At 42.8% G+C, this 72089-nt stretch overlaps 1 protein-coding gene across 2 annotated transcripts; it reads right to left on the bottom strand.

Moving 5' to 3' along the window:
- Positions 1–31114: 31114 nt before the first annotated feature.
- Positions 31115–62488, bottom strand: LOC147905566 (GRF-interacting factor 1-like). Of its 2 annotated transcripts, none has more exons than XM_087373390.1 (4): positions 62117–62488; positions 56189–56269; positions 32058–32136; positions 31115–31933 (listed from the first exon to the last, which is right to left on the bottom strand). In XM_087373390.1, exons 2-4 carry the CDS (start codon positions 56203–56205, stop codon positions 31403–31405), a joined length of 627 nt encoding a protein of 208 aa, XP_087229516.1. In that variant the 5' UTR covers positions 56206–56269; positions 62117–62488; the 3' UTR covers positions 31115–31402. The 2 variants fall into 2 exon arrangements, with proteins under 2 accessions (XP_087229516.1, XP_087229508.1); XM_087373382.1 differs by having other exon boundaries at positions 56193–56269.
- Positions 62489–72089: the final 9601 nt, after the last annotated feature.

The raw sequence follows: 72089 nt of genomic DNA, 5'->3' as shown, positions 1-72089 counted from the left end.
AAGTACTAAGAAACACAATAATTTCAACCACCGAGCTGGTCAATAACTAATGTATGTTTAACCATTCTAGTTCAGGACAATCACATAACTGGTGATTGAGCTAAAGTAGCCATGGTTACATGATGTTCCAACCATCGGGATGGTTTAGTAAAATAACAATATATTGCAAAATATATTGCTATTAATTTCTTCTCAACCATGCCATCAAGCTGGACAACAACTAATGTCTATTCAACCTCGCTGGTTTAGGACAATCACATAACTGGTGATTGAGATGAACCAGCCTATGGTTGCACGATGTTTCAACCATCGAGTTGGTTTAGGACAATCACATTTAGTCCAAGCCTGGTTTAAGAAATGAAACAAGCGAACTATCCCAAAGATCAATTTAGGACAATCACATAACTAGCGATTGAGATGAACTAGCCTATGGTTGCATGATGTTCCAACCATCGGGTTGGTTTAGGACAATCACATTTAGTCCAATCCTAGTTTAAGAAATAAAACAAGTAGACTATCCCAAAGATCAATCACAAACAACCATTGAGATGATATAGGCACCACTGACCTGCGTTGAATCTAGCAAGTGTATGATGTGCTCCTCAAACATCTTGCGTCTTGTCTACTTCTTACATATGTCCTTTCCATTCGGAGAAACTCTCGTATTTTCATGCCAAAACCTCGTCAATGTAGCAATGACTTCTGCACTTAGGCTGTCTCTCATTTTCTTGCATTCTGTTGAAGCCCACAGACTTCTCAGATCAGGATGATCGTGCATTGCTTGTGCTCTATGTTCAATCATTGGAGTCACGTTGGTCCTCCTAATTGACAACATCTTCAACATTGTGCACCCAAGCCATTTGTAGCTAGTTGGTCTAAGCTGTGCACCCTTTTCATTTTCTGTATGCCATTTCTCATGTTAGAGAGCATCGCCTTGGGTGTGCATCTCCCGAGGTGTTGGTAGGGTTGTTACTGTGAAGAGAGTGGGAGAGAAGTAAGGAGTCTCACTTGTAGCTTTCTCACATACACAATGGGGGAATACACACAAAGGTGGAGGCTAAAAATAGTTTTCCTCTTCTTAGTTGTGGAAACCAAAAGAACTCTCTCTCTTAGTACAAAAGGAATAGATGAACCCTATATGTGGATCTCAAACCAAACTCAGCTAACCTAGGTGGCATACTAACTGAGCCACTAACTAGAGTACATAAAGATAACTGTCATCTAGCTATTATTCATGGGCGGTGTACCAATCGCATCTGCAGCTAACAAGTCGATGACATAAATGCACAATGGTCACCTTGGCATATCACAAGTGAAGCTTGATATCTCAACACTCCCCCTCGAGCTCAATCCCAATTCTTGCACACCAAGTAGGTCTCTAAACTTGCATAGCTTCTATGTGCCCAATGCCTTTGTGAATATGTCAGCTACCTGATGCTCTGTGCTGACATAAACTAGATCAATAAAACCTACTAGAACCTTTTCCCGCACATAGTGATAATGCACCTCAATGTGCTTTGTTCTAGCATGATAGACTGGGTTATTTGCTAAGTGTATACTATTCATGTTGTCACAATAAATGACAACTGGCCCATCTGTAGACTGATGCATATCATAAAGTAGCTTATGCAACCAAGCTACCTCACATGCAGTCATTGCTGCACCCCTGTACTCAACCTCTCTGCTCAACAAGGCAACTGTAGGCTGTTTCTTGCTGCTCCAAGTTATTGTAGCACTCCCAAAAGAGAACACATATCCATTGGTAGATTGTCTATCAATAATACTACCAACCCAATCGGTATCAGTGTATCCATGCAATTGTATCTGAACCCCACTCTCATAAAATAGTCCATATTGCAATGTGGACTTCACATACCTCAGTATGTGTCTAGCCACATCCAAATGCTGTTTCCTTGGAGCCTGCATAAACTGACTTACCAACCCAACAGCATAGCTCAAATCTGGCTTGGTAATAGTCATATAAATCAAACTTCCTACTATGCGACTGTACATAGTAGGGTCTTCCAAAAGCTCACCTACATCTGCACTCAACTTCACATTTTGCTCCAAAGGAGTTGAAATAGGCTTACAGCCTATCATCCCATATTTGGACAGCATGTCCAATCCATATTGCCTCTCTAAGAGCCACTAGTATTTACAGGGTTATTATTATAGGCTTGACAACAAACAAGTAGTCCAGATGCCTGGCATGTGGTGATGTTTTGATCATAAATACTCACAAGAATTAAGGTAGTATACCCGAGATCTGCTAGGAAGTTCTTAGCAATGAAACCATCCATATCACCGAATGGGTAAATGATTTTTGATGGACAAATTTATCCAAGGACCATCCTTAGTCTCAATGACTTGTACAAGCTACTAGGCAAAGTGGATTTGCTTTTGTGCAAGCATATTGGATAGTTGCCAAATGGGATGAAACCATATAAATCTTTCTCCTATGGAAAAGAGTATCGAAAAGACCTATAACTTCTTTTATCCCCTATTTTCCCATCCATGAGAGTGCAGCACAGCCAGAAGTGCAAGAGTGCACTGTCTCAGATTGAGATGCCCTTCGCAGTGTGGCGAGAGCGTAGTATATGCTACGGGTGAAGGCAAAGCCCCCGGTGACTTTATTTTTCTGATTTGAGGCCATTTCGGGGCCCGTTTTGAAGGCAGAAGTTCTTCGCAGGCACTCAGAAAAAGGCCCTGTTTTTGTTGTGCGACCACTGCTCTGCTGGTCGGTGAGAAGTTACCGCATAAATTGCATCGTATGCCTGTGCACAGAGATATTGGGAGTTGCAGAATCATCCTTATTGCCTGTTGATGCAAAATCGTCACTAGGAAGTGACTGTGTGGTCAAAAACCACTTTCGTCAGTTTTGCAGATTTGCCCTTGTGAGGCAGAACCTGTGTTTTTTGCAGTGATAGAATATTTTGCAGTGTTCTGTGATGGCGTCTGATTCTCTTTCACAGATTGTCACTGAAAAGCTTGACAAGAACAACTTCCAAGCATGGAAGTTTAGAATGACGAATTTCCTTATGGGAAAAGGCTACTGGGAGTTCATCACAGGAAATGAAGAAGAACCAGTTCTTCCTAATGTTCCCAATCAACAGGAAATGCAGGCATTTAAAGGATGGCATGAGAGATCCAGAAAAGTTATGTACTGGCTGTCTATCAGTATTTCAAATTCAATGATTGTCCATATTCAGGATGCAAGTATGCCAAAGGTGGCATGGGATACTTTGGCTAAAATGTACAGCACAAATACGCAGGCCAGGAAAATGCAGCTCAAGCAGGAGTTGCACAATGTGTGCAGAGAGAAAATATGAGCATCAATGACTACCACATGAAGATGAAGAAAATTGCGGATGCACTTGCTTCCATTGGGTCGCCAGTGGATGATGACGATTTAGTTTCTGTGACCTTGAATGGTCTAGGAAAGGATTATGCACAGTTCCGGACATCCATTGCCGTCCGTGAAAAATTTCCTAATTTTGAGGAGTTGATTGCTCTTCTAATCTCTGAAGAGCAGAGAAATGGTGGTGCATCTTCTTCAGGAGGAACCTCAAAAGAAACTGTCTTCTACTCAAATGCTGGAAGGAGTAGAGGCAGAGGTAGAGGAGGCCGATCTGGAGGCCGTGGTAGAAATCAGAATATGCAGCAAACTCAAGAAAACCAGTTCTATGCAGGAGGACGTGGTAACTCTAGAGGCAGGGGGAGCCAAAGAGGTCGTGGTGGATGGCAGAGAGGTCAAAATGCAAACAACAATGTTGAATGCTACTACTGTGGTAAAATGGGGCATATGGCTAAAGACTGCTACAAAAAGCAGAATGGCATTATGAATGGAAAATTGCAACAAGGCAATTATGCATCCTCTAGTAGACAGGGTGATGACAGAAATGAGCATTTGTTTATGGTACAGCATATGACAAATTCTGTGACAAGTGCAGAAGAAAGCAATGGTGTGGTATGTTAACTCAGGTGCATCAAACCACATGACAGGTCATGCTGAATGGATGCAGGATGCAAGGAAAATGGAAAAACGAGGATTTGTGGAGACTGGTGATGATACTGCACATCCTATTGTGCAGATTGGCAAAATTCCTTTGTCTATGCAAGATGGGAAAAAGAAATACTTGTCTGATGTATTTCATGTCCCGAACATCACCAAGAACCTGGTTTCTGTTGGTCAAATGGTTGAGCAGGGCTTGCAGGTCAGATTCAATCCTCATGGATGTTTTGTTGAGGATATGAAAAATAATGGTCGCTTGATAGTAAAAGGAAAGAAGAAAGGCAGGATGTTTACGCTGGATGCGGACATGCCTGAATTGAGTGCAGCAATGTTTGCACACGGGACCGGTGTAGTTGCAAATATTGATATCTGGCATAAACGCATTGGTCATGTTAATGTACAGTGACTTAAATCAATGTAGGCCCAAAATATTGTTGCAGGATTGCCTAAATTCAAGGTTGCAGAAATGCATAAGGTGTGTGAAGCCTGTCAATTTGGAAAACAGGCAAGGAAACCATTTTGTAAGCATGTTCAAGAGAGTAAAAAGCCATTGGAATTAATCCACTCTGATGTGTGGACTACTAAAGCTGCATCTATTGGAGGCTATCACTATTTTGTCACATTTATTAATGACTTCAGCAGAAAACTTTGGGTGTATTTTATGAAAAAGAAAAGTGAAGTGTTTGGGCACTTCAAAGCTTTTAAGGCTATGGTTGAAAAAGAAACAGGCCTGCAAATAAAATGCCTAAGGTCAGATGGAGGGGGAGAGTATCTCTCAAATGAGTTTGCAAGGTTCTTGCAGGAGCATGGTATAAAGCAGCAATATTCATGCAGTCATACCCCACAACAAAATGGAATTGCAGAAAGGAAAAACAGGCATATTGGAGAGGTATCTCGGGCTATGCTAAATGAAAAAGATCTACCAGATTATTATTGGGCTGAAGCAGTTGCTACAATAGTTTATATAATGAACAGGACTCCCACTACAACAATACATGGCATGACGCCAGAGGAGATGTATACTGGTAGGAAACTAGATATTTCTCATTTGAAAATTTTTGGTTGCATTGCCTATGTCCATGTGCCAGATGAGTTGAGGTCCAAGTTGGATCCAAAAGCTGAGAAGTGCATCTTTATTGGTTATTCTCTGCAGCAGAAAGGGTATAGATGCTATAACCCTCCTACACGAAAGTTCACAGTGAGCAGAGATGTTGTTTTTGATGAGATGAGCAACTGGTATAAACCAGTAAATGTAATGATTGATGTAGATGCACAAAATGGTAATGCTACATAGAATTCACAGCAGCAATCACAAAATATTAGTGGACATGGAGTGTCCTCTAGCAGTGGTTCACATACTTCGCCATGGACAGGCAGATTGAGATCAGGAGAATCTCCTCAAAGCAATGCAGAGAGTGGTATGCAGGTATCACGAAAAGGAAAAGAGAAGGTAGATTAGCCCATGTTTGATGTGAATGTTGGTCGCTCTTATGTCGATGGTGAATCCAGTGGCTCAGAACAAAGCATTGATGATGAGTTGGGTATTCCTTCTGTTGTTATACCTGGAGTAAGGAAGACCAGGGATGTTTTGAGAGCACCTGGAAGTGAGCCTATTTTGCGCAGGTCTACCAGGGTTAGGTATCCTGTGGATAGGCTGAAATATGATGGATTTACAGCCATTCACTATGCCTATATGGTCAAAGTGATACAGGAACCAGAACCCACTTCTTTTGAGCAAGCCATGGGAAATGAAAAATGGGAGAAAGCCATGGATGAAGAAATGGATGCCTTGGATGCAAATGCTACATGGGAATTGGTGCCTTTGCCTAAAGAAAAGAATGCAATTGGCTGTAAGTTGGTTTATAAGATCAAGCACAATGCAGATGGTTCTGTGAATAGATACAAGGCAAGATTAGTTGTCAAGGGGTATGCACAGACATATGGCATTGATTATGAAGAAACTTTCAGTCCGGTTGCAAGGATGGCAACCGTAAGAGCAGCCATTGCTATGGCTGCATCAAAGGGATGGTCTTTACATCAGATGGATGTAAAGAATGCCTTCTTGCATGGTGATTTGCAAGAAGAGGTCTTTATGGAGCAGCCAGCAGGTTATGTTCATGCTATTCATCCTGAGTTTGTTTGCAGAGGTTGAAGAAAGCCTTGTATGGCTTGAAGCACGCACCTAGAGCATGGTCTGACAAGATAGGACAATATGTTGTCACTATTGGCTTTCAGATTTCCAAGGCAGATTTCTCACTCTATGTGAGAAAAACAGAGAAAGGGATTATGCTGCTGGTCATTTATGTTGATGATTTGATCATCACAGGTGATAGTGATGAAGATATCCTTCATGTGAAAATGCTATTGAGGAAAAAGTTTGAGATGAAGGATTTGGGAGAGCTGCGTTATTTCTTGGGCATTGAGGTGATTAGATCACCAAGTGGGATACAGCTCTTGCAGAGGCAGTATGGATCGGACATGCTGTCCAAATATGGGATGACAGGCTATAAGCCTGTTTCAGTTCCTTTGGAGCAGAATGTGAAGTTGAGCACAGATGCAGGTGAGCTTTTGAAAGACCCTACTATGTACAGACGCATAGTAGGAAGTTTGATTTATATGACCATTACCAGGCCAGATCTAAGCTATGCTGTTGGATTGGTAAGTCAGTTTATGCAGGCTCCAAGGAAACCGCATTTGGATGCGGCTAGACGCATACTCAGGTATGTGAAGTCCACATTGCAGTATGGACTATTTTATGAGGCTGGGGTTCAGATACAGTTGCATGGATATACTGATGCTGATTGGGCTGGTAGTATTTGTGATAGACGATCTACCAGTGGATATGTGTTCTCTTTTGGGAGTGCTGCAGTCACTTGGAGCAGCAAGAAACAGCCTACAGTTGCCTTGTCGAGCACAGAGGCTGAGTATAGGGGTGCAGCAATGGCTGCATGTGAGGTAGCTTGGTTGCATAAGCTACTTTATGATATGCATCAGTCTACAGATGGGCCAGTTGTCATTTATTGTGACAACATGAGCAGTATACACTTGGTAAAGGACCCAGTCTTTCATGCTAGAACAAAGCACATTGAGGTGCATTATCACTATGTAAGGGAGAAAGTGTTACTAGGTCTTATTGATCTAGTTTATGTCAGCACAGAGGATCAGGTAGCTGACATATTCACGAAGGCATTGGGCATAGAGAAGCTGCGCAAGTTCAGAGACCTGCTTGGTGTGCAGGAATTGGGATTGAGCTCGAGGGGGAGTGTTGAGATATCGAGCTCCACTCGCGATATGCCACAGTGACCGTTGTGCATTTATGTCACCGACTTGTTAGAGCTACAAATGCGGTTGGTACACCGCCCACAAATAATAGCTGGATGACAACTATCCTTATCTACTCTAGTTTGTGGCTCAGTTAGTATGCCACCTTAGTTAGTTGAGTTTGGTTTGAGACCCACATATAGGGTTCTTCTATTTTCTTTGTATTTTCTTTGTACTAGAGTTCTTTTGGCTTTCACAACTAAGAAGAGGAAAACTGTTTTCAGCCTCCACCTTTGTGTGTATTCCCCCATTGTGCATGTGAGAAAGCCGCAAGTGAGACTCCTTCCCTCTCTCCCACTATCTTCACATGTGGAGCTTCATCTTAGATTGCAATGGCATTGGCATTTACATTTTCCATCATTCAGTGCATTCTGCCCACTTTTGAATTTGGAGCTTCATCAAAAATTGCACTTGCATTGTGCATTGTATCTTTGACACTCATTAAAAGCACATAGAGCATGTTCAAGCAAACATATGCATAAAATGCCCCTTTACTTGAATCTTTACATTTTTTGTAATTACTAATTATCCCCTTCCAAGTGTATACATGTTTGGATGTTAAATTTAAATTTTCCTTCCATGTACAATTGCATCTAATCAAGAAAAGAAACCAATCTATTTTTTGAAAAAACCTCACACATAACTCCATATTCATAATTGCATTCATTGGCTCACAACCATTATAAACATTTACTCCAATATTCACCATATTGGAGTGGTCAATCGCTTCTAGAAGCATAATGAACATTCACTATCTCACCAAAAATAGGTAAGAACATCCAAACAATATCCATATTAATGGCCATAATATTGCTAGTAATAACCCTACTATTACCAATAAAATTGCTACTACTAATGATATTATGTGATTGGTGGGAAAGAAGTACTAGCACTGGCCTTTTTACTACTAGTAGTAGAACAATTCCTCATAGTTCTATGGCCACTACTATTGTTACGTGTATTTATTTTTCATCCTACTTTCTAAGATTGTTGGTAGTCAATGAGTGACTACGTGTAAGCAAAGTATTAGGTAGAAGTGCACTAAACATGGCGAGGGTTCTATCTATGCTTTGTGTGTTTATAGTTGGGGATGCCTAACTAGACATGAACATTTTTGCCATTTAGTATCATGGGTCATTCCATTTGTAAATACTAAAATTAATGGTGTATGCTTATTTGACCATACAATAGTGTGATGCCATATTTATGTGTTTAATGATGTTTGATTATAAACTATAACATTAGAATTGATTAATGTGAGATGCATTTAATTGTGACATCTAACGTTATCGGTTACCTAAGTATAGGTGAAGACATGGATGAATGGGAATGAAGAAGCTCATGGAAATATCTATCTAGCTTTATATACAAGGCTATATGCCTTAATTTTATAATAAGGCTCAAAGGATTTTGTAGATGATAGAGGGCTTAAATGTCTACCATGCCTTTTGAGCTCATATCCACTTTACTTTTGGAAAAGTATGTAAAAGGGTGAATAAGATGAAAAGTATGGAAAAGGATGGGAGAAAGGTAAAGTGTGGAAAAGGATGGATGAGAGGGAAAAGTATGAAAAAGGAGAGATCAAGAAGAAACTACTTATCTTTTGTGTTCATGGCTCTAAGCTTAATGAAATATCTATAAATACTCTAGGTGTGGAAGCAAGAGCCACACACCTAAGGGGGGGGGGATTGTATCCAATGCTTGTCCCTTGTCTTCTTCTTGCTCATAGATTTCCGCACCCCTTGTATTTGATGCTATTATTTGGTAATGTTAAATTTCCCTTCCGTAAAGACTATTTCTAGGATTAGTTGATATATTAGACTTTTTTACCTTGTTATTTATACTACTACAACATGTTAAGATATTTGCTAGCAAAGATGATGTAAATACATGAATCTAAATTGAAAAATGTAAATTAAATCCACATATCTTGCCCAATCTACATTTGCATATCTTCAAATGTTTGGTTGAATATCTTCATATTTAATTCCATACTTCGACATACCTTTGAGATATCTAAAAATTATTTTCATTTCCTTCCAATGAATCTTTTTGGTTTTGAATGAAACCTGCTAAGTTCATTATGGCCTTGTGCTTGAAAGGTAGATTAATCTGGCAATTTGTGAGTCTATAAAGAGTAGATTATTTGAAGAAGAATTATCATGTTATTAAGTTTGTTGTCCTAGAACCAAGGAATTTTATTGCATTGCAATTGTCCATCTTGAAATATTTTAAGGTGTTTGTTGCATACTTTTCTTGAGACATAAAGATTTTGATTCATTTTGTAGTGCTTGGATTCCAAGATAGTAACAAAGAAGACACGACCAATCATTTGAAGCTACTGTTTCAATTGATATTTTACCATATCTAGGAAATGATCACCATTCGCAATCAAGATCAAATCATCGACACATATAACCATGCTAGATTTTGAAGAAGATGATGTGTTGCAACTAATTCACCCCTCTTGAAACCATGTGAAAAAAAAGCTCGTTGTTGATTTCTACACAACAAACTATGGGTGTGTGCTTTAAACCCTAAAAGTCCTTCAATTTACAAACAAAATTCTCTTTCTCTTGAACAAGGAGACCTTCAAATTGTTCAAAAAAATCTTTTTATTTAGTCCTACCATGTAAGAAAGCTAGTTCAACATCCATTTGAAGGTTATATGGGCTACGAAAGATAAAACTATTTGAGTTGAATTCATCTTTGTATGTGGAGCAAAAGTTTCAAAGCAATCAAAACCCAGTTTTTGTCCATATACTTTTGTACTGAGTTAGCCTTTATGTATCAATTGAACCATTTTCATCATATGTGACTCAACAAATCCGCTTACATTTTGTGGCAATTGAGTTTCTTGTGATTGAATCATATTCTTATGCATGTCTTCTAGCCATAATTTCTATAAAGATTCTTTATCATAACCCATAGGTTCCTTGTTGATAAGATAATATACAACACAAAGAAATTCCTGAGAGTGCTCTCAACGGAAGCAAGAACGGAAGAAGGAGAGAGAGAGACAGAGAGCCAGACAAGTTTGGTGGGTGCAGAACCACCCTAATCTTCTTTTTCATTTATTTATATATGTGTTTGAGTATTGTACATAACTGGGGTTAAGGCACAGTGACCTTTAACCCCACAACCTCCCACTTAAAGGACAATGTGCCTTTAAGGGAGAACAACCAGTGAGCATACTATCCAATGCCCATCAATACACGACAATACTCAAACCGCTGACTAGGTAGACTCTCGTCAGCATATCTGCAGGGTTATCATCTGTATGAACCTTGACAAGCTCTATGCGCTTGTCCTCAAGTACCTCCCTGATGAAATGGTACCTAACCTCAATGTGTTTGGTCTTTGCATGAAAGACCGGATTCCGTGCTAGCTGAATAGCACTCATGGAATCACTATGCAATGTCGGTACACCTGTATGAATCCCCAAATCTCCCACTAGCCGATCAAGCCATATAGCCTCCTTGCAACCCTCTGTGGCTGCAAACATACTCAGCCTCTGTGGTAGACAAAGCAACGCACTTCTGTGCGCGAGACATCCACGACACTGCACCACCTGCAAAGGTGAACACATAACCAGAAGCGGATCTCCTACTATCCACATGCCCTGCATAGTCTGAATCTGTGTACCCAAGTACATGCATGTCTCCTTTACCAAAGCAAATGTACATCTCCTTGGTACCCTTTATGTACCTCTCATGATGCACTTAACTGCCTTGACAAAATATGAAGAGGGGAGAGGAGAAGAGTGGAGATGAGGAGAGAGGGCACAGCTAGAGAGCACACCACAAATGACTAACTGTACACTAGAATTAGTTGAAAAAATAGAATATATACAAACCCTTTTAGGGTTAGGGTTAGGGGATCTAACCCTTTCCTTTATAGCACTCTATAAGGTTAGTGCTATGCACATATGATCACGTGATGGTGCTATGCACACATGATCACATGATGTTGAGTGTGAACTCTCAACACCTTCCCTCAAGATCAACATCATGAAGTAGGCCTTCCCTCAAGATGATGATTCTGGGGAATCGAAGAAGGACTGAGCATTACATTCCATCACACCCCTTTAATGGGAATGTCCTTCCTCTGCATCAAACCAAGAGCTAGTCGGTGTTTCTCGAATAGCTCTTTACCGAGTGGTTTGGTAAAGATGTCTGCAACATTTTCTTTGCTATCACAATGCTGCAGTGTGATGTCACCAAGTAACACTCTTTCTCTGATGAAGTGCTCTCTGACATCAATGTGCTTTGTTCTGGAGTGATATACTGGATTTTTGGCTAATGCTTGAGCCGATTGATTATCACAGTATATTGTTGTTGGCTTTGACTCATCAAAGTAATCTGTTTCTGACAATAGTCTTCTGAGCCATATAGCCTCACATGCACCTGTAGTGAGTGCTCTATATTCTGCTTCAGTCGAAGACAAAGAAACAGTTGGCTGTTTGTTTGACAACCATGATATAGCACCTTGACCAAGGAAAAATGCATATCCCTGTGTCGATCTCCTGGTCTCATGATCTCCAGCATAGTCATTGTCACAGTATCCATGCAACCGTGGATGACTTCCCCTGTATTCTATCCCAAATTGTCTTGTACCTCTGATGTATCTCAAGACTCTTTTGGCTGCATTCCAGTGAGACTGTTTTGGATTTGCCATAAATTGTGCTAGTGAGCTTACTGCATAACAAATATCTGGCCGTGTGATTGTCAGATATATAAGAGATCCAATGAGTTGCCTGTAGTATCTGTCATTGACTGTAGGCTTTTCTGAATCTTTAGTAAGTTTCAAACTCTGTTCCATGGGAGTGGCTGCAATCTTGCAATCTGCCATATGAAACTTCTTCAGGAGACTATCAACATACTTGAGCTGACTCATGAATGTGCTATCTGAATCTCTCCAGAACTCAATTCCAAGACAATAGTGCATAAGTCCAAGATCTTTCATGTCGAACTCTGCAGATAAGTCTTGTTTGAGCTTTCTGATGAAGCGATCCTTGCTTCCTGTCACAATCAGATCATCTACGTACAAAAGTGCAATAGTGATATCTTCCCCTTGAACTTTGTAGTAGAGAGTATGATCTGCATTGGACTTCATGTATCCCAGACCAGCAAAATACTTGTCAATTCTGCTGTACCAACTTCTGGGTGCTTGCTTTAAGCCATAGAGACTTTTCTTGAGATGGCAAACCTTGTTCTCCTGTCCTGGTTCAACATAACCGGCTGGTTGTTGCATGTAGACTTCCTCGTCTAGATAACCATTGAGAAATGCATTCTTGACATCGAGCTGATACACATTCCACTTACTGAGTGTCGCTAGTGATATCAAGAACCGTATGGAATCCATCTTTGCTACTGGAGCATAAGTCTCATCATAATCTTGACCATATTGTTGTGCAAATCCTTTTGCAACTAATCTGGCTTTGTATCTTTGAATACTGCCATCTGGATTGTACTTCACTTTGTATACCCATTTGTTGGCTATGGCCTTCTTTCCTGGTGGAAGGTCGCATAATACCCAAGTGTTATTTTTATACAAAGCATCCATTTCTTCATTCATTGCAGTTTGCCATTCTGGCTTATCTACTGCGTCTTCGAAGTACACTGGCTCTTCTGTAGCCATGATGGTAGTCATAAGAGCATAGTTGGTGGTTTCCACCTGAATTGCTTTGCCTTTCTGAGCATATGTCAATCTGGCTGGTGGTCTGCTTTCCCTAGTAGACCGTCTGAGCTGCTGTGACGCTGATTGGGGTGTTGCTGGCAATTCTTGCTCTTCTTCATCAACCTGTTCTGAAGAGGACTGTGAAGTCGATGCTTCTATCTCCTGTGTAGGTGAGGTTTTCCATTCTGATTCCTCATCGAAGATTACATCTCTGGAGATAATGACTTTGCGGTTGATGGGATCATACAATTTGTATGCTTTACTCTCGTCACTGTAGCCAACCATGATGCATTTGCGTGACTTCGCATCCAATTTCCTGCGATGATCATCATGTATGTGGGCATATGCTATGCAACCAAATATGCGGAGATGCCCAATGCGTGGCTTGTGTCCAGTGAATGCTTCATAAGGAGTCATTCCTTGTATCGGTTCGGTAGGAAGCCGATTAAGCAAGTAGTTAGCTGTAGCTATTGCTTCTGCCCAATACTGATTCGGAAGATGCTTTTCACTAAGCATTGCTCTAGCACTGTCTGCTAAAGTCCCATTCTTCCTTTTAGCTATTGCATTTTGCTGAGGAGTATCTGCACATGTGAATTGTCTTCGAATGCCGTGAGTTTTGCAAAAGTTCATGAAGGCTGAAGACATGTATTCACCTCCTCTGTCTGATCTCATGACCTTGATCTTTCTGCCTGTTTGGTTCTCTACCATGGCTTTAAATTCTTGAAATCTGGCAAACACTTCAGATTTCTCTTTCAGAAAGTAGACCCAACAATATCTGCTGTAGTCGTCGATGAAGGTCAAGTAATAAAGTGAACCATTGATGCTGCGGGTCTGGGCATAACCCCATACATCTGTATGAATCAAATCAAGAATACCTCGTGCACGAGAGGTACTTCTGACAAAGTTGGTTCGCTTTTGTTTGCCGAAGCAGCATGCTTCACAAACTTTTCCAAGAAACTGTAGCTTCGGAATCCCAATTGCCATATTTTGATTCCTTAGATCTAACAAGTACTTGAAGTTGACATGACCATATCTCTTGTGCCATTTTGCAGATAGTGGCATCTGTTGCATTTGAGCTGACATGGCATGCTTATCTGGTACTGTAGCTAGCATCCTGTACAAGCGTCCTTCCTTGACACCTTTTGCTACTAGCTGACCTCTTTTGGATTTGTCTCTGATAGTGCATTCATCACCGTCGAAGATGACTTTGTAGTTGTGTTCCGTCATTTGACCTACTGACAAAAGGTTCTTGCTGAGCTTCGGAACATAGAGCACATCTTTGACTAATCCTTTTGTACCAGTGAAATTATTCATAGGGATAACACCTGTCCCTTGAACCGGATTCGGTGTATTGTCTGCTGTATAGATGACATTCTTTTGACCTTCTAATGGCTTCATTTCTGTGAACCATTCCTGATGATTTGTCATATGAGATGATGCACCGCTGTCGATGTACCAAGGATCCTGTTCCACTTGGTCGACTTGATAGCTGAAATCCTCTTTGGTATTGAAATCAGTGTCTTGGTGCATTGTATCAGTCTGATGCAATTCCTCACTTGCAAGAAACATATTCCCATGTTCATTTGCAAAATGACTGTGACTAGAATGTCCACCACGATGATTTCCTCTTCCTCGAGAATTCCCTCGATTACTGCTGGATTGACCGCCTTGGTCATACTGCTTCTTGCGGCAATCTCTTTCATAGTGTCCAAACTTGTGACAATAGTTGCATTGAATGTTTGACACATTGGTGGTTGCATTCCCTCGTCCTTGGAATCTTCCTCGGTTGGAATGATTTCCTCTTTGCTGATTTTGATGTTGCTGAGGATGCTGCTGATGCTGATGCTGATTCTGACTTTGATTTTGACCACTTTTCTGATATGATCTACCTCTGTTTCTGCCTTTGCCTCTGCTTCTGTCTGAAGCTGTGAATGCCTGATCATTAGAATGACCTTTACGTGCTTGAATGGCCTGAGTCCTGAGTTCTTCACCAAGTAGAACTGACTGAAGTTCTTCAAGTGTTGGAATTTGCCGTTGGATGGCAATACTCTGGACCAGATTCTCATATCCTTCTCCTAGTCCATTCAGGATTACTTGAACCATTTCTGCGGGATTCATAGTCTCTCCTGCTGCTGCAAGTTGATTGTTGTAGTCTTTGATGCGGAGTACATAAGCATGACCAGTTTCATTGCTATTGCGGAAACTCTGGTTGATCTGGTTTCTCAAGGTGAGAATCCTGGATGTGTTCTTGGACTCGTAGAGAGCTGCGAACATATCCCATGCTTCTTTTGATGTCTTGACTGTGTTGAGCTGTGCTAGCATGACATCTTGCACATTCTGCTTGATCAGGTGATAGGCATACTTGTCTTTCTTATCCCATTCTGCTTGAGCTCGGGCAATGGCAGGATCTGCTACTGGTGCGGAAACTGTTTGTGTAGATGTAGATCCCGATGTAGATCCCGTTGCTGGTGCTGTGACAACAGATGGAGTAGAGCTACTGGTGGCTGGATCGGCCAATGGTCTAGGTATGGATCCATCGACATACTCCCATTTGTCCTGAAGCACAAGAATGGTCTCCATTCGGTATTTCCATGTACCGTAATTGGAGTTGTCTAACTTAGCAGATGCCTCCAGATTGAGGTTGCTAGTCGACATGGTGCAAACAATGTACTCAAAAAGGTGTCCTGGAAAACTCTGTATGAATCAACTGCAAATACACTGAAGATGCCAAGTGAAATCTCTGTACCGTCGGTGAAGATAGAACTGCAGTATACAAAATCTGATCTGTGTTACAAGGCTTGTGGCAATGATGCCGGGAATAGCCAAGAGGCTTTACAATGGTGGCATGTGTGTGTGAAATCAAGTGCTATCTGCCCACTGAATCAATCTGCAATGCCTCTGAACTCTGAAGTCTGCTCACTGAACTGATGAACGTATGGTTTCAGGTAATGTAATGATGTGAAATCGGATGTGAGCGTATGGACTGACTCCGAGTAGGTACTAGTCGGGAATTTCGGGCATGGCTTAGATTGGCAACTTGGGGAATTCAAAGCGTCCCCTCTATGGCGATCTAGTCTACTCTGATCTAGATCTAAACCAACCGTCGATCGATGAAAGAGCAGCAAATAATTCCTTTTCCTTTGTTCTTTTTAAGTGCTGGGTCAGATGCGTCGATGTAGAGGCAAATGTGCGTGAAGGAAGTGGTGTTGTCGGCGAGGCTCAAATGTGAGTGTAACTTGCGCCGAAATGTGCGCGTGATGTAACGAGCGCGTAGAGCACGAAAAATCGAGCGACTTTCCTTTTTGGAGCACCCTCAAATTCTTCCTGGATCAAGAGATATGACTTGATCTAGGTGGAGGGGCAAAAGGAGTGCAAATGGTGCTCAATGATGATGTGTCACTGTGAGTCACATGCAGTGCTGATGTGGCACTGTGCTTAGCAAGAGGTGTGCCAGTGAAGCTCTGTGCTGAGGTGGCAGAAGTGTGCACATGCTGTGTGTGCACAGTGTGCCTGGCAAGGGACTGTGCCTGCAGGGTTCAGTGCTGACTGGACTGCTGAGGTGGCACTGATGATGTCAGCAATGATGACGTGGCAATGATGACGTGGCACAGATGACGTGGCACAAGTGACGTGGCAGATGACGTGGCAGATGACGTGGCCAAATGACGTGGCAGATGACGTGGCCTGATGACGTGGCCAGATGACGTGGCAGATGACGTGGCCTGCTGACGTGGCCAGATGACGAAATATGAAGAGGGGAGAGGAGAAGAGTGGAGATGAGGAGAGAGGGCACAGCTAGAGAGCACACCACAAATGACTAACTGTACACTAGAATTAGTTGAAAAAATAGAATATATACAAACCCTTTTAGGGTTAGGGTTAGGGGATCTAACCCTTTCCTTTATAGCACTCTATAAGGTTAGTGCTATGCACATATGATCACGTGATGGTGCTATGCACACATGATCACATGATGTTGAGCGTGAACTCTCAACATGCCTCCCAATGCCTCTTTCCTGGATTAGCCATATACCGGCTAACAACTCCCACTGCAAATGCAATGTCTGGTCTAGTAGCTATCATAGCATACATAAGACTCCCAACTGCTGATGCATAAGGAACCTTAGCCATCATGGCGCTTTCCTCATCTGATTTTGGACTATCTGTATGACTCAGTTTCACATATGGAGGCAATGGAGTACTCACTGCCTTCCCCCCCTCCATATTGAAACGTTGTAATACTTTTGCAACATACTCTTTTTGTGAAAGCCAAAGGAGTTTCCTACTCCGATCACGTGTGATGCGCATACCAAGAATATGACCTGCAAGTCCCAAATCCTTCATATCAAAGGCCTCATGCAACTTGGCCTTTAAAGCATCTAGCTCATAAGTATTCTTGCTAGCCAATAGCATATCATCCACATATAGTGCCAAGATTATCAGGCTATTATCCTTAGCCCTTTTAGTGTAGAGGCAGTGATCAATTTCACTCCTTCTGAAACCCTGGGACCGAATGAAAGCATCAAACTTCTGATACCATTTTCTAGGCGCTTGCTTAAGACCATAGAGACTCTTCTTCAGCTTGCAAACTAAATGCTCTTTGCCCTTTTCTTCAAAGCCTTCCGGCTGCACCAAGTAAATTTCCTCATGCAAATCCCCATGCAAGAAAGCTGTCTTGACATCCATTTGCATAAGCTCCATATCCTCTATTACCACTAGTCCAAGGATGCATCTAAGTGTGGTCATCTTCACAACCGGAGAGAATATCTCATCAAAGTCCACACCCTTCTCTTGCTTGAACCCTTTAGCAACCAAACGGGCCTTGTACCTAGGCACATCATCACCTGTGACCTTCATTTTGTAGACCCATTTACATGGCAATGCTTTCTTTCCATGTGGCAAAGAAACCAAGTCCCAAGTCTTATTCTTCATAAGTGAACTCATCTCTGATTGCATAGCATACTCCCACTTGCATTGATCCTCACGCATCATAGCCTCTCTGTAGCAAGAAGGCTCCCCGCAATCAGTAAGCATCACATAGTCTACCCCTGGAACAAACCTATCAGGCGGTCTAGACACTCTAGATGATCTTCTCAAGGGCATTTCAGCTTGCTGTCCCACTTGCATATCAGCCACATTTGGCTCATCATTTCCACCAATAGATGATCCATCATCTACCCTTGATTGTATACCTGTGGGAGTACCTGGTGGTACCATTTCTTGCACATTTGGTGCATGGACAGCTTGCTGTCTATCAACATATGCAGGTGGATTCACATCCTGGAAAGTGATTCTCCTCATTTCCACATCCCTCATGGGTGCCTTATGCATCTTCTTCTCATTGAAGACCACATCATGGTTGCGTATGATCTTCTTTGCTTCTGGATCCCAGAGACGATACCCCATCTCTCCACTTTCACCATAACCTAGAAAGATGCATTTCCTAGACTTAGGATCTAGCTTCTTTCGAAGCTCTTTTGGCACATGTGCATATGCCTCACACCCAAATATACGCAAATGAGAGTAAGAGGGCTTCTTTCCACTCCATGCCTCTTTAGGAATACCACCATCCAAACTCTTACTAGGTGATCTATTGATCACATGCACTGCAGTCTTCATTGCCTCAGCCCAAAAACCACCAGAAAGACTTACATTGGAAAGCATGCATTGCAACCTTTCTTGAATGGTACGGTTCATCTTTTCTGTAACTGGATTTTGCTCTGGAGTATGAGGGGATGTAAGCTCCCTCTTAATCCCACGAGTATCACAGAAATGCTGAAAGTCATGAGAGAGATACTCTCCACCATTGTCAGTCCATAGGCATTTAAGCGTTCTACCTGACTGATTCTCAACCAAGGCCAGCCATTTCTGAAATACCTGGAACACATCACTCTTCCGAGCTATAGCATAAGCCCACACTTTCCTAGTTGCATCATCAATGAATGTCACATAGTATTCAGCCCTGCCTAATGACCGTGTAGGCATGGGACCACATACGTCTAAATGCACCAAATCAAGCATTTCAAACTCTTTCTTTCCCCTTCTTTTATGGACTGATTTAGTCTGCTTCCCATAGAGACAGTGTTCACAAAATTCAAAATCAGAGAAACTCAAATGCGGTACATAACCCAAACGGCACAAGAGTTTCATTCCATTCTGGCTCATGTGCCCCAACCTGCAATGCCACAAAGAAGTGCTTGGCTGCTCGGTTATTGCAACAACATGATCAAATACCCCTGATACATGTAAGGGATACAAAGTCCCACACTTGGCACCCCTGGCCAAAAGCATAGAGCCCTTTTGAATTTTCCAACTCTGAAAGCTAAAAGTGGTGTGAAAACCAGCATCATCTAGCTGACCCACTGAAATAAGACTCTTGGTCAACTTAGGCACATGTCTCACATGTTTCAAAACAAATGCAGACCCATTTGCAAAAGAAAACTTTATGTCACCTACTCCCACTATGTCACATGCATAGTCATTTCCAAGATGCACACAACCTGTCTTTCCACTGTCATAAGTGGAGAACCATTCCCTATGGGGAGTAACATGGAATGAAGCACCAGAATCCAAAGTCCAATCCTAGGAATATACATCATCTGAAGTGGTAAGCAACTCTGCAGATAAACTAGACATGAAGAGAACATCATTGTCACTATCACGTGTGACTGCATTGATCTCCTCGATCTTCACTTTTCCTTTGTCCTCCCTTGGACTCTCTTCCTTTTGATTTGCACCCCAATTTGCATTCTTTTTCTTATCAATTTGCTCTCTTTTCAGCTTGTAGCAATCCTTTTTCATATGGCCCTTCTTGCCACAATGGTAACACTCAATGTTCCGTGCCTTGGATTTACTACGAGACTTCCCTCTTTCTTGGGACTTCCCCCTGAACTGTGATCTGCCCCTTTGCACATTTAAGGCTGCATCCTACTTGTTGCCATCCATAGACTTCCGTCTAATCTCCTCGGCCAACAAGCTACCCACAACATCATCAAATTTCAGTACTCCACCAGGTGCAGAGTTACTGACAGCTGTATGGAAGGTATCCCATGAGGATGGCAATGAACATAAGAGAAATATTGCCTTAGTCTCCGCATCAAATTTCATTTTTTGAGCCTGAAGTTGGCTGAAAATAATATTGAATTCATTCAAGTGAGAAGCAATGGAGACCCCTTCCTTCATCTGCAACTCAAACAACCTCTTCATGAGGTAAACTTTATTAGAGGCAGTTTCCTTCTCATAAGTGGCACACAGTTTCTTCCACAAATCTTCCGTAGTCTGCTCATTTACTACTGTGAAATAAACTGACTCTGCAAAATGAAGTCTAATAGTAGACTTTGCTAATGCATCCAACTCATTCCAATCATCCTCAGACATATCCGCAGGCTTAGCTTCAATACCTGCCAAGGGTTTAATCTGCTTCTTTTGAATAAGCACATCCCTTATTTGTTCTTTCCACAAAGAAAAGTTTGTCCCATCAAACTTTTTAATGTTGAAAAACTCCTTTTCAGACATGGAAGAGGATGCCATGATGCAAATAAAGCAAAATCTCAAATGCTAGTGCCTCAAGAGAGAATCACACCAAATACCAGGTGCACCCAAATGTGTATGCCACAATAGTGTGAAATATCACCAAAACTCAAAGCTCAAAGCATCAAAAGATGCATCTGACTCATGTGCATATACTATGCATCCATATGAGCAAATCTGGCCCAAAAGAAAATGCCAATAAGTGCCAAATGACTCAAGCATAAACACTGTCCACTGGCATATGCATCAATAATGTCTCATCCAAGAGAGCATAGCACTATCAGTGCATCACCTGCAATGTTTCAAAGCTGTCCCTCAACATAAAATAGCATCCATGTGCAAAGCGTCCATAAAAAATAGCATCCCACAAGGCAATTTGGGCCTATCAGCACATCCAATAAGGACCGCAATGCATCCAAATGGCCTATAAATCATCCATTGCAACCCAATGCATATCACAAATGAGCGCACACACTGCTCAAACTGCAACCAGAGTGATCTGCATAAGATATGCTCAAGAAATCATAGTCCCACGGTAATGAGCGCTACTGAAAATAGAACCTGAGATGCTTCAAAACATGGGCGCCATTGCATAATCGGACTCAGCAAGAAAATCTGCAAATATCTCTCTTCTGCCAGAACTCCAAAATCCCAACCGATGAGTGAGAAATGGGAGTCAACACTTATCCACTGCCATGTGGCATAAATCTAAGGTTTCAAAACCTTAGTATGAAAAATGCATAACAGAGAGACGAAATCGAATACACAGAGATTTATAACTCTGAAAATCTTCCACCGAATCAAGCAAGAACTGATAGATAGGGGTTTTTGGGCGTCCGAAACGCAATGGGACAGACGGTTTTGGAAACCGTGGTCTCAATCACTGGGTCCAACACACGGACTGAAAAACGTTTTTTGAAACAGAGCTGTTTGTAAACTCCATCGGAGTGCGAATGATGAGCAACATAGAAGTTTTAGGACCTCTTGAGTCCACCGGAACTGACAGATCTGCAAATGGTTGCTCCAAACTTGAGTTCCAACACCCGGGCAAAAAACGCAGAAACTGACACAGTGAGTCAGAAATCCACTGAAATGATCCCAGATTCAAAAATAAAGGTGTTTCCAGGCTCCTGAAGTAATGTGGACACCAAAAGCAAGCAATAGTTGCCTCTACAAGTCAATACGGAGTCTCTGTCATCGAACGGAACAGGGAAAAGCTCAAAAAACGACTTTTTCTTTGAAAGCTCTTAACAGGCTCTCAAAACCACTTCGTAAAGCCAAAGTGACTTTTCCAAAGGTTCTTCCAAGGTCTCTGCACACTCGGATGCAAGTAAAGTCACCCACAAAGCTTCCCACAGAGCTTCTCCTTCCTCCCACAGAGCTGCTGAGCTTCCAAGCATTCACGCACGCTCAGCTAGATCACCCGGGCTCTGATACCAGTTGAGAGTGCTCTCAACGGAAGCAAGAACGGAAGAAGGAGAGAGAGAGACAGAGAGCCAGACAAGTTTGGTGGGTGCAGAACCACCCTAATCTTCTTTTTCATTCATTTATATATGTGTTTGAGTATTGTACATAACTGGGGTTAAGGCACAGTGACCTTTAACCCCACAATTCCTTCATGAGTAATCTAGAAGAATCCATTGTATTTTTACCCATTTTGGATATCTTCTAAGCTCCCGTTACTGATACATTACTGATCAAATACTTCTTTTATTTCATATGTTCTTATGACTTCAACTTGAGTATGGATACTCACTCATTATGTTCATCATTGGTGAATTTGATTGGCTTTTTACCTTTCCATGCTTTCTTGGGAGCAATATTCTTATTTTTACTTGCTTTGCAACAAATAAACCAATGTATTCACTGCTCATTGAACCCCCTCATAATAGCATTAACACAATGCCTATGATTTCTATAAAAGTGCACCTAATGGCACTTATGTTGTTGATGGTGGTTATCAAAATGAATGCAGGTGTTGGGGAAGGAATTGAGATATACATGCTTGCCCATTTCATCATACACAACCATTTCATTGTCTCTATCGCCTCCTTCCTAAAAATCACTTTCATCTATCATTGTTGTTGGTGCCAAGTAAGCACAAAGTGCTTTTCCTTAAAGGGTGATATGTATGTTCATAAACGTGAGGGTCAACACCCTTCTTAAGCCACCCTATCCTTGCCAAATCTAGATCCTTTTTTTTCTTAGGGAGAAGCTTCTCCTTCTTATGCTCTTGTGGTTTGCTCACTACACATAGGAGCTCTCCAACCAAAGGAAGTAGCCATCTCACACTTCGCTAATGTTGTTAAACAATCACCCTCCTTGTTGAATTCTTTTTTGCACATCCAATTGCTTGCTCTTTCAAATCACAACATGAAAATTCATTTTCACCTTCCCATCGAGCAATTGTTTCTCCATGTTCCATCATGTTTTCTTTTACAATGGTTGCCTCTAACTCTTTGATTTTTCTTGATCTCTTCTTTGACTTGGTTGAGACCAAATTTCTCGTTTCCAATTATCAAATGGGAAATGTGCTCTTCTTTGGCAACTTCTTTGCTCAATGTCATGCTTCACTGACCCATTTTGCTTTTCACATTTGTGGACGTTCTTGGGGACCCACTCTTCAACAAATGCCTTTTTTTATCACATGAAGCATCTTGCCCTACTACTTTCAAATATAGTCTTTGTTTAAATCCTTTTTCTCAACCACAAGTGGGGGGGAACCATCATCATCATGGAACTAATGGTGTTAACGAATTTGATCTTTACAAGAAAGCTTTTCATTGTTGTTGGGCTTTCACCATTGTTGTGCTTCGATAATCATAATGGAAGCTAATGATGTTAATGAATTTGATCATTATGAGCAAGCTCTTCTTTGTTTTGGGGCTTTCACCATGTTGTGTTTGCCTTTCCCATTTCCTTCACAAAATCTTTTTGATCCAGTTTTGACTCTCTACTACTCTAAATCCTTTACCTTTCTTCCTTGGTAACTCCTCACAATTATTCCCCTATTGTTGGTGTTCCAACCCTTGTCCCATGTGCCTTCACTCTCCCAAATAGAGTACAAAACGAAACTCTTTTTCAAAAGTGCCTTTTGTACTCTATCTACAAAGGAGGAGCCCCACTACGATGGTTTCCTCTTACAAGCATTTCGGATGTGATTCTTTATATTGATAATCACAATTTTTCTTGGTTCACCTTATTTGCTCTAAGTCATTCCATTGCCTTTTTTCATTGCCTAACCATGGAACCTTCTCCAGATCTTTGTGTGTAACCCCTTCTGCTGCTGTGCAGCTTTTTAAATTTGAATTTGAATAAGGCTTACTCCACACCATTAACAAGCTTGGAGTTGTATTACCTTTGCTCTAGAGTATTTGGGACCTCTTTGCTTCTCATTATTGAGTTGTCATGTGATTTTCTTGCCATAACCACCATTGTACTTATAAATGGGGAGAGGTGGTTAGTGTAGAAAGGGAACAATTCCTCAATCCTAGAGGGAATCCCCAGGTCTGTGTGCAACTTGATGTAGCAGAGGAACTGCCTGATACAATAGTAATTCTTAACCGGAGAGGAGGAATACTAAGAGAACAAAAGGTTCTTTATAAGAACCTCCCTTACTCGTGTTTTCTGTGTGGTCTACTCGACCACACAGTTAAGAGCTGCCCGCTAAAATCAATCAAGCCCAAGAACAACTCTGATCAGCCCAAAGGTCCAAATGAAAAATGGACACCCAAACAGCCTGAGATTCCCAAGCAAGCAGAAACTGTTTCTCGCCCAGCCAGCCCGATTAAATCAAAACCGGCAGTCTCTTCGGTACCTAAAGCTAGTGCTGCGCTTGACATTCAAATGAAAAATGCTTTCGAAGCGTTGGTTGAACCTGTGCCTGAACCTAGTCCTCAGATCATTCCTAACATAGAACATGGTGATGTTTGGGACAAGGAGTTTGAAGATGAAGTACTAAAGAGTGATGATATGCTCACGGAGGACTTAGATGACTCTGAAGAAGATCTCCCTCTTCCTGCTTAGCCAAATAAAGATATAGTAGTGAAGGGCAAACCTATTATTACAGCTCATAGCAAGAGAAGATTGTCCCGCAGCTCATGCAAGTAGCCCAAACCCCAAGGCCAAAAAAGGGATAGAAGAAGAATGGGAAGTAAACCCATTTCCTTTCTAACATTGAATGTTTGAGGTCTGACAGACCCCAGTAGGGCAGGTATGCTGGTTACTTGGTTGGGAGATAACTCGATCTCGTCAACTTTTTTGGCTCTACGAGAAATTAAAACCACAGGTCAAGCTCTTGAGGCTCGACTCAAGAGTGTGGACAAGAGGAGAACTTGGTTTTACACAACACATGAGGATGGCAGAGGAGGGTGTGCAATCGGAATTTTGTCACACTACTCTCAGAGTGTTCTAGATGTGATCGTTGACACTGACAATCGGTGGATTCTTTTGAAGTTCCTACTCAAGCGTATTTCCTTCTCGTTAGTTTCGGTTTATGCTCCTACTAGCTGTCGTGAGAGGTGCACCACTTGGCAATCTCTTTCCAACTTTGGAGGGAATGTTGTGCTCTTAGGAGACTTCAATATGGTCGAATCAAGCAATGACAGATGGTTGGGAAAAGGGAACACTTTAAGAGGATATGAATTGTGCTCTTGGAGTGATCTCAAGGATCCTCTCCACTTGGTGGACAATTGTGGATCAGGCGAATTCACATGGTCCAACCGGCAGATTGGGGACTCAAGAAGAGAGGCTTGCTTAGACATAGTTTATCTCTCCCAGGGGCTCCTCCAAGACACTTCTAATATGAAATGCACAATATTTTCCACCTTTGCATTTTTTTATCACAAACCACTTCTCCTTTAGTGTGATTTTGGGTCAGGAAAAAGGGCTCCATCCTCGTTTAAGGTGGATCCCTCACTCTTCCAACTGGGAACTGCTCAAAACAAAGTGAAGGAGCTGTGGAACTGTCCCAGACTCATTGATGAGTCTGCTGACTTTTGGATGAGGAATATCATCAAAACATAGGAAGTGTTTAAGCAGGCGAGAAAGATCAGATATAAAGTCCGACGTCAAAGGATTCTCAATGTCCAGAAAAGGTTTGACCCTCTTGAAGCCCAAGCTCGTAATTGTGACACTCAAGCGCAGGAGGAACTCTGTCTCGCAAATAATGATCTAGCTAGACTTGAAAGCTTAAGGTACTCTTCTGCTAAGCTATACACCAGAAGGTGCTGGGTTGGCAAGCTAGATAGGCTAACAAAGGAGACCTTTAAGATTATACGTAGGAAGAGATTGGCAAAGGAAATCCCACTCCTAGAAATCAGAAAAAATGTTTGGGCTCAATCGGACACCGAGAACAGAGAGTACATTGTTGATCACTTTAAGAATATTCTCTCACAAACAACGCAGGTAGATGATGGAGTTATGCAAGCAAGAGCTAGATGCAAGGCCTCAAGACAGAAGGTTCTCACTAGTCTCGATCATCAGAGCTTGGAAGCGCCTCTAACCTTGGAGAACTCAAGGAAGAATGGTATCAATGAAAGATGACAAAACTCCTAGAGAGGATAGCTTACCTGTAGAATTCTACAAGGTCTTTTGGGACTGGATAGGCCCCAAACTACTTGAAGTTTAGTAGGAAAGTATATCCACCTGCTCTCTCCCTGAACACTTAAACAATGGGATAGTTAAACTTATCCCAAAAGACGGAAGAAAAGATCTTATAAAGAATTGGAGACCTCTGACGATGCTTTATTGTAGCTACAAAATCTTTGCCAAGGCTTTAGCAATAAGGATTTAGAACAAGATGGACAGATGGATCCTACAAGAGCAAAAGGGATTCATAAAAGGAAGACACCTCCTAGAGGCTATTGTCAATGTCTGGGAAGGATATGAGCACACCAGAGAATCTAAGAAAGATTTCCACTTCATCAAAATTGAATTTGATAAGCATATGATAGGCTTGACTGGACCTTTTTTCTGCAATCCTTGTCAGCCATGGCTCTGGGACCAAATTTTATTGTGTCACAATCAAGTTACTACTGTCCAATGCCACGGCTAAGGTTTGCATCAATGGTGAGATGTCTTCCAGCTGAGAAGATCAATTAGGCAAGGGTGTCCCATTGCCTCTCTAGTTTATGCTATTGCTGCTGACTCTTTAGCCTGGATACTGATTGAAAAGACTATTGAGGGATCCCTTAAAGGAATTGAGTTGCCCAATGGCAAACAGATGGTGATGCAGCAATTTGAAGATGATACCAATCTAATGCTTAGGAACATTACTCGTGACCTGAGTGAAGTCATGGAATGCTTGAACATTTACTATCTAGCCTCTGGCTCGACTCATTAACCATAGTAAAACAGGGTATTGCACTAGTAGCGGGAAAACCCAAGATGAGTTGGAGCAGTTGGGTTGCCAGCTGATTCAAAAAGGTACTATTTTCAGATTGTTAGGCATACCCATGGGCTTTGATGTTGCAATAAAAGAGAGATGGGAATGGGTACTTAATAGGTTTAGTTCAAAACTGGAAAAGTGAGGAGGCTTTCACTCCAACTTGGCAGGACGAAGGATGGTACTCAATCATTGCCTCTACCCTATTACCATCTTCTACCTATCCTACTGGCACCCTAGTCAAGCGGCACTTGATAAACTCATAACTAAATGTAGGTCTTTTCTGTGGGGAGGCTATATCCAAGGTAAGATGGGATTTCTGCATGTGGTCAAAGAGTGAAAGGGGCCTGGGAGTGATCAATATAAAGCAGACGGCGGCGAAATTAGCAGCGACTAAGATTCTCAAGGTCCTTCTGAACCTGCAAATGGATTGGGCCAGGCTCCTTGCTTGTAACTTCAAACACATTCATCCTGTTAAGGCAAATCGATGGAAGAACTATCCAGTTCTTTTTGCGGTCTTCTGTCCCGAACCTTGTTCCACTAAAGGCAATGATCTATGGAGGTCACTATGGAGAGCACTTGAATCTGTCAAAACACAACTTCTTTTCTCTGGCAAAGGTTCTTTCATGAAGCTCGATTCTATCTTGGCATCTGTGATACATAGAAAAGCTCTACTCAGCAACACTGACTTTACCAGAGCCTGCGTCTTGTCCAACAAGGGCATTCAATCCTGGGGGCAGCGATGGCATAGGGATCAGATTAGATGGAAAACCCTTCTTGAAATTTGTAGAGAATTTAGACTGACGAACCAAGACGCTATCTTTGTCACCAACAAAATAGCTCTTTGGAAAGGAAACACTCAATGGAAGGGTGGCTCAGTCCTAAACTATACTTTAGAATTTAGCAGGATCCTCACTCCCCATCTTCTCCGTGTTCCTACTCTGTATGACTCTATTTACGAGTTGATTTTGGTGTTAAATTCTCGTTGGAACACCTCTGACTCGACACTGCATTGGAAGCAGAGATTTCACTATATTTGGGCCAAGGCAATCCTTGAGAAGATGTCGACGCTGCTGTGGTTGGTGATACTGAAAATTGTATGGACCAACGCAAGAGGCCTCAGAATTGGAAAAGGGGACGGTAATTGCCGGCGATGCCATGACACACGGGAAGACATATTTCACCTCTTCGTTGCTTGCTCGTCAGCGAGGAAAGTCTGGAAGAGAGTCCAAATGCAAATAGGAGAGCTTGTCAACTGGAAGGCAATTTTGCTTGGAGATGCTTCTAAAGTTAAACACTCATGTTGGGCATTAGTACGAGTGCATGCACTATGGTTTATGTGGATTGCCAGGAATGATTTTTTATTTAATGATAAGATTATTGATGAAGAATTTCTCTTTGTTGAATGGTTAGTAGGCCTGAAAGATTTATGACAACAACCTTGTGCAGTTCTTTGCTGAAATCAAGAACCACAAGCTGGAGCATCGTCAGAACCTTTAATTAAGAGTGCCACTTCAAGGATTCTATTTACTATGAGACTATGGACTTCACGCTTTCTTCTTAGTTGTTTTGAGATACGTAGAAATGCGGTTTTGTGGTGAACCATCAATGTATATCACTTGAACTGTTTATAATATCAACCCATTTTTCAAAAAAAAAAAAAGAGAGCTTTGGTTACCACGGGTGTCAATACAAGGAAGGTAATGCAACTTGGATCATGATAGTTCTTTCTCTTCAAAGATGCTTTTAATCTTACAACGTCACTTGTAGGCTATTACCATCAATTAAATGCCTTTCCAACCCATATTGCAACCATCTAAAACATGGCATCTTGATTTTTTGTGGCCATTTATAAGTACAATGGTGGCTATGGCAAGCAAATCACAAGACAACTCAATGAGAAGCACCACAAAGTTTCTCTATGCACATGCTTGCAAAGCTTAGTGCCCCATGAAGTTCAATTTTAGATCTAGGATACCATTTCATCAATGTAGTGATGGGAACTTGACAAAGAAAATTTGGCCATTACCTCTTGCTTCTGTTCCATTGGGGGCGAGGCGTCACCTTTGCCTGGGATCTTACTAGTCGGTTGGCCTTCCTCTTGCGTCGACTTTTTAGCTACGGTTTGGGTCCCCTTCCGCTTTTCTTGTACGCCCGCTTGTCCGGGAGTGGCCATAATGTTTTTTTTTTTCTCTGAAGGAGATGGAGAAGAAGCCCCCTCTGTTCTGTTGAAGAGCGCCCGCGTACGAGGCGCCGGGTGCTGAAGCTTGACTAGGGCGGCTAGAAGACGCTGCTGCGGTGTTGAGAGCACCACGACGTGAGGGCCTTCCAAGTCTGCTACCTCCGCGAGCATCTCTGTATCCATCTTCGACATTCATCTGGGAAAGCACAATCGAGTTGTCTACTAGCGGCGAAAATGCAGCAAGGTCTTTGAAGTCAGGGTCGAAGTAGTCTCTTCCAAAAGAGGGAATGAGGAGCACAGCCACTATAACATCTTGCATGCAAAACGAGGGATTCTCAATGAGTCGTATTTGGCAAAGTGTGAGTTGAGTGAGACAAGAATGACGCAAGGAGGGCACCATACACACGCCTGAGAGAGAGTGGAGGGTGCGTAGATTGCGAGGGACGCAGGTCACCATCACCCTCACCGTCACCGTCCTCCATCCAACCCTATCTCCTCCGTATTCGAATGTAGAGTTTTACGACTGGCATAATTGATCTCCCCATCCAAAACTCTTTATGGGCCATTTGAAGTATTGTTAGTGTTTCTTGTATGAGCGCACAATTGCTTGGAATCCTACCTACTTTCTCGTATAGTTCACCTACAATAATAATAAATTTTAAGCTTTTAATGCAATTTTGCCTTTGGTTCATCAACATTTTCATGTTTGGTGTCATACATTTCAATTGCAAATACTTGAGCATTTCAACAATTGTTTTGTTCTTCAAAGTGTGCTTCCTCACGTATGGAAGATTTTATAAACATCAATCTTGCAATAGCAATACCCAATGCATTAGGTTGATTGCATGAATGTTTTGTTGATGAGATATACCAATGCATGGCGATCACAAATAGATTATTGAGAAGGTAATGATAGAACTTTATACAACATTCCTAACACTTCCTACAGCGACATTCCTAACTCATGAGCCTTTGGAGGGATTTCAAGGAGCCTACAATAGGTTTTGACTTGGTTGATGTTCTTTAGTTTTTAAATTTTTTGGTGACGTCTCTCTTGCTCTTTCAGACATGGTTACATCCTTTGAGAGAGTATATCCCGCATACATTGGAGAATGCACAAGACCACACACCTTGGAGCATTCCAACAACTTTGTGCTTGAGGAATTTCAAACATGATCAAAGCAGTTTTCTTTGGACCCAAAAACCAATAGAGTTATAAGGAAGCCACATCCATGCCATAAATTCCTATAGCATTTCAGCCATGAATCATTGGAAAACCTTGATTTCATTTGGCCATCTAAAGCCGTTGTGTCCAACCATGAGTACATCTCATGCCCTATGATGCTTTCCAGTGAATCAGCTTTTATTCCATTTCCTAATCTGATATTGAATATGATGTTCTCTCCTATTTTAGAAGCATGTTCAAAGGACCATCATTCACCAATGGTAGGTCAAACATGCACGCCACACGGTTGCCATTATCTAACGAGGCCTTCACAATGGGGTTGGATCACTAGACATGAAAAAACAATCGATGGCCTAGTCTCCACAACTCCGTGTGATTATAAAACCAAGGTACTGCCAAAGAAATCAGCAAGACCTTTACTTCCCTCACACAAGGTAACACTATGACTGTGCCTAAACATTACAACGGGTCTGTTCCTACTTTAACCCAGTCCGTGTAAACTCTTTCATGTCCTAGATCCGTAACAAAGCAGATTCAAAGTGTTAATAACATATTCTTACCCTTTATCAAATGAGGAGTAACATCATGACAAAACCTTGAAAGCAACATCATATGCTTGTTCTTCATCTATCGATTCTGAAGGAGTGGCATGATGAAGGCATTGAACCGCTATATAAGAGAGAAGCCTTGGATACGCGTAGACCGATTCGTGTAGGGCATGCAAAAGTATAAAGAGAGACAAAAGAATGTTCAGTCACATGGCAGTAGGAAAATGGTACAATTAGGCAATAATGCATGCAAGGGTAACTTAGATATGTATTGTCAAAATCAAGCACTACATTTCAATAAAATTCCTCCATATTTGAATATAATCACGTACATGCGGTCTTTTCTAAACTCAAGACATCCTGCAACACCAAATCTAAATCAAGGACACTCCAGCATGAAAGTACTTAAAACTACACTCCAGAGAACCAGTTTTATAGTCCGAGTGCATAACGCACTACACAGCAAGAACAAAGTTGCCTGCATCTGCACAAACTTCAACCTCAACCATACTAGGATTGACAGAAAGGAAGTTCACAAATGTGCAATGACTAGATCTAATCAGTTCCCCTCTTCTTCCGAGCCCTTCAGATATGATGTCTCTGGCTCATCTGAGGTATGTCCTGCTCCACCACCTCCATTTGCACCTCCAGAAGTACCATGAGCAGCATCTGCAGCTAACCCTACATCCAACTTATTTCCTCCTCGCATCTCCCCACCTAAACCCCTGCTTACCTGCAAGCCATCTCCCGTGTTTCCACCACGGCCAAAGTCTGGGAAACTTGAAGAACTAAGGGTATTATTTCCTCCCATGCCTGACTCAGAAGGGAGACCAGTCAGGCTATTGTTTCCACCTGAGTTCATTCCATGCTGTGCTGACATGGCCTGCTGATGGTGATGATGATGCTGATGTTGCTGCTGTTGCTGTTGCTGTTGCTGCTGCTGCTGAGCGTGATGCAGTGATGAAAGTGACTGTTGTGTGTATTGAAGGGGATTTCTTGCAGCCATAAGGGACTGCTGTGCCATTTGCTGCTGAGCTTGCTGATGAGCCATATAATGCAGTCCAGGCTGCATAACTGCAGCTTGAGGAACCTGCGAGATGACAAAGACACATGATTTGAACCATTAATACACTTGCAAAGTTTTACGCGCTAAATGTTAAACTGTTTGACAAAATAAACAGTCAAAACAAGCAACCACAACACCGGCAGAAAACCTGGACAGGTGGTGGTTGAGGCTGTGAGTCAGCAATGGCGGCCAAGTACATAAGATTTGCCTGCAACCTTGCCTGATATCTGCATTATGATTTACGAATTCATCAATGTCATTGGCAACTTTAGTTTAGACTTTCATATTCAATTCTATGCAAATTTCATTCATTTATGAAAAAAGCCAGAAATTTTTATCCAGACACAGCAGCATGGATATAGACTATGGAGCTCATCTAACAACCCTCATCTGCATAACATACAATTGTCTACTATTTTGCACTATTCACCTGCAACTAAGGATGCTAACATGAACATTCTCAAGTCATCTCTGTATATGCAAGATCGATTACCTTGACTTAAAATTCCAAAGCACGGCAGAACTTTGGTTACTTTCTACCTTCTGTTCTCACCTGGCTTACAACTACATAAATTGCATAAGACCATGAAATGCATTTGCAGATTGTTCAGGGCCTTGTATGGATCAGAAACATATCCTGCAAATCTCACCAGCAAGGCCGTTAAGTTATTGCTAATCTAGACACTAACATTTTTTTCCTTTCGCAGCAGGGTCAATAGCGAAAGATTGCTCATACACTCAGGAAGAAACCCTTGCCCAGGTTGTTTAATATATTTTGAGCTTAGGCTCCCGTCCACAGCTGACCTCTATGAAAAGTTGGGGAACTATACACCAGCATGCAAGAGTATACGAGTGTTGTGGGGTTCTCACAGAGAAGCAATTTGATAGCGATACCCCCCTAATATGATTCCAAGGTTTTGCAGTGAGTTTGCACACTGGTAATCTGCCCACAGGCTTCTCCAGTACTTGGAATAAGGCACTGTGATAAGCCCTCCATTGAAAAATAAGGGGATCTATGTTAAAGGTCGACCAGCCAAGGATGTGTGCTAACTAAGAGCCCTTTGTTTCTAAATCCTGCAAAGATGACAGTCACAGCATAACTAGTCAAGCCGTCCATCCTTCTATACTCTATCCGTAAGGATAGTGTCGTCCTCTTTGGACATTTTGCAATCAGACTACAAGACTGCAATGTTCACTTTAGGTCCAGGAGTGACTTGGAGACAGATACTTGGATTGGATTGTACACACCCACAAGAGTCTAGATCGCTAGGTGCCGTGCTCCAAGCAACATGTAAAGGCCATTAGAGCCTTGCAACTCTTCTCTGCATTCACAACTACTCATTTTACGATTTATTTTACATTATGATCATAGTGCATGGAGCTTTTACATCTGAAGATGGCCAAGGGGACCAAGTGTATGCATGGACTGTGACTGAACTTGTACAACGTCAAATACATACTGAGAAACACATGCTGATATTTAAATCCCACTTCTTTTAGACGAATCCACGAGTAGAACCCGATCATAAGCAAACAGAGGCTTCTTGTCTGACGGGAGTAGCAGAAAGAAACGTTGCAATAGTTCAAGAGTGAGAGAGAATATGGGGAAGAGAGTGCACACAGGATAGTTAGAGAGGAAGCAGGACACACATAGACACAGAATAGATTAAAGATTGGACCCAAATGTGACTACCATCAGTGGAGGTGAGGCTTTTAGTGTTGGAGGTCAGCATCTCCTGATGTCACATGGTTAGGTTAGGTCATGAGTGAGGGCATTTGTTGTAGATGTGCCCCCCCCCCAGGCCCCCGGTGAGGTTAGCTTAGTGTAGGGCTGAGGGCAGATCTGCCATTGTGGTGGCCCCACCTGAGGGCAGCCCATGGTGGCTCAGGGTAGGAAGATGTTCCCAGGAGGGCGCCATTGTCCAGGGCCTTTTATTGTCCAGGGCCTTTTACTGCCGCGTGGCAGCCCATATGGAGGTGCTTTGTAATGGCCTGTGTGGGGGGCCTCCCTGCGTGGCCACCCCTTGGTGCTGTGGCCCCACTCCTATGAGGCCCTTTATGGGCAGAGGTGGGCCGACCTGTGGGTCTCCCACCTAGGTCTCCTTACAACCGATAATTGACGATACAACCGTAATTGACGAAACAGCACTGAGAGTGGAAAAACAGCAATAGCTTCACGTCAACGACGGAATTACATGCTCCAAAGGCTCTCCCTCTCTCTGAACATACACTAGGGCCCAGGACAAATTGTCGGGCTGGACCCCCCCGAAGGTCTTTATTCATTTCAGAAAATCCATTACAGAAGTTCAGCTTCAAGCTGTCTCGTAAGTCTCTCTCCAAACGTGAAAAGAATTCCTTTTTTTACAAGAGCTTCAAGCCCCATTCAAATTGGCAACCTGCCACTTGTCTAAAATCTAGACTAAAATCTATTACAAGCCTCTAAGGGCCATTCGGGAGTCTTCAAAGCTCTCGGTCACACGAACCGCCTCCTAGATGCTTGTCAGGCTCCCATTTCGCTTAGGAAAAATAATCCTTCCTAGTACCTGCAACAATTAATTAAAAGCGCACCACCATGGTACCCATTAATTGTTAGCACTTTGCATGCAAATAACACACTGTGGACTAATCCTAGTCACGGTGGGCGTCCCCACTGAACACATGTGCACATCAAAACAAATATATATATATATATAAATAAATAAATATATATTTTCTCTGATTGACCGGAGTCAACACTCTTGATTATAATTAATGAGCTTCGACCCAAGGTCAAGGCGCCTTAATTATAGCCAAGTCTCTCCAACCGAGGTTGGCACATCTTGGTTAACCGGGGTTAACCCCTCTTGGCGCATGCCAAGTCTTGTTGACCGAAGTCAACACTCTCTGACCGTAGTCAGGTTTACTTGACTAGAGTCAAGTATCTTTGACCGTAGTCAATCCTTTGACCATTAAAATAACTCTTTGACCGTAATTAACACATATAAAACTCTTTAATTATGATCGAATAAATGGTCAACTGTACTTTGACTTAGGATATTTACATTGTGGTGACATCCCCTCGGCTTCTATTCAGTTGACCTCAACTGAAAAGCTTCCTTGTAAACATCCAAAAGCTGTGGATGATCGGATAACATGTCTTCGTCCATCCACTTGGCATCTAATGCCGTATAATTCTTGAATTTTACAAGATACCTGCAAAATTCCTTACCCTGAGGGCCTTTACGTACAGTATGGTACACAATTTGCTCTGGCTGAAGGACTTCCTCCAGCTCATCCACTTCTGGTGGATCTTCTGATACTGGTTCTGTAGGCTCTGGTCCCTGAAATTTCTTTAGAAGACTCACATGGAATGCATTGTGAATCCTCCAATGCTCTGGCAATGCTAATCTGTATGCAACCTCATTTATTCTTTCTGTAACCCTGAAAGGGCCATAGTATCTAGGAGATAACTTTGCATACACTTTCTGTTTGCCTTTAAACTTGCGGAGCCTAGCTTTTTCAAACCTTAAAAGTATCCAGTCCCCTTCCTTGAGATCTAGCTGTCTCCTATGTTTATCTGCAGCCTTTTTATGTTTCTCTTGAGACCTTTCAATTGCTGTCCGGACTTGGCTGTAAGCTGTCTGGAGGTCTCTTACAAACTGATCAGCTGCAAATATTTCATCTTTAGTCCTCAATATAGGTGGCAAAATCGCCTTTCCATATATGACTTCAAAAGGGGCTTTCCCTGTAGAGCTATGTACTGTATTATTGTAAGCAAACTCTACTAAGGGTAGGTACTTTTCCCAGTCTGAACTCTGGTCACCCACGTAGCATTTCAGCATATCCAAAATGGTAGAATTTGCTACTTCACTTTGACCATCTGTCTGGGGATGGAAAGAAGAAGAGAAATTCAGATTCGTCCCCATGTTATCAAATAAAGCTCTCCAAAATAGACTGGTCATTCTGGGATCTCGATCACTAACAATGGACTTAGGCATACCATGATGTTTAAAGATCTGTGCCATGAACAGCTTAGCCATATGATCTGCCTTTATGGTTTTGCGAACCGGAATGAAATGAGCTTGCTTGCTGAATCTATCAATGATAGTCCAAATCCCATCATTCCCTGACTTTGATCTCGGCAAATCAAAAATAAAGTCCATTGTAATATTTTCCCATGGTGCCTGAGGCACGGGAAGAGGCATAAGTAGGCCAGGTGCCTTCTGTCTATCATACTTCATTTTCTGACACGTAAGGCATTCAGTAACAAACTGATGTATATCTTTCCGCATTCCTGGCCAAAAGAAATACCTCTCTAGTGCTAGAGTTGTTGCTGTAATTCCTCTGTGTCCAGCATAGGGAGGTGCATGGCATTCCCCCAAAATCTTTTTCCTCATCTCCTGGGTGATGCATAGGCAATCATCTTTCATTAAATACCCATCTTTCAGGGAATAGTGACTGGTAGATTGTCCTTCTTGCATCTGCTGTAAAATTTCACCAAAATCAGAATCATGAGCATATTGTTCCCTCATGCCTTCCAGGTCCTGATGATATGCAATAGTTACATTATTGACCTGGGGTCTTCGGGACAAGGCATCTGCCACTCTGTTCCGAATTCCTAGAGTATGGACAATCTGAAAATGATACATTGACAGCATGTTTGCCCATTTCATATGCTTCTCTGAAAGCTTGGTCTGAGTCAAAAAGTATTTTAGACTTTGGTGATCTGTTTTGACAGTAAAATCTGCACCCAAAAGATAATGTTTCCAGGTATGGATAGCATGAATTACAGCCAATAACTCTTTCTCATAGATTCCTAAATATCTTTCCGCATCCCGAAGTCGTCTGCTTTCATACGCTACTACATGACCATTCTGATGCAATGCAGCCCCAACACATTCTCCACAAGCATCACAATCAACATCAAAAGACTGATAAAGATCCGGGACTACCAGAATAGGCTCTGTAGTCAACTTTTCCTTGAGTGTGTTGAATGCTTTCTTCAGTGATAATCCCCAGGTGAAGGCTGCATTTTTCTTAGTAAGGTCATGTAATGGAGCTGCGATATCAGCAAAATGTCTGATAAATCTTCTGTAGTAAGAACACAAGCCTAAAAAGCTTCGAACTTCATGCACAGTTTTCAGCTCTGGCCATTCCTGGATGGCACGGATCTTCGCTGGATCCATTTGTATCCCATTCTTGGATATTATATGCCCCAGATAGTGGATTTCTTCCAAGAAGAACTCACTTTTCTTGCTGTTTGCATAGAGCTGATGATTTCTCAGCTCTTGAAACACTATAGCAAGATGTTCTCTGTGCTCTTCCTCTGTCTTAGAAAAAACTAAGATATCATCAAAGAAAGTACCCGTAAAATGCCTGTACTTCCGGAAGATGCGATCCATTATTCTATTGAATGTGGCTGGAGCATTTGTCAACCCAAAAGGCATCACTAAGTATTCATACAACCCGAATGTAGTGCGGAATGCTGTCTTGTGCACATCCTGAGGCTGTATCCTCACTTGGTGGTAGCCACTCTTTAAGTCTATCCTGCTGAAAACTGAAGCTCCATTTAACTGATCCAGGACATCATCAATGCGCGGAATAGGGAATCTATTCTTGATGGTCATTTTGTTCAGTGCGCGATAATCGACGCACATACGGAATGAACCATCTTTCTTCTGTACTAACAGTACAGGGGAACAAAAAGGAGACGAGCTGGGCTGAATCAAGCCTTTGGACAGCAAGTCCTGTACCTGAGCCATAATCTCCTCTCTCTGAGTCGCACTGACTCTATAAGGGGGTCTGTTTGGTGGCTCACTACCAGGCATTAACTCTATCTGATGATCTTCTGGTCTCTCTGGGGGTAACTCCCCTGGCAAAACATCAGAAAAGCAATTTTTAAAGTTTACAAGAAACTGAAACTTATTTTTGTCTGCATCATTCATTTCAGCATGCATATCATTCTCTTTTTCTTTTACAAAAACCATGTACGCAGAAATTGCAGACTTTATTGCTTTACCGCATGAAACATCAGATACAATGGGGATAGTGTCCCCTTTATTCCTGGCAATTACACGCTGATTTTTCCCCCTATGCACAAATTCCAGCACTCTTTCAGGAAGAGTCAACTTCACTGCCTTGCGGTGAAACCAAGGCATCCCCAGAACTACATCATAATGTTTCAGTGGAGAAATGAAGAAGTCTTCCTGATCCACATAACTCTGAACATGTAGACGGAGCTTCCCTATCAAGGGAGTAACTGGCACAGGATTCCCACAAAACATTTGATCAGCATCCAAAGCCCTGCCTAACTCTTCCGTCTTAATTCCCAGCCTCAGGGCGAGATCCTCTGATATGAAATTATCAGTAGCCCCTGGATCAAATAAAATTAGCGCTTGCTGGTCTCTAACTTTGCCCCATGATAGCAGCAATTCTCGTTCTTCTGGGTTCAAAGCATGACCCAGTATATCAGGAATACCCCCCGCCATTGGCTTTTGCGGTCCTCGTGGCTTCTCTGCCTCTTTTCCCTTCGATGATGAAGGCTTTTCTGGGCACTAGGCAGCCACATGCCCCTCTTTACCGCACATGAAGCATTTCCCATCTCTACGGAATTCCGCTATCTGTTCAGGGGTGAATAGAGATTTGCCCTTATAGGTCTTTGAGAACTGAGTACCCCTCGGCTTCTGAGGCTGAAACCCTTTCTTTTCAGCCTTAGGGGACTCTTTCTTTTCTGATTTTTGAAAATCAGTTTTCTTTTTATCAGCACGTCCTGCATGCAAGGATGGCACTGTAGATGGATCTTGTAGCGGCACAAGACTCGCTACTGAGGCTGAATGCATGAGATCTTGAATATTCTTTGCCCCCAAAGCATTCACTACTGCCTGAATTCTTGGAGTGAGACCTGCTCTGTACTTTCTCATCTGGGTACCTTTGGAGATCTTTTTGAACGGTGCAACCTGCAAATAAGCATCCCAGAACTTTTGGTTGTACCCGTCCACTGTATCTCCTGCATCCATGTGCAAGCTGTCCCAGTCTTGAAGAACATGGTCTCTAAACTGTTTAGGCATGAACTGCTCGTAGAAGGCTTTCTTGAAGCCCTTCCACTTTCTTGGGGCTGACCCATCTGTGGTCAGTGCACTCCACCATGCACTAGCCGTTGCTGTCAAGTGTAAGCTGACCATTCTTAACTTGGAGGATTCTGAAAATTTCTCTGTACCGAATGCAGCATCAAACTGTCTGATAAACTGCAATGCTTTGTCTGTATGACCATACTGTCCATTGTAGGTCATAAACTTAACAGATTTTCCTCCCTCTTTAAATTCCCTGGTCGCTTTGGAAGACTTTCTCTTCCCAGACTTCTCGTGTTTCCTTCTTTTCCTGGATGGTTTATCTGATAAGGAAGAAGAAGACACAGAAGTCGAACTCGAGGTAGACGGTGATGGACTAGGAGATCGGTGATGACGCCTCGATCTCTTTTTACTATGGGACCGTCTCCTATGAGATCTATGAGATCTCTCTCTCTCAGACTGTACACGAGAGTGTGCCTCTGGCATTGGCACGTCATATACTGGATTAGGCATAGCCTCTAATGGAAACAAATGCTGAGCCCTGGGATCCCTTTTAAGATTTTCCAGCTCTTGTATACGAGTGCGTACCATTTGTTCAAATTCTTGTTGAGTTTGCGGCACATTCCTCTGTCTTGGATGCACATCCCTATCTTGAGAATCCCACTGGATAGGTGATTGATCCATATTCTGAGATCTGCAGATTTTCTCACACTGTGCAAGTAACTAATGCACACTACCTTTGCTTTTCCAACAGAAAAAGTACCTCAACAAGAGGTGTTTTGCATTCACAATCTATGCCAGTACTGGAAGTTGCCAAAGCATCATCAACTATATTGCCCTTTTCTGGCTGCTGCAGATGGCTTCAAAAGGCATCTGTTTTTCCCTCTTTTTACTGCTCAAAGGCATGCATACCCTTTTTTCTGCAAATCTCTGTTTTCTCTGCTTTTCTCTGGTTTTCTGCTACTTTTCTGACAGTAAAAGTCTGACAGGCAGGAGAAAATTGATAGCCAAAACTGTCTCTGCAACTGTCTTTTTTTTTTTTTTTTTTGAAAGAACAGTAACCAGATGGAGTAACTGCTAGTTAGTCTAACCAGACTAACTGGTTCTGGTCTGGTTAGTCTGTGACTGGATAGTTACTGTCTGGTCAAACTGACCAGACTGGTTCTGCTCTGGTCTGGTTTGGTTGGGCCAACTAACTGGACATCTGATCAAAGTCCAGCTAACCAGACTTACACTAACCACAGTTTTACCACCTGTCTGCCACGTGTCAGTGCTATGTCAGCATCTAAGCTGACTGCCACCTGTACTGCCACGTCAGGAATCCACACGTGTCTGCCACGTCACCTGCCACGTGTCAGATTACACACGTGTGCCACATCAGCACCTTGCAAGACCTCTGCCACGTGTCCCGCGCCACGTCAGCGCCTGCAAACCTGCCCAAACTTTGGTCATAGTCTGTTCGTCGTCGCGCGTCGCGCCTTGGTGACCGTCAATCTTGCGTTTGCACAGGAGCGGTGGTTTACAACTACCTCCACGCCTCTTTTCGCGACTCACGCTACAGCGCCTTCGTCACCTGCGAAAATCTCCACGGCACCCTACGTGGGCTTTCCACTAGATATCTTAAGCCTCTTTATGCATCACTTCACGCATAGTTATTTGCTTCGCGTTAGCTCTACGTCAGAACCATCATTTCTCCTGTGGTCGACTATGGCTCAGGATTTCGACGAGGGCTGCCCAACGAAACAGATTACAAATCACCAATTCAGCGCAAGCGCCTATAAAGCATAGCATTGAGCATCGATTGGCGATGCAAAACCTTCACCCGGTGACTCCCGTCTGTCCGGCTGCCTTTTTCGTTAATGCTTTTAATAAAGACATTTCGTCAATCGTCCGCAGGCCTACCAGCTAGCTCCTCTTAAGCTCCTTTGCTAGAATCGTCACAGCCTTGAGAGGCTATGAACCTTCGCTCTGATACCAATACAACCGATAATTGACGATACAACCGTAATTGACGAAACAGCACTGAGTGTGGAAAAACAGCAATAGCTTCACGTCAACGACGGAATTACATGCTCCAAAGGCTCTCCCTCACTCCCTCTCTCTGAACATACACTAGGGCCCAGGACAAATTGTCGGGCTGGACCCCCCCGAAGGTCTTTATTCATTTCAGAAAATCCATTACAGAAGTTCAGCTTCAAGCTGTCTCGTAAGTCTCTCTCCAAACGTGAAAAGAATTCCTTTTTTTACAAGAGCTTCAAGCCCCATTCAAATTGGCAACCTGCCACTTGTTTAAAATCTAGACTAAAATCTATTACAAGCCTCTAAGGGCCATTCGGGAGTCTTCAAAGCTCTCGGTCACACGAACCGCCTCCTAGATGCTTGTCAGGCTCCCATTTCGCTTAGGAAAAATAATCCTTCCTAGTACCTGCAACAATTAATTAAAAGCGCACCACCATGGTACCCATTAATTGTTGGCACTTTGCATGCAAATAACACACTGTGGACTAATCCTAGTCACGGTGGGCGTCCCCACTGAACACATGTGCACATCAAAACAAATATATATATATATATAAATATATATATATATATTTTCTCTGATTGACCGGAGTCAACACTCTTGATTATAATTAAAGAGCTTCGACCCAAGGTCAAGGCGCCTTAATTATAGCCAAGTCTCTCCAACCGAGGTTGGCACATCTTGGTTAACCGGGGTTAACCCCTCTTGGCGCATGCCAAGTCTTGTTGACCGAAGTCAACACTCTCTGACCGTAGTCAGGTTTACTTGACTAGAGTCAAGTATCTTTGACCGTAGTCAATCCTTTGACCATTAAAATAACTCTTTGACCGTAATTAACACATATAAAACTCTTTAATTATGATCAAATAAATGGTCAACTGTACTTTGACTTAGGATATTTACATTGTGGTGACACTCCTGGTGGGGCAGTGTGGAGCATGGTGGTCAGCAGCCCCTAGAGGCTATGCAGCAGCCCTCTTATAGGGCAGGAGAGTGTCAGCCACTGGGAGCAGCCCAGTTGGCTCTAGAGCCAGGGGGACAGACCCTATATGTAGCAGAGGGTGTCGGTCCTAAGAGTAGGTGGGTCGGCCTGCTGGTCGGCCAAGATGACCAGCCAACTAGGGGGGTGGCTGCCTATATGTAGGCCCCCCTTCCCTCACTTGTGATCATCTCAGTGTGGAGCATTTTGGTGCCTATATGAGCAGAGGTTTTCCCCAGCAGCTGTGTGGTTTTGTCTTGAGATCGCTTGCAGTCTCTCGTCTTTTTCTCTCCTTTCCAGTTCACTGTTCAGCTCCTCTGCACTTCTCACAGGGTATCAGAGCCACAGTTGGCTAGAGACCCGAGACGTGGAGGGAGTGTTGAGCCAGCAAATTGAGAGGAGGTTAGGGCTGCTGTTCGGAGGTGTTCGTGTTGGGTTAGGGTTGGTCACCTCCCCACTTGTGAGCCCCCAAATGAGGAATGCATTGGGGGGGTGGACCATAGGATACTAGAATGGGACATGGGGCTGCCACATGGGCAGCACATGGGCTACCATGTGGGCAGCAGAGAAAGGGTGGAACTACCTGGCAGATCAGGGCCACCATGGTGGGCAGAAATGGTACAGCACTGTCCATGGATGGAGAGGACAGGACTGCACAGGGAAACCAGCAAGAAGGGCTGTGTGGACAGGCGTGATCACATCAGCATCAGTACGGGCAGGTGTATGGACTATTTTGGAGCAGATCTGGAAGCCGGAAGGGGCCTGGAAAGATGAGGAACTACTGCAAGAAGAGGCGCCCTGTTTCGTGGCTGATTGGAAGGCTCATGGGCCTGGTTTGGGCCCAAGACCAAGGCTGGGTGTAGCCCAAGGCAAGGAGGGAAGGTGGGCCCTGGTTGGGCCCGTCCAAGCCAGCCACCAGGCTGGCCTTTATAGGCAAAGGGGCTGAGCTCCAGTCAGGGCCATTTGGGCTGGCTGGTCCGTTATTTTGTGAGGGTCTTGTGCCTTATAAAATGGGCCATTTGGGCCCCTTCTTGGCATCACTTGGAGCAGCCCACAGAGAACAGGGACGGAGCAGCAGAAGGGAGAAGGTGAAGGAGGTCTACAAGAAGCTCAGACTTATTCCAGAGAGGCTGCCCACCTAGGCTGACTACCCGGGCAGTAAGGTGGAAGGATCACTGGACAGAGAGTCTGCATAAGCTCAGAGGAGCACGCGGCTCAGAGATCTAGAGGTGCCAGGCAGATAGCAAGAGGACTTTAGGTAAGATCGGAGGACCACAGTTTGGTGGGACTCCACATCTCTTTTGTATTGTGTCCAGTTTTGGAGGGACGAAAATATATTCATTGTGGGTTCTATATTTGTCTAGGTTGCACTGTCTATTTACTGGCTTGCACACATATCTATGGTTGTGAAACACACAAGTTAAGAAGTTTGATTCCACATTGAAACACTTCTGCGTGTAATTCCTGGGCTCATCTATCAGTCTTCCAGTGTAGGGATACCCTCTGGTGGGATTTTCATTTTTAACAATTTGTGAGGAGTGACCTGTTTTTTCCTTTTTGCCCTTCGCGAATCAATTGCGATCCTCCCGGCCTGATTTTGTTTGTGTACTCAACATCCTCTCCAGTCCGCTTCTACTCCCTATGCTTCCTACGCTCACGTGAGCTTGTGGCTCGTGGGCTAGCATATGTGCTAGCACTGCCGCTGCTCCGTTGACCTGCTTGCAAGGCTCAAGCTAGCTGCTGCTAGCCACCACTAACACAAGGCCTAGAGGCTAGAAGGGAGACCTGCGCTAGAATAGTGATGCACTGACGCCATCAACGACCTGCTGCTTGCACAAGCATTGACGCCATCAACGACCTACACAAACAGGCTGCAATCGACGCCCACGCCTAGGGCCTGCTGCCACCGACAGTCCTGCCCACCATCCCCTTTGTTGCTGCTGTTTTTTGGTTCTGCTCAAGGAGCAGCACCTGGATCAAGGAGCAGCAGCCCAATTTGTCCCAATTCTCTGTTTCTTCCCAAATTTCAAGGCCTTCTCCATCATGCCTCCTCGCAAGTCTCCCACTCAGCGTGATGTTTGGCAAGATTCAGTTCTCATTAGCAAAGATGGTACTTCTGGCACAAAATGTGTGGTTTGCAAGTATTGTGGGGAAACAATTCGAGAAGCATCAAACCGGGTGAAGGCACATTACATTTGGGAGAGAGCGCAAGGAACACATGGCTGCACTCATGTTCCAGAAGGTATTTTTTTGGCCCATGGTGGATTGCCATCAAAGTTTGAAGAGGTCCGGTCATTGCTCCTTCTACCTTTGCCTTCGGAGATAATTGATGCGAAGGTGCAAGAAGCCAAGGAAAGTAAAGCACTGAAAAGAGGGGCCTCTACTTCAACAAGAACCTCAATTCAAGTGTCTTCTCAAAGTAATACTAGGGCTTCTTCCCAAGTTCATATCACCCCAGAGTCTTCTAACATTGGTGAGTCTTTACCCAATGTCAATGCAGATGAAGCTCCCTCGCATGTTGTGGCTTCTCCACATTCATCAAGCTTTGTTAGTGTTGATGTGGGTCATGAGAGGATCCCAACATCCTCCCATTTTCATCTCAAGGCTGCAACAACAAGAAAGAGGGGAAGAGAGCTGCCAAGACGCCAAATCACCCTTGATGCTAGCTTTGCTCCAAAGTTGAAGCAAGAGGCTCAAATAGCTGAGCATCGTTTCTTCTATCAATGCAACCTTGCTTTCAACATAGCTCGATGTCCAGCATACCAAAAGTTCCATCGTGCACTTGTGGCAGCAGCCGCAGCAGGAGCTACAGGTCTACAACCAGCAAATTCTGAGTCCTTGAGAACTACCCACTTGACAAACCAAGTGAGGCAGATTCAAGAGGAGCTTGTGGGTTTGAGAGCTTGTTGGGAGCGATATGGTTGTAGCATCATGTCAGATGGATGGAGTGACACTGTAAGTTATAAGTACAACCCTTCACTCTTGACTCTTGAGTCTTTGTGGTGTTGATCGAACTGTTGAACGGTATGTGGTGGTGGATGAGGCCGGGGCACGGGCGAGCGGTGCGGCTTTCTTCTTGTAACGGATGGGTTCAAAGGAGGCTTTCTTGGGGGGACCGGAGCTGTCGTTGTTGCTGATTTAACACTCACGGAGTCGGTTCCGATCGAAGTGACGTTGGGCACAGAGGATAGCATCTTGTACTTGCAGCTCTTGGATTTCTTGGGCGGAGGATGGTGGCGTTGGTCGATCGCGCAATGGCATTGGTTTACCACATTGTGGTGGCTGATTTTAGTATTAACAACAAATGTATGATTTACTTATGGATCTTGATTCTTGTGACTTGCCATATGTGGCCAGCGGCAGCGCCACATCATAAATATCTTCGTCTCATCTTGTGCTCGCACTACATTACTTCGTGTAGTTGATGCCTCCACTCCTGGCTTGAGTATCACTGGGGAATGGATTTATGGACACATTAAAAATGCCATTGAGGAGGTTGGGACACAAAATATGGTCCAAATTATTACTGACAATGGCTCCAATTGTGCCAAGATGGGAGAATTGGTTGAGAGAGATTATTAAAGCATTGTTTGGACTCCATGTGCTTCTCACTCGATGGACTTGATGATGGAGAACATTGCCAAGTTGAATTGGGTGCAATCTACTCTTAATAAAGCAAGCCAAATCATCAAGTTCATAACAAGAAAGAGCCTTACATTAGCTCTTTTCAGAGCAGTATGCAAGTATGATCTTGTGAAGCCATCTAAGACAAGATTTGGCTATCTCTTTCTTGTTCTTCAAAGGTAAGTCAACATCCTTTTTTAGCTAGCCAAGTGAGAGTTCATTTATTCTTGATACTTATGTATTCAAATTTTGATTCTTAACTTGTCCTAAACTTGTAGGATGACACAAACGAAAGATGCGCTTAGGCGTCTCGTTTGTAGTGAAGAGTGGGAAGCTTGGAGAGGAAGCTGCAAAGCGGAGGCATGTACAATCACTTCATACATCTTGGACAGTATGTTTTGGGAAGAAGCTGCAGCCATAAAGGCTGCCATTGCACCTTTGTACTTCATTTTAAGATTATTTGACATGAGGGAAGTACAATGAGTCATCTTTATCACTACATGCAAAAGCTTGAAGAGAGTATGCTCAATTGTAGATCTCTCTCAAGTCATAGGTATGCAAACTCTTTAGTGATTCTATCATGACTCATGAGCTGCTACATAGAATTTAGAGAATGTTTATTTATACATAGTATTGAAATTTAATATATTGCAATTTACAGGGTGGATGATCTTCGTGCCATATGGACAAAAAGATGGAACTGGTTTCATAAACCAATCCATATTGTTTCCTACATGGTGCATCCATTGTACAAGCAGGAAAGTCATTGGTCCGATATTGTTCTTATGAATGGATGGACATCCTATGTGGATACAGTTATCCCCTCTAAAGAGCAAGGACTGTGAGTACTAACTTCTAAGTATCTTGATTCTTGATTCTAGTATATTGTACGATCAATGAGCTTTTACTTGCAACCTCTTTTGACTCTGGCATGCATGCCTTTAAAGTCTACTTCACGAATCATTATCCTAATTTCTATCTAACACTAAAGCAATGTCCATGACTCATCTTATAGGATTGAAAGAGAGTCTGTCCTCTATGTTCATGACCGTAGCCAATTCAGGCGAGATGTGGCTATGAGTCTAGAGCAAAGGAAATTTGTTGTATCATGGTGGGAGATAAATGGGCGACTTATTCCCACTTTGCAAAGATTAGCTCTTCGAGTTTTATCACAGGATTGTACTACTGGATCAGCTGAGCGCATATGGAGCATATGTGCGCACATCCATACTAAGAAAAGACATAGGTAATCCAAGTTTAGGCCCCCCTTCCCTCACTTGTGACCATCTTAATGTGGAGCATTTTGGTGCCTATATGAGTAGAGGTTTTCCCCAACAGTTGTGGGGTTTTGTCCTGAGCTCCCTTGGAGTCTCTCGTCTCTCTCTCCTTTCTAATTCCGTATGTGAGTGGTTTGCTCTCTCTCTCCAATTCTGTTCAGCTCCGTTGCACTTCTCAGTGCCTACATATAGTCCTCCTTTGTAGCCCTCTTTCTCCTCAGCATAATATATAGCCCCTAATTCATATGATTCGCGGCTCCCGAATCTATGAACCAATCATCACTAAATAAAGGTTCCTGCATGCTGCTCATAACATGCTCCATACAAAAGAGGTGAGTGCCATATCCATGCTCATGTGCATACTCTCTTCCACCAACATAATGATTGTATTGTGGTCTTCCACAATGCCCTCTATGTGTGCCATTATGCTTTGCATAACAATCTCGCTCATAGTGCCCAAGCTTACCAAAAATTGGTAATTTCCAACTTGTGAAGTATGAGTGGCCCTTCCTCTTCCATGATTTGGGGCTCTCCCCCTTCCTCTTGGCATATAGCCCCATCCTCTTTGGGCAAACTCATTTCTATTCTAAAGTCCAAAATTCTACACAGAAAATAAAAGTTAAAACGAAAGAGAAGAAAAAAGAGGTAACAAAAACTTTTTGGAGAACAGGAAGACATACTTAACAAGCAAAGCAACACTTATGTCGTCATCAATGCCCAAGCATAAGCAGCTATACTGGGTTTCTAAAGACAATGAAGTCTCTTTGCAATGTGCTCATTGCATAGCCCCTCGTGATTTTTGGCTTGGGCATTGTGTAGCTTCAAGGCTGCATGTTTGATATCATCGAAGGTGAAAAGTAGCAAGAGGTAGGGCAAGGTAGCTGTGAGAGGTGTAAGGTTGAATGATGAGGAATGTCGTAAACTGTGTGAGAACGAGTGCCAAATGGTTGGGTCAATTACAAGGGACAAGCACCTTCGCTGGAGAAACTTTCACCTAACGTCCTTGGAGTTACTACTAAGCCGAATGCTTAGTGATTTACTAAACCGAATGCTTAGTGGTTCCTCCTCATTCTCATGGATGAAATCCCTCTTCTTCTTCTTGTTTCCAAGAAAAAGACTTCTATGAAAGACCCTCACTGAAAAAACACAAGGGAGAAAAAAATCATGCGGTACATGAAATTATCCCTAGATGGGCCAAAAATAAACTCCTAAACGGAGCAATGAAGTAACCAAGGGTGAGGCTGAAAATGTCACCTCAAACCTGTAGATGATTCCAAGAGAAAAGGGGAGCCACTCCATTCCCTAAGAAATCCCTCTTCTTTTGATAGACCAAAATGGTGATATTCTCATTTGGTCTTGCCTCAATCGAAGGTATACTTGGTCTTGAATTAATGCCTTACACTCATGATCATACCATCTATTGTAGGGGACCAATCCAATGGATGGAGGGCAGGTGAATTTGGGGTTATAGGGGAAAGATTCAAGAAAGGTGGAAGAAGAGGCCTAGAAGGAGCAAGGGCAAGAGACAAGGCTGAAGCGAGAAGGGCGCAGGGAGAATGGAGATTTCAACATGGACACTAGAATTGAAAGACAATGGGAGAGATGTACATGGAGGGGAGGAGAGGAGAGGGAGTAGATACTGGCTCCCTCCAGGAGACTAGAGCGAGTGAAGGAGAGAGGCACCCCCAAAGAGCAAAAGAAGGGAAGAGCAAGAGGGGGAGGCCCCTTGGCGGGCATGCCCCAGAGCCTTGGGAGTGGAGGACCTAGCTATCTTTTCCAAGGAGGGAAAGAAAGAAGCTCTATTTGCCAATGTGGCCTCTTGAGACTAAGAGGTGTCTGTGCCACCAAAAGATCCTATAACCGTGGACCTCTTGTAGACTGTGTGAAGTCCTCCAAGCAAGTCTCCTCCTACTATCCCCTACCCCAAGTCTGTGAAGGAGGGAGAAGGTCCCTCTCTATAGCTTCCTCACATGTTTCTGGCTTCTAGCTCTTCTTTTTGCATTCTTTTTTACATAATGTCTCTTTCTCCAATGTTTGAACCAAGATTCAACCTACCATATTAGGAGAAACCTGGGAGGGCAAATCTTGAGCCAAGGGTAGTAGGAAAGGAGGATGTTGGGTGGGCCTCTCTTACTACAGCCCTTGCTCAACATCCTATCTTGACTCAAATAGCCAATAAACCTTGGCCAAGCTCAAGAGGTCCATGACCACAAGGGTACAAAATACTCCACAAGAAGGGAGAACTAATAGGAAAAAGGGGGATTGGAAAGGGAAAGGCAGAAAAAAAGAAAGAAATATACCTTTGTAAGACTAGAATAAGTCCAATCATACAAATTTAGATTTTTTGTTGTTCTAAAGAATCTACACAAAAAATAAAAGAGAAAATGAAAGACAAGAAAAAAGAGGTAAACAAAAACTTTTATGAAAAACAAAAGGAAGACATACTTAGCAAGCAAAGCAACACTTATGTCGTCATCAGTGCAACTATACTAGGTTTCTAAAGACCAGCAGAGTCTCTTGAGCAAACCCAGTGCTTTCTAAAATACGTCAAATAAACAAAAGAGAGAGAAAACAAGAAATAAAGAAGAAAGGAAGCAGGTGACTAAGCAAAGATAAACAAGCAAGTCAAGAAACAAAATCTTCCAAAAAACTAGAATCTCTCTCTCTCCCCGAGAAACTAAAATCTTCCAAGACAGAAAGAAAGAAAGTTTATCGAAGTGTTCAAAAGACCGAAGGAACTATGTGAAACCAGCCTCAACAACGTAAAGGGTGGTAGGATCCACTTAATTACAGTATACACAGTAAATTGACAAGTAAATATGCACCACAAAACAAATCACAGGGGAGCTAGAGCGCTCCTACTCAGAAACAAGACACGGATTGGCCCCAAACATTGGCGCCCATTGCAGTATTTATTTAACATTCATTTGAAGCCAAGCGGCTGATTACAAAGGTCTCTGAGAAGCTGCACCATAGGCAAACCGACGCCCGCAAACTCCTTGTCCAACCCACCCTGTAATTCCCTGCTCAACTTCAAACGGTGAACCGCATCCAATCACTAGACAATCCTGTATCCTCAACCAACCAAAGCATGCAACAGAGACCCCAATAGAATCCACTGTCTGAACCACTCCTGCAATCGCACGACCAAGTGCCCAACCAGCCAAACACGGCTAAACAACTGCAAGACAAAGCCCTAAATAGATAAACTCTAGTGCAATTAAACAACCAAACTCTTCCCAACGGGTTGCCTCAATCTATAGCCTCCCTGGCCACTGCCGAACAGCATAAATCAACCCTTCTTCGAAGAAAGAAACCCAAACACAATAACTAGCCAGCAACCAATCAGGGAACGGCAAAAGCAGGCAAAGACAAGCCTTCTTCTACCCGGAATCCACAAAAAAGGTCACCTGGGCTGAAAAACCCACACCTGGGAAGTTACCAAAACCAGTCACAACACCTAGAAAGCTCCATAAAATCAGATCAAAATCTCCTGCAGACCCTGAAAGCCTGAAAAAGCCAAGTCGCATTTCACCCGGAGTAGCTTGGTCAAGTTTAGAACTCTTGGAACAGCCCTAGAACCAATCGCAGGCACTTGGAACAGCCTGGAAGAGCCCAAAAGCAAATCGCAAACTGGAACAGACACCCTGGCAGAAATTGCCACGTGCAGCAGGCTCCTGGATCAATTGCGATTTGCACTAGTAGGCCCTGGATCACTTGGAACTGGCCCCTGGGTAAAAACGAATTTCCCTGGCAAGCCCTGGATCACCTGAGCCTGGCCCCTGGCTAAAAACGAATTCCCCTGGCAAGCTCTGGCAGCTCCAAATTGATGATCTGGCTCCTCTAGAACTGATTTGGCCAACTGAATCTAAAAGAAGGACTCCCCCCCCCCCCTTTTTAAGCCCTAGGCTTCAAAAAGGCAGTGTTTTTTAATTACACCACTCTTTTGGCCCCTAAAAGCAGTTTTTTAATTGCACCACTCTTTTGGGCCCCCTGTTGCACACTTTGGTCCTAGGAATTAATTGCCTAGTAACTGGGCGCACATTCACTATTTCCAAGGGCCCACTAGGAATTTTAATTCACCCCATGGCCCCTCGCGCCCCAGAGGCTCAAGGCAGTCACGAGCAAATTACGAGAGTCACAAATCAAGAGTCCCATAATTTCATGTCCTCATGATAGACCCCCCTCTTGAAAGAAGGCAAACGTCCTCGATTGCCAAAAATTACCTGCAAAAGAAAACCAAGTGGAAACACTACAATGTTTGTTAGGCAAAAGATAAGCAAACATTCCACATACATGCATACATGCATTCACAAACAAAATGCTCCCACAATGTCCGATCCACCTCACGTATGGCCATCCCTAAGGACCTAATACCAGTGGTACATCATGAGCATATGTAAACATTTAATACATGCACATAGATACTCAGACTGTACTTCCCAAGGATAGTTCATGCATGCTTTACCCACCTATGGCCATCTCTTCAAACCCACACTAGTGGTACATCATGAACATCCGCCGAAGTATCCAAATCCAAATCTGAGTGGACAGCTAATCATGCTGCCAACAGATCACCAATAATGCATATACGATTTGTAGAGCTGCAGATAACAAATACGTATAGCATTGCAAACCAAGCGACTAGTACACCCAATGTGACTAGTACACCACGTATATTGCGGCCAACGATGCATGACATAGACCACTTGCAAGAATTGCGCATCCGAAACCAAGGTCTAGGGGAATCCATTCTCTTTTTGTGAAAACCACATGACAAAAAAGAGCATTCCCATCTAGGCAAATCCTCATGACAAGAATAACATGCATATTTTACTGAAACCTCATGGCAAGAATAGCATTCTTATTTTTGTCAAAACCTCATTACAAAAATAGCAATCTCATTTTGTTAAAACCTCATGACAAAAAAGCATCTAAAAGTAGCAGGGAAAACACCATCCTACAAACCATATACATCATCTAGAATCAGATGCCAAAAAGAGTGGCAAACTCTACCATACAAAATTCTTTTTACAAGTGCTTGTATACCACGCTATACAAAACCAGCCGGAAACATCCCGCTGTGGAATTAGGAACTCTTGTCCTTCGAAACATTCCGTGGCTCATCCATGTCTCTAGCCGGCTCCTTTCTCTTACGGTTGGGACAATCTCTAGACCAATGTCCCTCCTCTTTGAAAATAAAACATTTGCCAGCTTCATATAAAGCGCGTCGTTCCTCTGGAGACAAACGATTACGTTCATTCTTTTGACGATTAGCTTTTCTATCAGACTTAACCCTGTGAGATCCATTCTTAGATTCCTGCTTCTGTCCACCTTTGAACCCAGAAGTCCTCCCCTGCATCAAAGCATATGCCGTGCTAGCATTCTCGATAAGCTGAGACATATTGGAGACTTGAGTCTTCGTGCAGTAGTCTCTCAACTCCTTAGGCATCCCACAACATTATTTCTCAACCTACTCAGTGAGAGGAACAATCCGATAGGAGCTAACAGGCAACAAAGCCGCCCAAAAGTTGCTGTTATACTCCTCCAAATTACAGCAATTATTGGAATTCAGCTCATGCCAAGCAGTCATGATATTCACTTCAAAAGCTGTGGTAAGCCACGCAATTGGAAACACCCGCTTGAAACCTACCCACGTGTTTGGTGCAATGTTTTGCATAAGCATAGTGGTCCACCACTGAAATGCATTCCCTTTTAGACAACTTGCAACCCGGTGTGCTGTGGATGACTCTCTGAAATTTCCTCCTGTGTAGCGCGCATCGAACTACTGCAAAAAGGTCAAAGCCTTAAGTGTGTCTTGCACCCCACTGAATGTCTCAAATTTCACAGCTGCACTTGCCTCTTTAAAGTCCTTTAACTTCCCTTGAGGTGCCAAATTGTCATAAACAAGTGCTTGGGCAAAAGGGACAGCAGCACTCACTCTATCCCCCACACTACCAGCATTAGGAAAAGCTGTACTATTCAGACCAGCACCCGAATTTTGCATATTTCCAAAAGCAAGGTTACCTGTTGCTGCATTAGGCATACCTGTTTGCATCCCTAGGGCTGCTCCAACATTTGCATACATCATGTTCTGTCCCATGGGCTGTAAACTAGGCTGAAACCCAACTGTTTGGCTAGCAGGCATACCCGAAAATTGGGCTTGTGGGCTGACCATAGCCTGAAACACTGAACCACCACCAAAATAACCAGGCTGAACCAGGTTTGCCAAAACTCCTTGCTGTCCGGAAACCATGGACTGAAAATTATTACCTTCAGTCGGTCCCGGAATCGTGTTAGACTACTGCTGACCATAGGGGATTTGAGAGGGCTGATCCTGAAAAGTGACATGTGGTCACTTGTTAGCTTCAACATCCCTATCCCCATCATCAGGCTTCCTTTTCTTCGGCTGCACATATAAGTTCATCATCTTTTGGAAGCGAGGATCCTGTGTGAATTGCGTGAAAGTACTCATGAAACTCTGCATCTGTGCCTTTGATAGTTCCACATCCTCCTCATCCGTCCGATCATCCTGATGCTCTGCAACATGCCGGGTCTCCTCTCATGCACCCTGGCCACCTCCAAGAGACTGAGACATCTACTCTTCCTCCTCAGTAAGGCTCACGGATCTCTCCCTATGTGACATATTTTCTGAATAGTATGTTGTCTTCTTCACCTAATCTGCTGGACTTGCACCAAGCCAACCACAGGCTCCCCTCTTGAAGAGGTTAGGTGGATCCAGGCAATGGAACCACTGAAACCAGCCTCAACAACGTAAAGGGTGGTAGGATCCACTTAATTACAGTATACACAGTAAATTGACAAGTAAATATGCACCACAAAACAAATCACAGAGGAGCTAAAGTGCTTCTACTCAGAAACAAGACACCGATTGGCCCCAAACATTGGCGAAACTTGCCGTATTTATTTAACATTCATTTGAAGCCAAGCCGCTGATTACAAAGGTCTCTGGGAAGCTGCACCACAGGCAAACCAACGCCCGCAGACTCCCCGTCCAGCCCACCCTGTAAATCCCTGCCCAACTTCAAATAGTGAACGGCATCCAATCACTAGACAACCATGTATCCTCAGCCAACCAAAGCATGCAACAAAGACCCCAATAGCATCCGTCTGAACCAGTCTTGCAATCGCACAACCAAGTGCCCAACCAGCCAAACACGGCTGAACAACTGCAAGACAAAGCCCTCAACAGCTAAACTCTAGTGCAATCAAACAACCAAACTCTTCCCAGCGGGTTGCCTCAATCTATAGCCTCCATGGCCACTGCCCAACAGCATAAATCAACCCTTCTTCGCAAGGAAGAAACCCAAACGCAATAACTAGCCAGCAACCAATCAGGGAATGGCAAAAGCAGGCAAAGACAAACCTTCTTCTATCCAAAATCCACAGAAGAAAGGTCACCTGGGATGGAAAACCCTAGATCCTACGGAGATAAGCTGATTCTACCCTGGCACAGTCCCAAGAGCAACTTAGAAGCAAACACCCACGCCTGGAAAGTTACCAAAACCAGTCACAACACCCAAAAAGCTCTAGAAAATCAGGTCAAAATCTCCTGCAGAGCCTGAAAGCCAGAAAAAGCAAGTCGCATTTCACCCGGAGCAGCTTGGTCAAGTCAAGAACCGACCAGCCAGCCCTAAATGGGCCGACTGGCTGGTCTGTTTGGGCCGACCAGTCTGCCCCCCCGTCTGTAAAACCGACCTGGTTGGGGCTTTTCTTCAGACCCTATATAAGGGCCCTAGCCAGGCCCTTTTGGGCTGCTGCTAGGCTGCCCTTTTGTTGCTGCTGGAGACCCTCTTGCAGGCTTCATACCTGCCCACAGACCCCCGCCATGTAGCCGTACTGCAGCCGTACAGGTCCGTGCACCCTGCTGATGTCATCACGCCTCCAAGGATCTACAGAGTCCCGTACAGCCACGCGTCATCACCTGTACTTAGAGACGCCGCTGTCCTGTACTGTTCCTTCAGGGATCCTCCTCTGTTGGCTGTGAGGTGCTGCCGATGTGGCAGCCCCCTCCCTCTCTCTTCTCTAGGCATCTTCTGCCCTAGGTCTCCCTCCCCCCACGCTCTCCTCATATGGGGGCTTACAGATGGGGAGGTGACAATTCCAACAAATAGGTCAACCACCCTTGGTTGCAATTCTTAAACTCTAAAGATGGCATGCACTCATGCACTTGCAAGCCTTTCAGTTAAGTTAATGGGCCATCAAGCATTCATAAGTTTCGAGGCAATAACATCCACAACAAAGAGATCAAAGTTCCACTATATTGAACCATACCCTGCTCAGCACCAATTCAAGATTATGCAGCCTACAAAAGGCTGAATGTATTTCCATAAAGTATACATAATACCTAAGGTGCCAGCAAGAGATAAGCTTGACATACAAAATACAAGATAGAAATATAAGAATCATTAGATACAAAGAAATTCCTTGCAAATGCTCAATGTTCATTGTAGCGAGCACATGCCACATGTTATCATCAATCCATAATAATTCTACCACAGCTAGGCAATAGCTCTTAGCGTGAGGATGCAAGACTTCAGGCAGCTTGTTAATATAGCAAGCATCAATAATCCAAGTCTGATGTAATGTGGCTTCCAAATTTGATTAGAAGAGGGCAAAATTGATGGACTTAAGAGAGTATCAAAACTAGAGGCCAAGTGTGGATTCGCGAGAATGTCTGTGTGACCGATTCTGCTTTCCACCAAATTGAAGGAACTGTTTACTTCCATGTCCTTTTGGCCAAAAATCAAGGCCAAAAGCACCACTGATGTATAACAAAGAATAAGCACTCACTCATGTTTTCAATGTGATAGAGTTCCTCCATGTATTCCTGGGCACAAATATTCATTAGAAGCAGATAGCTTGCGTCTCTTCATCTTATAGTTGGAGGGCATAGATGCAGGAAAACACTCAACAAGTGAGCGCGCAGGTTGGATAGATTAAGTGCTTGAGATTGAGAGGTCTGCCAGGGACAAGTATGCACGTCTGAAAATCCTAAAAAAGGAATCAAACCCCCCTTTGGAATTTGTGAACTCTCCTTTGGAATCTGTACTCTCCAGTGAGTTCCACAATCACTATGGATATTTCCTTTAGAGATCACAAGAATAACTTTAAAATGACCCTCCACAAAAAAATCATGCAAGTGTGACAAGACTGCTAGTCTAAAAGAACCTTGACTGCAATGCAGTATGGACGTTATCATGTTTCACACACACACACACACACACTTATATTATATATAATCTATTTATGAATCTGTCACCCTTTCAAAAAAAATATAAGAGTCAATATAAACAAAAAGTCAACAATCACTTACGCAGCACACTCATTCAATTTGCCAAGGTTTTGATTGTCCAATATAGCAAGAATAAGCTGTTTGTTTTCATCCAAATACTGCAGCACAAATATTGAATGCAATCAGTCAATAATGAACAATCACATACTTTCATCCTATCAAAAGATGAGTGTCATATTATAGAAGTACTAACATGTCAATTGTTTAAAAATATGTAAAACCAAAATAATGATAAATGAGTGCAAAAGCTCACATGAAAGCCAAGCCAACGCTACATTGAATATCTTACCTTTGCTCTTCTGATAAGGGAAAAAAAACAATCGCCTCAGAGATTAAGAAGGGACTTTTATAGAAGATTAATTGTATATGCTTTGGGCACTAGAATACATACAATCTTAGAAATTGAGCAGGCAAGCCGCAAGAGATTTTTTTCTGCAGGGGTGGAGAGGAGGGGGAGGGGGGAGAGAGAGAGAGAGAAAGAGAGAGATTTATTAATGTCTCCAGATAGCCAAAGAAGCCTATGTTGATTGGCAAGTGATACATCACATGATCAAATCACCCTTCGGGAGCTACAGGTGTTGAGCACACGTCTAAGAAACTAATCTATCCACTTGGGTTTGGAGTGCATTATTCTCTCAGTTCAGGTAATAGTGAGCATGAGAGAGATGGAGTTAGGCTTTCTGCCTGCTACATTATTATCAGAGCTTTATATTTTTTCCTGAGATAGGGAGGCTCAGTTAGGGACAACCACTGTTTTATGGGCCAGACAAGATCCAGAAAGGACACCATGGATGCCACTGACAGCTTCAACCCCAGTGCAGAGGATGAAGCAGCTTTTGGTGGCCCTCCTCCACAGTAGATCGTCCGGTGGTTGCAAGGCCCTGATGACAATTTCTGCCATGGTAGCCATGATGCAGATGCAGCAAGAGCAGTTAGAGAATCTCTTTACTTGTATGGTTCAGCTCCAAGAGATATGGGATGATTGTGAGCAGGCTGCCAGAGAGTGCAGGATAGCAGCTTAGGAGGCTAGGGAGGTTAGAGAGCGCACCGCTTGTCATGACAAGAGAAATCACTAATCCGTGATTAGTAGACATTAAAACATTATTATATATTATACGCCAATGGTGTAACATGTATTTGTATTTATGATGGACACCGACCGATTAGTTATGGCAGTGGATCATCTCAGTAGATAGGACTTGAGCCACTGCTTCAGACGGCATCAAATTTGGACATGTGACACTTATTGTATTAATAAAAATGTGCACACACGTGTCTGGGTCCTAGGGGCAATAGGAAGGGAAGGGTGCATTAAGGTGCATTGAATGGTAGATGCATGGGTCATAGGATAAGGGTAGGTATAAATGGGAAGATGGAACTTGAGTGATCTCAAGGGACATTAATGAAAGGGTATCACCCTTCATTGTGAATTTCACGTAGCATTCTCTCATTCACCTTGCATTCATCTGCCATCTATCTCCCACCTTGCATGTAGGTCGAAATAGAAACAAGTACTATCACGAGGGTGCTCTTTCTCATTGGAGGGTCAATTGGCATTCAAATTCTGCATGCATTGCACACATTTGCATTCTCGAGAAGTCTGGTCTTCACATTTGGTATCAGAGCATCAACGATTTACTACGGGGACGAGAAGAGAAGGAGAAGAAGCGAGCATGAGGGAGGGTGCAACTCAAAATCCCATACACATGGATTATAATCCAAGTGCAAGAGGGAGAGAGGAGTCCCCTGTTGATAAGCTGGTTTCTCAGCTTAGCCATATGATTGAACAGTCCATTATGACAAACTTAGGGACTAAGAGAGTGCTCAATTTTGGAGACGACGATTTAAGTACCCCCTCGAAGAGAGCCAAATTTCAACCTTGAGAGAGAATAGAGTTCCCAAAGTATGATGGAGCAAGAGAGATGGATAAAATCCTTAATTGGATTTTCCTTTTGAGCTATATTTTGCCCATCAAGATAAGACCGAGCACGAGAAGCTTACTCTTGCCACACTTTCATGCCTCCGAGGCATGAAGAAGAATTGACCTTCCGCTAGGAAAGGTTCAAGCAATTTGATAACGAAACTAACGCCGAATTTACAGCTAGGTTCTAGAAACTCTCTTTAGAGTTACCTGAGAAGAGCGAGGATGATAGAAGGGAGGAGTATTTAGCAGTCCTAACCCCGAAAGTGAGGTATGAGGTTGAAATGTTCAACCTAACCACCTTGAAAGGCCTCACTAAATTGGTTGAGATTGCTGAGAGGAAATTGAATCCTCGAAAGTCTTTCAACAAAGGAAAAGAAAAAGCTATTGTACAAAATGTTAACAGCCAATCACGTCCTGGATGGATACCATTTCCATCCATGACTAACGATGAGAAGGAAAAGTTAATTAAGGAGGGTAAATGTTTCGGATGTAAGAAACATAAGCCAGGGCATCCATGGCATAAATGTCCTACTCTATTAGCCAAAATTGCCAAAACCAATTCTATAAAAGGGAAAGTCAAAGCATCCAATCAAGAGAGTGAGGCTTCTACTTCCTCATCCCAAGACTCTGCGATGAACGTAGAACCAAGAGTAAATGCTATCGATTCAGCCAACACTGGTGTATGGATGTGTGAACTGGATAGAGAGTAGACATATTCATTGTAGAGTATGAACATAGAATAAAGAATTTTCTCCTCCATGTAGAGAGTTGGAAAAAGAGACATGTAGAGAGTTGGAAAAAGAGATTGATGATCTATAGTTTCTATAGATTAAGAAGCTCTTCATCGCAAAATCATCTATAGCCAAGGTCTACCTAGTTTAATGAAACATTTGGGTGAGAGAATCATTTTAATACTGACACGTTTGTTGAGAATATATTTCAGCTTATTGAGCAGGTTACTATATAGAGATTTCAGCAGCTAAGTATTCAGAAGGGGATTCTGAGCATGAAGAGATACTGAAGAGGCACTGCGGTGCTACTTCTACATTTTGAATATTCAGCATCAAGAGGAACTTGAATTTGAAGATGGGATTTAAGTTCTGATTCAGAAGAGATCGTGTACTACCAAGAGAAGACTATTTGCAGATTATGAAGAGGAGATGCAAATGCAGAAGTAGAAGAGAAGCGTACGCAAGAGAAAGAGACAAGAGAGGATCCAAAAGAGGACTTTTGTCCATTCAAGCAGGAGGGAGTGTCATGATAAAAGAAATCACTAATCCGTGATTAGTAGACATTAAAATATTATTATATATTGTACGCAAATGGTGTAACATGTATTTGTATTTATGATGGACACCGACCGATTTGTTATGGCAGTGGATCATCTCAGTAGATAGGACTAGTCGAGCAGGAGCCACCGCTTCAGACGGCATCAAATTTGGACATGTGACACTTTTTGTATTAATAAAAATGTGCACACACGTGTCTAGGTCCTAGGGGTAATAGGAAGGGAAGGGTGCATTAAGGTGCATTGAATGGTAGATGCATGGGTCATAAGATAAGGGTTAGGTGTAAATGGGAAGATGGAACTTGAGTGACGTCAAGGGACATTAATGAAAGGGTATCACCCTTCATTGTGAATTTCACGTAGCATTCTCTCATTCACCTTGCATTCATCCACCATCTCTCTCCCACCTTGCATGTAGGTCGAAATAGAAACAAGTACTCTTACGAGGGGGGGATACAAGTCTCGATGTGCGTGCCCTACATCAGAACCGGTTACTCATAAGCGGTTGGTTCCTCCCTCAAAGCCCAGCATGGGGTCATTTTCTATCCCCATACAAGTGCTCCATGAGATGGCTGCTTCCCAAATTCTGAGCTTCCTAGAGTGGCCAAGCAGGAGCAGCAACTGGGAAGGCTAGGAGTTACATTACTTTAGCTTGGTGCAGCCGTGCCCTCCAAATGGTGCACCATATTGGCACTCATGCTAACCCATTTTTACACACGTTTGGTCTCTAGTTTTTCTTTGAACACCCCTCCCTTGGATAAACCCCATCACTCACCCTTGAATACTTGGATTCCAACGTACACTATCTTCACCAAGTGCTGCTGACCTAAGGGTCTACCACTTGCCACTCCAACTTCTTGTTATGACATTGCTGTTTATCAAGTAGTCATTATCATGAGCCATTGCAAGCTACTGGCTCTTGTGATGTGGTGTATCACATGTTAGTGTTGGAATTGACACCAACCTACAAGGTGACCACTGATCAGCTGCATTGTTTGGTGCTTGGAGCCATGTGGTGGTTCCAACCTACCACCTCTCTACTCCCCTCTCTCCCGTCACCACCACTGAAAGATCAAATTACACCATGTGGGTGCTTGGTGGAGCAATGTGGGGGCTGCCTTTTATTCCCCTGTCTCCAATCGGAAGTGCCAAAAGGATGCTTGAAGGTGAGAGGTGTCTAGGGTTAATCACCTTTATATCTTTGGGCCTCAATTGACCCTTGCTGCATCCACCTCCCCTCATACGAGTACCCCCTGGATGTCCTTATGCTATGCCTGACCCACTTTTAGAACAATGGGTTACCAAAGATGACCTATGACAGGTGTACATTAATGTTACAGGCATCCTCAGCCTGTGACATGCAGGACTGCCATGTCAGCAGCAGCCACGTCAGCACAGGCACCACTCAGCACAACAGGCCATGCAGGCAGCCACGTCATCCATGCAGGCAGCCACATCAGCACAGCTGCCAGAAGAAGCCAACCAGCAGTCGGCTGGTTGGGGTCAGGCCAGGGGTCTGGTCGGTCTATTCCATCCCCTGGTCGGTCAGTTTCAGGCCCATACAGGCTCCGGTTCAGTCCCGGTTACAGAAGCAGGGGGGGTCTGCATCAAAGCAGCCCCTTTATTCCTTCAGTTCTCAGTTTCTACAGTGAGAGTTTAGTCTCCTTCGTACAGTACTTCTCTAGTCTTTTACAGTGAGGGTTTATCCCTTCATACAATAGTGGTATTCAGACCTATTCGGCAGATAGATATTCTTTTGTTTATTTCCCTCTTCGAAGGCTCATTATATTCCTCCCTCAAACTCTCACAACTCACTCCACACTGTGCAGGATAATTAGCAGGCAACACCCATAAACACAGGTGCACACCTTTATACGCAGACAACACGCTCAGTAATAATTCTCCAAAGTGAAAGGGCTGACTTAAGGCAGGTAAAATCCCATGATCAGCTTGACGGTCAATGGGCTCACCGAAGATTCAATATGCAACAAAGTCTCGACAATTAACATAAACAATGGTTCACAGAGACTTCACAAATTGTACAAATCGCTTCTACAAACTCTTCCCAGGTCCGACTATCAGAAAGAAAGCTTTCCTTCATTCATCGAACTGACACAATATACAGAGAGATGTTCCAAAGACAGTAGTACTACTAGTACAAAAAAGTTGGGTAGCCCTTCCTGGGGTCACCCGTTTAGGGCTGCTCCAGTGACTGTGGCGAAGAACTCGCTGAATATCTGACAGACTCGGGACGACCAAGGAGTGAACGTTCAAAATACTCAGCAGGACACAAATTTATCTCGAATCCAAAATTCACAGTTCCGTAGAACCTCTACAAAGACGACTGTCAAAACTCTAGACACTCAAAACTTCAGGAAAGACTACGCAGAGTTTGGGTTAAGTAACGTAAATTCACTGCACAAAAACTCGATGGAGCTCCTTTCCGAGACTACGATAAGGGTAATGTCAGTCATTTGAGCGCGCCGTTCCGTCGATTCTTGGAGGTGCCAACGAAGGCCCCGGGGTAATCCGAGAACCCATAGACAGGCAGCGCTCAAACGCAAACCAGGGCAAGGAAAGTTGCAGAGGGAAAGGCCCGAGCAAAAGGAGAGAGGGAGAGTTGCAGAGGTAGCTAATAGGAGCGGTGACAAGACATTAAACCGAATGCTGAACAGACGCTTCATCTGCCGCAAAGCAGGGGAACGAAAAACAGAGGGGAGGAGAGCAAAGCACCTTCTGGATGATCTCCGTGGTAACGTTGTGAGCAGGGTAGGACCCCATGTGGGGCTGCAGGGGGTGTTGCTGCATCGAAGCGGCGGAGGAAGGCGAGCAGCTGGGGTGCAAGCCCACCACAGGAATGCGACAAGCCGATTTGAATTCGAGCTATGCGAGAAGACGATGGTCTGAATCGCTCATATTTCTCAATCCTCTCCTCTCCTTTTCCCTCTCGCCAGCTCTCTCTCTCTCTCTCTCTCTCTCTCTCTCTCTCTCCCTCTCGCTGTCTCCCCCTCCCTCTCGCCTTCTCTCTCAATGTCTCTCGCCCTCTCGCACCTTGCCTGTCTTTGTTTATGCGTGTTTCCTACACTTCCCTCTCATAGTCCCCCCCGCCCCGGTTCCTCGCATCCTGCCCTCCACGAGAAACACCCGCGTTCTTGCTCCAACCCGCATCCGCTCTCTCCCTCGGGATTTCACCCCACCCAATGATCTCCTCGTCAATTCTTCAACACTCGTGAATTCACTCGACTCCCGCACTTTAACCCCCTCGCTCCCCCCTCCCCGTCTCGTCCCTTGGCAGCTCTATCCCCTCCTCTCTCCACGACAGAGTCGCTCCTGACACTCTCAAATACTCATCAGGCAGCGCCTCCCACACTATCTTCACTCCCCTTTCTCTCTCTCTCTCTCTCTCTCTCTCTCCAAGCCCCCTCAGCTCTGCCACACTGTGGAACGCTCTATCGCCCCTCTTCTGTCAAGGTGTTTTCTCTCTCCAATCAAAGGGGATGCGCCGCCGGACATGGGACTTGCCCTTCAAATCACCGCCAGTTGAATGGGACGACGCCGCGATAGCTTAACTCGCAAACCAACAAAAAAAGATGAAGTTAGTCACATCACCATTGGTATTTCCTTTCAACTCTTATCTCCTCCTTTAAAGTTTCCCTCGCTCCTTAGGGTCAACCTATAGTCACCCGGACTAGAACTAATTGGAATTTTAGCACATGGTTATATCCATGACAAATGATCTCCACACTTGTACTCTCAAGGTGATGTCAGGGGGTATGGCGATTTCACAATTTTCGAGGTTAGTCTCTGGAAAGTTCAGCACACCCCGTCAAGATACTTATATAAGGGTGAGGGGAGGCTGAGGGCGAGGTGAGCGGAGGTAAAAGCTAAAATGTTTTTATTGAAGTTTTAAGCAAAAATTATAAGTAGAATGCCTTCAAATTTGCAAGTTTTAAAACCTTCTGTTTTCACATTGGAGGTTAACTTCTGAAATTTGCCATCGGTTTTGCATGAATCCATGTTAAAATCTCTTATTTTTGAAATCGAAGGTTAATAACCAAAATTTACCATTTGCCTGACATTAAACCTCAGTTCTTTATGAACACTACACAATAATTACTTCTTTCACTCACAACAACTGCACACCCGAAAAAGAACCCTATCGTGGGAATTTTCCTATCTACTAACAAGCCAATGCAACATACCTTTGAGCAAAAGGCTACAAAGCAAGAGAGCACAATGAGGCTGTCCATGTATCAAGAAGACTAAGAACTAATGTCTTTAAAATGAACTTTGAATAGGAGCAATCACCATGGCATAAGGGAATTTTATATTTTGGTTAGTGACATATGATACTAACTTACCTCTTACTTTCATAATGCAAGGTCAAATGAATGATTCCCCACCTCAACTTTAAATGAGAGGCTTGAGATTAAATGAAGCTTTTGGAGGGACAAGACCTTACCTTTTTCATAGCAAGCACCCAAAAAGACATGGTTTGAAAGGATAATAAGCAAAGATATCATATATGTTAACACATGAAATTTGAACAAGCATACAAATTTGAAGGATTATTTGGAAGAACGTGAAATAGGGAGAGTGAAGTAGAGTGGTCCAATTACATCTAGTAGCAAGCATTTATAACATGGAGAAAATCATCTTTTGATGGTATTGCGTGACACAATTAGATGAGGCGAACCCCACTTGCCCACTACTTCGGCCGGTAAAATAGAAGATGCTCAATTTGCCATGGAAAGGGCAAGATTATATAATGTAAAAAACTAAGGTTGAAACTCGGGGGAAATTTCCACGGCCATGTACATCATACCTTGACAAGACAATTGAAAGAAACATGTTTATTCATAGTAAAAGGGAGTTACTTGGTCCTATTTTTTAGTATCATTCAAAATTATATTTCTTCTAAACCTCTTCAAGGAGGCCTTTTTCACAAGCCCTATCATAACTTTTGTGAGAACGCCTAATCCATCCATTAACTTTTCTCAGAACACCTAATACTCACAACATTACTCTATGTAAACATCAAAAATATATGCATGATTTTCCAACATATTATGTGGTAAAGTCAACAACTTTACTTCCATACATGATACAAGCTTTCCATTCTACCTTTTTCTTTTAAAGAGAAATAAATAACCTAACTTGTTAACGTGAATGTTTGATTCACCTCTAAGGATTACATTTGGATGAGTCTATCATACATTAATTTATTGAATACTTACTAGCTTCGTTCTCCACTCCAGGATTTTCTAGTGGGCATTCCAAACATCACATTTTTTAGCCTTGTGTTATTCTTTTAGGTGTAGTTACTCATTGTTAGTTTGGTTTTCAACTATGAAGTTGCCATTACTTTCTAGTTCATATTCCAAACATCACATTTTTAAGTTTTTATTTTACCTCCTCAATATCAGTTATTACTATGAAAAGTGGAGAAATATAAGGTTTTGAAAGTTTTGCATTGTTTTGGATGTACATGAGACAATGTACCCAAGATAAGGAGATTTCAAGTAGTGAATCGTTTGAATAAAGACAAGTAAACAAAAGGTCAATAGTGTGAAATTGATATTCCTGACCCAACTAGGACAACACCGGCTTTGTGTTTTTAAAGCACACAATATCCAATGATGCTTGAGTTACATCATGTAGAATCCGACCAAAGTAAGATTGTCCCTCCAAAGTTGTGGTCATGTCCTCCCTTACAATGTCCACAAACTTGTGTGGATACTTATGATTATATAACCTATGATGCCTCCTGTAAACATGCCCCACGAGAGGACATATATTTAACAATTTAGAAAGAAAAATAGAGAGAGTACCACACCCTTTATATAATTACCATTACCATTCAATCTCATATATTATCAACTGACCATGTACCTTGAGTTAAATTATTGTTTCTCTTCTAGTAGTTCAACCAACGTTCTGTTGGACAACAAAATTGTGGGTTAATATACAAATTATAGCAAGAAACATATAGTTATGAATATTGAGGCGATGTTACCAAAATTGTGGGTTAATATAACAAATTATAGCAAGAAAAATATAGTTATGAACATTGAGGCAATGGAAACAAAATTGTGGGTTAATATAAAAACTATAACAAGAAACATATAGTTATGAACATTGAGGCGATGTTACCAAACTTGGACGAAGTTTTACTATTGAACCCTGAAAGTGACATTTCGAGGATTCAATTGAGACCGAAAGCGAGTGCTCCGATGAAGAGCAAAGCAAATGAAGAGTGAAACAAATGAACTGAGCTCCCAATCAAGGAGTGAATGGAAGGGTTGGGTGAAGCAAGGAGTAGCCCATATGCTCCTATCCATGTTGTGTCCCAGATGCCCAATTTGCTATAGACGGTGCTAGAAGATAAGCCGGATGGTGCTAGAAGACAAGTGAGGCGATGCTACAGAACAAGGCAAGGTGACGAAGGGCCCAATGGTCAGAGTGTTGTGCCTGTTGTAGCAGTAGAGGACGAGAATAAGTTAGGATCTGAAGAAGATTATGGGTCAGGTTGAGGAAGAGATAGATGAAGGATTCACAAAGGCAAAAGATGTCAAACAGGACAATAACACGTAATGGCACCAACCCCCTTCTGAAAAGGGGGTGCGAACCATTGTAAATGTGATGGGTACTACCCACTGCAAATGTTAGTAGAAAGGTCATGCATATAAGGTTCTACAATTCTAGGAGTTAGGGTCGTTCTTGCTAACAACTCGTGTGTGTGGAGTGTGGCCGTGAGCCAAAAGAAAAGCATGATTCTAGTCATTGCACATCTTCTCTCTCTCTCTCTCTCTCTCTCTCTCTCTCTCTCTCTCTCTCTCTCTCTCTCCCTCTCTCAATTCAATTCATCATTACATTCTATGTTATGTGCTCCCCCTTTCCCCCACTCTACACTTTCACTTCACAATAATTCAAATAATCGCTCGATGAGGGCAACACCCCACTATTCATATGGAAAACACAATTGCCTCACACACCCAACTGACTAAGGGTCATATGATGAAGTTAGGACCAACACGCACCATTGTTAACACTTATTATTCAATGTAAGTCACTAAGCGCAACTAAATACATTGTGAAGTATGAGACAGAATGGAAATTTGATATGTTGCATTCTTTTCATTGCACGAGTTCTTCTACTCTCAGTATTCCAACATCGGTCTACTACTCAATGACTAGTGTTGATCCATACATCCATGAGTATTGTAGAAGCAAGTTGTTTAAAGGATGCCGGAATCAATTTGTGTGCATTTGCTCAGGAGAATATGCAGTGCAATGGGTACCCTTAGGGGAGACTAATGGTATGACCAATGGCTTGATCTATGATGTGCCCATGACATGCTTACAATCATTCAGAAGAAAATGCATTGCTACAATGTGTATTGGCACAAGTTGCAATGACAAAATAACAATTAGAGATTATTGCATGGGACAAAAGTGTCTAAAATCCCTTTTTTGATAAATCTTCCAGGTATTATTAGTTTGTATGTTGTTAGATAGATAGATTAAAGTCAATATGTCATTTGAATTTATACTCTCATGTTTGTGAGTCGATGGGAACTTATATTGGTTATTTCTCCTCTTGCAACATTTATTTGCAATTTAACATGTAAATGGTGATCTATTTCACTCCATTATGATGAATTCCAATGTTTTAAAGATCGAGGATTCATTAGGGTTCCATGTAAATCCTTAGGAACTTAGTTGCAACAAAATTCGAGGAGCGAAATCATACAATATTCTAACATTCATTATTTTAGTTTGTTCATCTTCAACCATACATCCTCTTAGATGAAATCATGTTGAAATCTATTGATAAAGAAATCTCTAGGTTTTGAAGTGTTTTTAATGATAAAAGTCAAACCATTTAAGAAAATTATGGGGTAGGTACTCCTCAAATAAAGATCAATGTAGTGTGTTGGGTGTGTGTACTGTCCATCATCGATTTTTGTGTAAGCATGGAATTAAAGTTATCTTAAAGATATGAAGTAGAAACAAAACAACAAGAAATGGTGTAACTGTGGGTTTTAGGAGGATTGAGGGCCCTACCAATTCTTTGTCCATTAACATGATGATAACTCGTCCTTTTCTAGTTCCACCCTTGCAACATTTATCTCATAGGGCCATGTTTCTTCCTTAAATTTCCTTTTGGCTTTGCATCCTCTTACAAACCTTCTCATGATTATTCCCATTCCCAACCTTCTCAGTACCTTACGACATTCACCAATCATGGAAATCAATGATTCCCATCAAGATCACTAAAATTTTTGCCGCCATTGAAGATATAATTGTTGGCATTCAGTAGTGCTTAGTCTCATTATTTTCCATTCAGTCGTGTGATGGCAATTTTCATAAAGAATATTTTGGGATAGGTGTGCTCACTTTTACATGGAATTGACAAGATGGGCACATTCCTATGAATGAATATGAGCTATGTGGGGTTTTAACAACTTCTACAAATTCTTGCACTTTTGTTAGCAAGGACAACTAGTCTTAAGCATATCCAAAGAAGACATTACACCCATTGTAGAATTGATAAACAAATTTAAGAACTTCATTCATTCCATCTCAAAAGGGGCCTATGCCTACAAATGGGTCATAGATGTCTTAAACTTTGCACACATAGCAAAAGCGATTGCTTCACATACAACCACAATTGGCTTACAAATGTAATCTAACAATGACATGCATGAGGAAGCGCGTACGGTGATCCCTCAATGCAAGAAAGGCTATTCCTCTTGTCTTGCTTCCTCCATCTACCTTATGCATGCACAAGTCAATGCTCTCATGTATATAATAATTGAAAAATAATCATCATTTCCACCTTAAGATAACAATTTAACACATGGCTTACCATGTTTAGCAAGAAAAGACTTCATAAATGGAATTGAATTGCAACACAGAAGGAAACTTATGAAAACTGGCACATGATATGAGGCCCAAATGGGGGGAACCCACTCTAAGGGGAGTTTATTAACTTGCCAAGGATACATCCACTTAGAGCCATATTTCATCTTTAGCAAGAAACCCATGAACTTTTCTTGATATTACATGATCTCTTATTCCATCATCCATGTCTCATAGTTCCTGCAATCCAAGTAAGAAGTACACCAAGGGAAAGAACTATGACAACATGTAGATTCTCATCTAGAACTAGTTTCAATGTGAAGATAACGAGGAAATTTGCATGAAGACATAAGGAAAGACATTTATCCTTTATTGAGGCATTCATCCCAGTCTTTTTACTCTAAAAGAGAAGAGAAGGATATAGACACAATGGAATTACAAGGGAATTCATTTCTTCAACAAGACATTCATCACAACATCACTTACAACACTCACCATAGACTAAAAATGCAAGAAATGCACAATAGATCCTTGTATCAGGATGCCCCTATAGTTATGCTCAAGGATTTCTATGCCCAAGTTATGGAAAGGGTGGAGAGAGATAGAAACTAAGAAGAGGGACAATATTGAGGAAGGAGCTTTCCTCTGCTCTCAGGCACTTTCCAATTTGAAAATCCTGCAACATGAAGCTTTCATGGTGAAAGAAGGGCTGCCCATGAAGAAGAGGTTGTGCGGAGCATATGGGCTTGTGGCAATGTGCTAGGAAGGGGTTCCAACAAGTAAGGAATAGGAGAGAGATTATTGGTTCTCCTTTTGGTAGCATTTGAGTGCTATGGTATGGGTGGAGTGTCCTCCAAGTCAATGGGGGCTACCTTCTTTTGTAGCCAAAATTTGGTTGGAAACTATCTCAGCTAGTTCCTTAATCATCCTAGCAGTTGGGATGCCACAAAGTGGTGGCACATGGCTTTGGTGCTCATGGTTTAGGGACATGGTTTTGAGATATCTAACATGAATTGCTTACATCTCAATTTTTTACATCCTACCTAGTAGTTATCCTTATCTAGTTATCCCAACTAGTAGTTAGCCTTATCTTGTTGGATGAGTTCATTGGTTAGCACACTGATTTGGCTAAGTAGCTAGCAGACAAGTAGAAAGCCCACAATTTGGCAGTCAAAACCTTTGCCTCCCTAGTTTTGGTAGCAAAAGTCATGGTTTAATGAGCTATGCTTTGGTAGGCCATGATTGTTGGAAATTAAAACTTGAAGAATCTATTTGCTCACAACCCGATATTCGGCTCACATAAAATGGCATGTATGATAAAGAGAAATGATTCTATAAAGACTCAAAAGGCATGGTCTATATTAGACAAAAGACTCGAACAAACTGCTTACCCACACAAGGCTGGTTGTAGTGATTACATGACACTTTAAAGAGAAATAATTCAGCCATAAAGGCTCAATATAAACTATGAGAATTTGTCACACATGCTAGATGTAAAGACATCCCGAAAGACAAAAGTATTTCCACTACAATTGCTAACTAATTGAAGACTAATGATGATACATAACAACTCCTTCATCATAAGATAGTTGCTTCCCTGAAGGTAAGAACCAATTTCCATTCCACTTTCAATGCCAAGTGGCATGTGGCCCCTTGCCTTTCTCCCCCCAGTTTTTCCCCACAAAACTAGAGAGCGCTTGAGGTCAATGGTTTTATGGGAGGAAAGACTATGAAGTGATTGAGATTTCACCAAACATTATGATATTTACCATTAGGAATTAGTTTGAAAACCCAATTCACACCATGTCATTTATATCTTAAGTTTGCTTATTAAGAATTCTAGTGGTTGGTGACAAGGCAGCCAACTCAGCATTTGATGCAACTCAGCATGTCATATGGCTTATGTTTGCTTATTAAGAGTTGTTGTCACAGTTGGTGACTTGGCGGTCAACTCAACATTGATGCAACCTCTGACATGGTAGCTTCTAGTACATCATTTACAACTGTCCACCCAATTGTGACAAAGTAATGGGCGGCAATTAAAGGGGAGCCAAAAACAAATGATGAAACTTAGAGCCTATTCTACACAATCTTATGAGGAGCTTCCTTCAATGACCTTTTGGATAGTCTTTCTCCCTTGTAAGTATCATTGTTGTCTATGGTCTCCATCTGCTTTTGATATAATTGTTGTGTGCATGTACTTCATGACCCTAATCATACCTTGTAGCATTCTCTAAGGGAAATTCAATGATAGGAAATATTACAATTGTAACAACATTGGGCTTATTGCAAAATTTTATGGAGAACCAAAAGCCAACAATTTCAAAATGTACCTAGATCAAGATATGTCTCATGATTGATGTGTATTAAGAGCAAAATGGGTCAATGGACCTCATTCATGTCCTTATTTCAACAACATCGATCTTCCTATTGCAAGCAAGATTATAAAGGCATCCAAGTATTATAACTCAATTAAAGATGTGTTCCAACACAAAAATTTCCCCCAATTTCCAAGTCCCCAATTGAGTCATTTGTGGAAATAATATAGCCTCATTATTTTCCATTTATGTGCAGATACTTGAAGTTCAATGTTCACAATATCAATATTTCAACTATGTCGTTAATTTTTTTTGATGGTGTGATTGTCTTTCTGTTGGGGTAAAGGCACATTGCCACCCTTTAAAAGTTATGACCCCTAGGGTGAATACCTAATCCTAATAAAACCTATGAGTTTGTGGTGTGGCTCAACACATTTTGACACACCCACACTTCTTGTGTCTCCCTCTCTCTGTCTCCATCGTTCCACTCCCTCTCTCTTTCCCTCACAAGTGGTATCAGAGCCACTCTCTCCCTCTCATTCTGGTCTACCCATCCCTCTACACCTTCCTCTCCCCTCGGGCCTCGTGCCCTCAGCAGCCAGCAGGGCAGCAGCGCGCAGCATTTGCGCGGGCAGCCATAGCTGCAGCAGCAGCTAGCTGCTACCCGCTACCCGACGGCCGCAGCCTACCAGGCGGGCGCAGCCAACGCGCGCACAGCGCGCAACACCGGCCACGTGCAGCCAGTCAACCGACTGCAAGGTAGCAGCCGCGACAGGTACGGCCAGCCGTACCGGCTGTATGGAAGCCGTACAGGCAGCCGTACCGTACCAGCTGTACGGACGCGGCTATACGGATGCCGCGACAGGCAGGTACAGAAATTTCAAAAAAATTTTTGGGGATCCGTGCCCTCGCAGATACAGGGTACAGCAGGTACCCTGCGCAGGTACAGAAGGTACAGCAGGCACATATTTTTTTTTGGGGGAACAAGGAAAAGAGAGAGCACTCTGCTCTGCATTCCCGAAAATTTTCAGTTCTAAAACTGTGTGTTTGAGGTACAGCAAGTACACTCGTGTCCCTCGTGCTTGAGGTGACTAGTGCCACAGTGTGTGGTGGTTGCACAGTTATTTTGTTTCGGGAAGGTTAGATGCCTTAATTTGCAGAGGGCTTTTATGCTTTTGCTGAGTGCAAATCTCATTTTTCGGGTGACAATTTCAAAGGGCTTTTGCCTGGAAGTATATGCAGTGTATGCCTTGAGGCAGTGTGGAGCCAGGGTGCCCACATTGGTCTTGTTTTCCGCAATGTATCAGTGACATTTCTTTGCAGGTCACATTTTGTGTATAGCACTTAGAAAATCTCAGTTGAGCCACGCTTGGCCAGGGCGCATCGAGTTTACTCGGTCCCTAACTGTCCATCGTTGACAGTGCTCAAAAGATTTTCTCTTCAGTGTTTGTACGTTGGGATCTGTGTTACTGTGTACACAGGGCCGTTTATGCATTACATTGTCAGGTGAAAGTGCCAGGAGA

Source organism: Dipteris shenzhenensis, chromosome 1 (genome assembly GCF_047967505.1).
Source record: "Dipteris shenzhenensis isolate YYH24624 ecotype China chromosome 1, Dip_SZ_1.0, whole genome shotgun sequence".
NCBI lineage: Eukaryota > Viridiplantae > Streptophyta > Polypodiopsida > Gleicheniales > Dipteridaceae > Dipteris > Dipteris shenzhenensis.
This window is presented reverse-complemented; position numbering and strand designations above follow the sequence as displayed.

What these genes read in the sequence shown, in the direction of transcription:
- LOC147905566 (XM_087373382.1), bottom strand. Translation starts at nt 62,191, where the DNA reads ATGCAGCAACACCCCCTGCAGCCCCACATGGGGTCCTACCCTGCTCAC. An exon ending in CCACGGAGATCATCCAGAAG is followed by an intron (nt 56,270 to 62,116) that starts GTGCTTTGCTCT and finishes TTTGTGCTGCAG; the next exon opens with TATTTGGATGAAAACAAACA. An exon ending in AAATTGAATGAGTGTGCTGC is followed by an intron (nt 32,137 to 56,192) that starts GTAAGTGATTGT and finishes ATCATAATGCAG; the next exon opens with ATATCAGGCAAGGTTGCAGG.